The 66739-nt window shown below is 40.8% G+C and overlaps 1 protein-coding gene across 1 annotated transcript; it reads left to right on the forward strand.

The window, feature by feature from the left end:
• The first annotated feature begins 11392 nt into the window (after positions 1-11392).
• LOC134733636 (uncharacterized) lies at positions 11393-57506 on the forward strand. Its single transcript, XM_063624019.1, has 4 exons — positions 11393-11473; positions 28189-28254; positions 34056-34696; positions 51759-57506. The coding sequence occupies exons 1-4, from the start codon at positions 11393-11395 to the stop codon at positions 51772-51774; spliced, it is 804 nt and encodes a 267-aa protein (XP_063480089.1). The 3' UTR covers positions 51775-57506.
• Positions 57507-66739: the final 9233 nt, after the last annotated feature.

Raw genomic sequence — 66739 nt, forward strand, 5'->3', positions numbered from 1 at the left:
GGTCTCGATCTCCTGACCTCATGATCCGCCCACCTTGGCCTCCCAAAGTGCTGGGATTACAGGCATAAGCCACCATGCCCAGCAGTAGGGTAGACTGTTTCTTCTTGCAAGAGAGGCTTGGAGAGACTTGGGAGTTAAAAATTTTCAACTTTGTTCAGTTACACCGAGAGGACCCCATTCTAAATCTCTGGTCTACTCCCTCTGAGTGTCATAAGTATAACATAAGACAGCATGTCTTATGACAAGTCTGTGAATTCAACTGAAGTTATCATTTTGCAACCCAGACGACTAAATTTTGGGTCTGATTTTCAGTAAGTTTGACTCTATAGCTATAAAAAAAAAAATAGTAGATTATCTTAGGGCCACCATGGATCCTCTGTAGTTCTTTGTAATTTGAGATGAATCTTTTTTTTTTTTTTTTTTTTTTTGAGACAGAGTCTCATCCTTTTGCCCAGGCTGGAATGCAGTGGCCTGATCTTGGTTCACTGCAACCTCCGCCTCCTGGTTCAAGTGATTTCTTGCCTCAGCCTCCCGAACAGCTGGGATTACAGGCACCTGCCACCATGCCTGGCTAATTCTTGTATTTTTAGAAGAGATGGGGTTTTGCCATGTTGTCCAGGCTGTTCTCAAACTCCTGACCTCAAGTGATCCACCTGCCTTGGCCTCCCAAAGTGCTGGGATTACAGGTGTGAGCCACCATGCCCAGCCTGAGATGAGTCTTTAAAATCCTGGTTTTAAGCTGGGTGCAGTGATGTACACCTGTAATCTCAGCTACTCAGGGAGCTGAGGTGGAAGGATCCCCTGAGCCCAGGAGTTTGAGGCCAGCCTGGACAATGTTGCAAGACTCCTTTAAAAAAAAAACAACAACTAAAAGCAAAACAAAACAAAACAAAAAACACTAACCCTAATTTTGTTATTTTTTTTTTCTGTATTCTCTTTAGTGTAGTCAGAAGCAGCTAATTCACCCCATAATTCTTACAGTCTTTATTACTACTGTAGACATCAAGTGCCATAGCCACTTGGTCTTTCAAGCCACTTGTTTCAGTAGAAACTTCACACAAACAACTACAGGTGATAATTTAGTTCCTCATATGCCCTGCATATCTGCAGACCATTAGATTCCAATTTCCAATTTCCAATTAACAAAGAGTTCAGTACTGCTTTCAAAGTTGAAGACATAACCAAACAATCCTAAATCCCATTTTTTGAGAGTTTATTTCCTGGGAGTACTCTATCACCAGGTACCACATTGGTTAGGGTGTACTCAGGAAACAGAAACCACACTAGTCATTTCAGCAGAGATAATTTAATATAAGAAATGTATTATGGGCTGAGTGCAGTGGCTCATGCCTGTAATTCCAGCACTTTAGGAGGCCAAGGCAGGTGGATCACTTGAGGTCAGGAGTTCGAGACCAGCCTGGCCAACATGGCAAAATGTATTTTTATTTTACACACACACATGCACACACACACACACACACACACACACACAAAGAAATTAGCTGGGTATGGTGGCTTGCACCTGTGGTCCCAGCAACTCAGGAGGTTGAGGCAGAGGATCACCTGAGCCCAGGAGGCAGAAGTTGCAGTGCCACTGCACTGTACCCTGTGTGACAGAGTGAGACCCCATCTCAAAAAAAAAAAAAAAAAAAGAGTTCCGTGGGATTTTTGCTTAAGAAAAGTGACAGGCAGACATCAAGGTCCAGAAATCATAAACTTCCAAGGAACAAAGAGAAGAAGAGAAGTTTGTGTTTTTTAGAAACTAGAAGCTTGGAGGAGGTCCCCACAGAGCTGGGACTTAGATCCCTGAGGAAGAGGTCCTGCCCTGCTGGTACTGGTACCTCAGAGGGGGCACCTTAAAGCTAATTTTGGAAGTGCCAAAAAAAGTGAGAGACTAAAGCCAACACTGCACAGAGGAAAGTGCTGTTGCTGAGGTAACACTGATGGGAACAGCACAGAGCAGGAGAGGCAGTCCCGGCTTCTGCCTCCTTACTCTCCCTCTAGCACCCGCTAGGGGCAGAACCAAACAGAGAACTACCTGGCAAAAAAGGAGCAGTTTGCAGGCTCCCAGACCCAGACCACAAAGCAGAATTTACAAGGGTGGGTTTAGAACTGATGGAATACAATTATGAGTGTTTTAACACATAACTACAGAGACTCAATTACAATAAAGGGTGCGGTGAAACAGATGTTTATATGTGAAGTCAGCATGTCTATAGGTGGGGCAGCTATAAATACAGTTGGCCGTTAAACAACATGTGTTTGAACTGTGTGGACCCACTTATATGTGGATTTTTTTCTGCCTCTGCCTCTCCTGAGATAGCAAGACCAACCCCTTCTCTTCCTCAGCCTACTCAATGTAAAGATGACGAGGACGTTTATGATGGTCCACTTCCATTTAATACATAGTAAATATATTTTCTTTTCCTTATGATGATCTTGGTTTAAAAAAATTTTTTTAATAGAGACAGGGTTTTTCTATGTTGTCCAGACTGGTCTCGAACTCTTGTTGTCAAGTGATCCTCCTGCCTCAGCTTCCCAAACTGCTGGGATTACAAATGAACCACCGTGCCCGGCATCATTTTAATAATTTTCTTTTCTCTGGCTTACTTTATTAAAAGAATGCTGTATGCAATGTATATATACCATACAAAATATGTGTTAATCAACTGTTTGTATTATTGGTAAGGCTTCTAGTCAACAGTAGGCTATTAGTAGTTAAGTTTCAGGGGAGTCAAAAGTTTTATGTGGATTTTCTTTTTCTTTTCTTTTTTTTTAAAATTTTTTGAGACAGAGTCTCACTGTTGTCACCCAGGCTGGAGTGCAATGGCATGATCTCGGCTCACTACAACCTCCACTTTCTGGTTCAAGCAATTCTCCTGTCTCAGCCTTCCAAGTAGCTGGGATTACAGGCATGCGCCATGCCTGGCTAATTTTTGTATTTTTAGTAGAGATGGGGCTTCACCATGTTGGCCAGGCTAGTCTCAAACTACTAATCTCAAATGATCAGCCCACCTCGGCCTCCTAGAGTGCTGGGATTACAGGTATGAGCCACCATGCCCAGCCTTATATGTGGATTTTCAACTGTCCCCTAACCCCCATGTTGTTCACGGGTCAACTGTGTATTCAGGTATGTTATACTGGTGATGCAAATAATAAGAGTGGTGTTGCCAAAAATAATATTATTTTCCAAAGTAATGAGCAATTTTTGGTAATATTCCAAAAAATAATGTACCATTTCCCCTTAATTGACAGATTGGTGCATTCCTGGAAATTGTATTGCATATTAAATACTCACCTAATAGTAAATGGTTTCTTCACCTACATGGATATCCTGCCAGAGATGTAAAAGTTATATAGGACAAGAGGGAATTCTTACTTTTATAGGACTTTCCTGTATATTACAGGGTGTCTAATACTGTCTCCTGAATCCTATAGTCCTCCACAAATTTCCAAAACATCTCCTAGGATATGGCAATATCCTCCCCATTAAGACTAACTGTCATAGCATCTTACCATCAGGTAAGGGCATAAGGATTTTGGATATTATTTTGAGTGAAACTAGAAACCATTTGAGGGTTTCGAACAAACACACTCAATTTTTTTTTACATTAAAAACATTATTCTGGGCTGGCCGCAGTGGCTCACACCTGTAATCTCAGCACTTTGGTAGGCTGAGGCAAGAGGATTGCTTTGAGCTCAGGGGTTCAAGACCAGCCTGGGCAAAATGGCAAAACCCCATCTCTACAAAACTACGAAGATTAGTCTGGTGTGGTGGCTGATGCCTGTATTCCCAGCTACTCAGGAGGCTGAGCCTGGAGAATCACTTGAGCCTGGGAAGCAGAGGTTGCAGTGAGCCAAGATCATGCAACTGTACTCCAGCCTGGGCAACAGAGTGAGACCCTGTCTCAAAAAAAAAAAAAAATCATTCCAGATGACGCTATGTGGCAAATAGACTGTGGGAAAGGCAAGAATGGAAGCAGGGAGTCCAGATAGGGGGCTCGCATTTTTTCAGTAAGAAATGATGGTGGCTTGAGTAGTGGAGGAAGTGGTGATAAACAGTTGGACTCTGGATATATTTCAAAGTAGAACAGGTGGGAGTTGCTGAAAAATTGGATATGAATGAGGAAAGAGCAAGGCAAAGGATGATGCCAAGATTTTTGGCCTGAACAACTGTGAATGGTGGTGCGATTTGTAAATATGGAAAATACTGGTAAGGAGTGGGTTTTTGGAGGGGGGCATCGAGAGCTCTGTTTTCAATCTGTCAGATGCCTATTAGATATCCAGATGGAGATGCTGAAGAGGCAGTTGGATATACCAGTCTAGGGCTCATGGGAGAGGTCAGTGTGGAAATATAAATGAGAGAGTACTCGGGACCTAAATGGAATTTTAACTACATGAACCTGGATGTGATCACCAAGGGAGTGAAGAGGTGATCACATTCCTTCATAGGAAGAGAAGAGGTTCAAGGAATGACCCAGAAGTACTCCAAGATTTGGAGGCTGGGAAGAGGCAGAGATGCCAGCATAGGAGAGTAACATTGTCCTGCACTATGTTTACTGACTGTAATACAATAATAATAGCTAGTGCCGAGCCTATTTTAAGCACTTAATGTATACTGTACTGGCTGGATGCGGTGGCTCATGCTTGTAATCCCAACACTTTGGGAGGCTGAGGTGGGCAGATCATGAGGTCAAAATATTGAGACCATCCTGGCCAACATGGTGAAACCCACCCTGTCTCTACTAAAAATAAAAAATTAGCTGGGTGTGATGGCGCGCGCCTGTAGTCCCAGCTACTTGGGAGGCTGAGGCAAGAGAATTGCTTGAACCCGGGAGGTGGAGGTTGCAGTGAGCTGAGATAGCACCACTGCACTCCAGCCTGGCAACAGAGCGAGACTCCATCTCAAAAAAAATTAATTAAAAAAAATATACATATATACTGTACTACTATCTTTTGGTTTGTTTTTTATAGAGACAGGGTCTTGCTTTGTCACCCAGGCTGGAGTGCAGTGGCATGAGCATAGCTCACAGCATCCTTGAACTCCAGGCTCAAGTGATCCTCCCACCTTGGCCTCCCAAGTAGCTGGGACTATAGATGCACACCACCATGTCTGGCTTATTTTTTTTAATTTTTGTAGACATGGAGGTCTCATCATCTTGCCCAGGCTGGACTTGAACTCCTGGGCTCAAGCAATCCTCCTGCCTCAGCTTCCCAAAGTGCTGGGATTACAGATGTGAGCCACTGCGCCCAGCCTGTACTACCATTTTTTTTTTTTTTTTGAGTTGGAGTCTTGCTTTGTCGCCCAGTCTGGAGTGAAGTGGTGCAATCTTGGCTCACTGCAACCTCTGCCTCCTGGGTTCAAATGATTCTTCTGCCTCAGCCTCTGAGTAAGTAGCTGGGACTACAGGTGCGCACCACCACACCCAGCTAATTTTTGTATTTTTAGTAGAGATGGGTTTTCACCATGTTGGCCAGGCTGGTCTCGAACTCCTGACCTCAGGTGATCCACCTGCCTCAGCCTCCCAAAATGCTGGGATTATAGGCATAAGCCACCATGCCCGGCCAATAGCACATTATTATATAAAAAATATATAAGGCAAATTAGTTGCACTTAACTTCGTTGGATAAAAACATAGTAACATAGTCATTACACAGTTACCTGCTTTGTGGACATAGTTAATAGTAAAATAGCAAATAAGTAATTTCTTTTACTTCACAAATAATGACAGTATTTTTTATAGTGAGTTCAACTTTGTGAGAAATTTAACCTTGTGTATACATGGACAAAAATGTGTTATGTTACTCAGATAAAGTAGATAACTTCATAATACCAGGTCACAAAGTGGGATATTTAGGAATTATAGGCCAATCTAACCGTCCTGTCCCACTTTAGCCCCAGAAGGCCATAAATCAACATGTAATGAGATAATCTACATTTTTATATTAAGTCTTTGAAACTTACTGAGTATTTATCAGTTGGGACTTCCTGTATTTCAAGTGCTCAATAGCCACATGTGGCTAGTGGCTACCATATTGAATAGCATAGTTTTTTTCAAAGGAGGAAATCAATAGAGGAATAAAATAAGGAAGGGGTTACTGCAGAAAAGACAGGAAGGTGGAAGTGAGATTGCACTGGGTTAAAAAAATCAGAGTTTCTGAGAAGCTACAAGGGAATGGAATTTTGAGCACCATTGAATGAGAGAGAGAGAGATTAAGGGTGTGCAAGAGTGCTACCTAGGGAAACATTGACTGTGGAACTAGTGGGCAGCTTTGGAATTTGATGACTGTGTATCCAATCTATACTGTTAGGTGATTTTCTTCAGCAACCTTCAGTAACCTGGTTGTAGGTAATAGAAAGATAGTCATTTGAAATCAATCAGAACTAAGGTTTTTCCATTCAGGTGTGAAGAAGGAACTATGAGTTAAAAGAGTTGAAGAATCTATTCAGAAAGTGGCTCAAGTGATGGACCTTAAAATCTAATATGAAGTGGAAATGAAAACAGGAGGGAGTTGATATGGAGAAAGTAGATGTGACAATTTCTTGGAGGTTCCAACAACGTCTGGGGACCCATCTCTTGGGAATAGTTGATGAGAGAATTGGAAGAATAGGAAGTTACAGTGAGAGAATGAGATGATTGGATTTATTATTTATGAAGCTGGACAGTTTTGTTGATGACAAATTTAGGGTGTTGATGTGGAGGATGGGTATTGAAATGGAGTGGATGGGAAAGGCATTAGAGTTGATGAGGTCAAGAAGCTGAAAGTTCATGGTTTGGGATGGGTCATCCATGAGGATATGCAGGTCCTAAGATGATGGCAGGACTTGGAGTGAGGAGAACAACTGTCCCATGGCCCAGAAGTCTGCAAATAACATCAACAAGGTGGGGTGGAGGTTGGTATAGCCAAATGGCTTAAAGCTAAAAGGAGTAGGAATTTTGACATAAGAGTGGAAAAGCAAGGTCTGGGAGTAGCACTGGGGAGAGAGGAGGTTACCAACCTTAAAGATCATGTAGTTCAAAGACTTCTATAGATAAGGAAACTGGGGTCAGAGAGTGGTAGCCAGCCTCCAAGATATCCCCCAGTGAGCCCCACTTTATGGTATTCACACCCTTGTGTAGTACCCTCCTGCAGTGTACCAGGGTCAGTTTATGTGAAGGGTAGAATACAGCAGAAGTATGTTATGTCTGAGATTAGGTTTAAAGGCTAGTGTTCACTCTTGTCTAGTTGCCCTCTTGCTCTTGGGTCATCACTCTGGGGAAAGCCAACTGACATATCATGAACAACCTTGGAGAGACCCACATGGCAAGGAACTGAAGCCTCTTGCCAGCAACCATATGAGTGAGCTTAGAAGTAGATCCCCCGGCCCCAGTCAAGCCTTCAGATGATAGCAGTTCCAGCTGACATCTTTATCGCAACCTCTTGAGAATCCCTGAGCCCTGTGGGACCTGTTGTGCCACTCCTGAATTCCCAACCCACAGGAACTGTGAGATAATATGTTTGTTGTTTTAAGCCTCTATGCTTGGGGTAATTTGTTAAGCAGCAATAGATAAATAATACTGAAAAATTTTGAAGCTTACCCAAAGTCACAAAGCTAGTTAGTGGCCAACATGAAGTGAGAATACAGGGCTCCTGCTTCTTCTGTAAGATCACACACATCTGAGGGTATCTTGGCCTCCTTTTGTAGTGGATGCCCATAAATTCAGGAGGTGGTAATAACTACCTGAAAATATTGAATAGGTCATAGTTTGGCTTTTTTATAGGCAAAATAAAATAAAAACAAGGCCATGCTTTCTCATGGAATATGGAATAATACTTAGTAAGATAAGTAATTTTACATCCCTACCATATAGTAATACACAAGTATTTCTAAAGCAGGCTTATATCTTTTTGCCACAATTTCGGGAAGAATTGAGAGGATTAATTCAGGTTTGTGTGACCACTGAGTGGTAAAACCAGAAATGTAATTTCTTTTTTTTTCTTTTTTCTTTTTTTTTTTTTTTTGAGATGGAGTCTCGCTCTTGTTGCCCAGACTGGAGTACAGTGGCATGATCTCAGCTCACTGCAACCTTTGCCTCCCGTGTTCAAGCGATTCTCCTGCCTGAGCCTCCCAAGTAGCTGATACTACAGGCTCGTGCCACCACGCCTGGCTATTTTTTTTATATTTTTAGTAGAGACAGGGTTTTGCCATTTCGGCCAGGCTGGTCTCAAACTCCTGACTTCAGGTGATCCACCCACTTCAGCCTCCCAAAGTGCGGGGATTACTGGTGTGGGCTACTGTGCCCAGCCCAGAAATGTAATTTCTACTAGGCTTCTTTTGACCACTTGACAAGAATGGCATAGTGGACCTGGTATTAGTTATCCCATTTAAGCACTTCAATGTAAGTCTGACCTTTCTGTGCGGTGAATGAGTGACAGGGTCTAGTGTCTGCATTCTGCCTATTCCCTCTAAATGTAATATTCAGAGAAGGGCAGACTGCCAGAAAGGCACTTTGTGTCTTCTATTTGCATGCCATAGACTCTACCATTTGTATGCACATGACTATTAGGTCAAAGAATGTTTGTGTGACCCTTCGATTTATAATCTGGGTCTCAGTTTTTAAAAAATGTGATTATATGATATTTTTATTTTTTCTTCCTTAAAAATAGAACTAGAAAAGTGAGAGGGTTGGTTTAAGTTTCACTAGAACATGGAGTTTTTTAAAAAATTAATCTCAAGTGTGTTCAAGCTTTCAATTTCCTTAAATCTCATAAAAATTCAGATGTATGTCTAATTATTCCTCATTACAGTCAGGAAGTTAATTTGCTGTCATGTATTCTCAGCATTAGGGAGATTCTTGAATGTTTTCCTGTATTTTTTTCTCACTATACTTGAAAAAAATAGATTTGCCAGCTATTCCCTGATTTTACTTATACTCCTGAGAGTCATAGAAAGACAATTTTCACTTCCTTGACATTTTAGCACTTTCCTGGCTATGATCCAGCTAATTAACTGTGGGTCAAGCTTGCTTTAGATAAAGTACTATTTTGTATTAAGAAGGTTAGTGATTAGTATGTAGTTTGAATTTTATTTTATAAAATTTCAGCATTAAAAAACATCAGCATCAAGAAACCCCAAAAAACACAAATATGTATCCTCAATTACTGATGTTACTCATTTTTCTAGTTGTGTCTCATTTTTCAGAAACCTCAGATGTTCATAATCAAACTTACATTTGTAAATTCCTTTTATTTTTTGAATGAACCTATAAATGGTTCTTAGTAAAAATTTATTAATTCATTCAGCAAAACTTATTGAGTACTTATTATGTGCCAGGTACATTTTTTGGTTGTTGGGCATATGGGAATAAATAAGACATACAAAGTCTGTGTTTTCATGGCACTTGTGTTCTAATTGGGGATGAGAATCAATAAACAAAAGAGATATAATATATCAAATGATGATTAAATGTAGTGAAGAGAAAATAAAGCAGGGTAAGAGGTTAGTGAACACGAATAAGGAGAGGGGTCAAGCTATTTATGTATCTGGGACAAAAACATTCCAGAGAGGAAGACAAGTGCAAAGGCAAGTTAACCATACCTAGTAGGTCCAGACACATCCAGGAGACTTGTGTAGCCACAGCAGAGTCTGCCAAGAGGACATGGGATCCATGGAGAAGCAGTGGCCAGATTCCATGGTGCCTACAGGAGATGGAAAGGAATTTGGTTTTAGCCTGATCACTTCTGGCTGCTGCGTGAAGAGACTGCAGGACTGTAATTGCAGAAGCAGGCCAACCAACTAGAAGATGTGCAAGAGATTTATTAAGAGGAACATCTGTGAGGGGAGATGGAGAGGGTGCCAGAATAGGGTTTGAGAGCTTTCAGACTGCAATGCAGGTCTGACCCTGGTAATAGACAGAGGGAGGGCAGAAGTATGGATGGGAGACTTGGAGACTGCAGTACAGCTCTGTGAGAGTTTGGCAAGGCCAATGGGGAGTTGTTGAGCCCAAACCACCCATCAGAGGAGTCTCTCATCTCCCAGTAATGGGCCTGCTTCTGTGTTCCTGCCACACTCAGTCATTAGCTGGGAGTAGCCCTTGGGACACCCAGCCTCAGCAAGAACACAGGGATCAAGATTTCAGGTGCAGGAGCTGGGGCCACTGTCAATTATGCTGCACTATCAGGAGTTCTGAGAGGCACATTCTCATGGCTGTCACAGAGACTCTTGCCATAACCTAGGTAAGAGCGAGCATAGTGACTTGGATTAAGGATGTAGATGAATTTTGGATATATTAATATATTGACCTGGACATATTTTGAAGGCTCAGCTGACCCGATTTTCTAATATATTTGATATGGGACGTGAAGGAGGGAAAAGAGACAATGATGCCCCCAAGGCTTTTTTGTTCTGAGTATCAGGAGAATGGGGATTGTATTTATTGAGATGGTGAAGACTGTGGGAGTCTTGGAGGAGGGAAATCCAGGGTTCATTTGGCTGTGTTTAGTTTGAGATATTGATTAGACCTTGGGTTAGGCCACTCTCGCACTGCTTTTATAAATACCTGAGGCTGGGTAATTTATAAAGAAAAGAGGTTTAATTGGCTCATGGTTCTGCAGGCTGTACAGGAAGCATGGTGCTGGCATCTGCTTGGTTGTGGGGAGGCCTCAGGAAACTTACAGTCATGGTGGAAGGCAAAGGGGGAGCAGGCATGTCACATGGCCAAGGCAAGAGAGTGAGGGAAGGTGCCACGCACTTTCAGACAACCAGATTTCATGAGAATTCACTCACTATCACAAGGACAGCACCAAGGGGATGGTGCTAAACCATTCATGAGAAATCTGCCCTCCTGATCCAATTACCTCCCACCAGGCCCCACCTCCAACATTGGGGATTACATTTCTTTTTTTCTTTTTATTTTTTTTGAGATGGAGTCTCACTCTGTTGCCCAGGCTGGAGTGCAGAGGCACGATCTCGGCTTACTGCAACCTCTGCCTCCCGGGTTCAAGCAATTCTCATACCTCAGCCTCCTGAGTAGCTAGGATTACAGGCATGTGCCACCACTCCTGGCTAATTTTTGTATTTTTAGTAGAGATGGGATTTCACCATGTTGGCTAGGCTTGTCTCGAACTCCAGACCTCAGGTGATCTTCCCACTTCTGCCTCCGAAAGTGCTGGGATTACAGGCATGAGCCACTACACCCAGCTGGGGATTACATTTCAACATGAGATTTGGGTGGGGACAGAGATCCAAATTATATCAGATCTCCACATGGAGACATTGATAAAGCAGCTGAATATAGAATCTGGGTTCAAGGGAAAGGCCCAAGCTGGAAATATAAATTTGAAAATTGTCAACATATGAACAGTATTAACAGTCATGGGATTGGATTGGTTTACCCAAGGAGTCTCGTGGATGGAGGGAAGAAGAGGATCAAGACCTGAGAGAGAGAAAAGGAGAATCCCACAGAAAGAAGAAGGAGCAGCCAGCAGGAAGGTAGGTGAACCACAAAGCAATGGTGTCCAGGAAGCCAAAGGAAAAAGTTGTCTGGAAGGATAAATTCTCTGTTCTTTATTCTACTTCTTTATTCTTGATATCTATTAAATGAAAGTTATCTGATATATCAATATCTTGCTAAGTGGGCCTACTAAATAATCAAGAAGGAAATAAAGCTTATAAGAATATTGACTTTGTGACCAATTCAAAACCTGTCTCCACCATTCACTCTGTGTCCGTGGACAAGATTCTTTTTTGTGTGTGACAGAGTTTGGCTCTGTCACCCAGGCTAGAATGCAGTGGTGTGATCTTGGCTCACTGCAACTTCTCCCTCCCAGGCTCAAGCCATCCTCCCACCTCAGCCTCCCGAATAGTTGGGACTACAGGCATGTGCCACAACACCCAGCTAATTTTTGTCTTTTTTGTAGAGACCCGGTCCCACTTTGTTGCCCAGGCTGGTCTTGAACTCCTGAACTCAAGCAATCCGTCCGCCTTGGCCTCCCAAAATGTTGGGATTACAGGTGTGAGCCACTGCACCCAGCCAAGATTCTTAACTTCTATTTCCTCCTGTTTCCTCATTTCTACATTGGGGATTATAGAATTGTTAAGAGGATTAAGTAAGTTAAGAGTTGTAAATGATTATTGTGACAGTGCCAGGCACATGGTTAAGTGCTTAATACATGTTATATATTATTACATAAGGCATACTGCAATGAAAGGTCAATTTTACTATCAAGTTTGCTGATGGTAGCATCTAGAGTGTAAGGGTACCTTTTAGATTTCATTTCTCTGATTGAGGTCTTGATGTATTTATTCCTATTTCTCTTTTCATGGTTTTTCCTTTTTATATATTGAAATAAGAGTAATTTTAAACATCTGCACAACTCCTTGTATTTAAAGTTTTGTTTTTTTTTTGTTTTGTTTTGTTTTGAGATGGAGTCTTGCTCTGTCGCCCAGGCTGGAGTGCAGTGGCGCAATCTTGGCTCCCTGCAAGCTCCGCCTCCTGGGTTCACGCCATTCTCCTGTCTCAGCCTCCCAAGTAGCTGAGACTACAGGTGCCCACCACCACGCCCAGCTAATTTTTTGTATTTTTAGTAGAGACAGGGTTTCACCATGTTAGCCAGGATGGTCTCAATCTCCTGACCTCGTGATCCACCCGCCTCAGCCTCCCAAAGTGCTGGGATTACAGGTGTGAGCCACTGCGCCCGGCCGTATTTAAAGTTTTTAAACCAGTCACCAGCAGAGGCCTTTAAAAGCAGACCATGAGCCTGGGCAACAAAGCAAGACCCTGTCTCTACAAACAATTTTTTTTTAAAGTAGCCTGTGTAGTGGCACGGGCCTGTAGTCTTAGCTACTTAGGAGGCTTACGTGGCAGGATCGGTTTAGCCCAGGAGTTCGAGGCTGCAGTGAGCTGTAATCGTGCCACTACACTCCAGCCTGGGAGACAGAGTGAGACCCCATCTGTAAAATAAATAAATGAATAAATAAAATTAAATCAGATCATGATTTGGCAGAAATTTTTTTAAAAAAGGGTAAATAATTTCATAGAACAGTGTTTTTTAAGCTTTTTGGGGTTACTAATCCTTTTGAGAATCAGATAAAAGTTTTTCCCTGAAAAATGCATTTACAAATACACACAATTTTAATTACAATTTGAAGGTGTTTGTGTGTCCCTGAAGCCAAGCCTTGAGTCTTCCAAGGCAACCATGAAGTCAGATTTTGAATGGACTGCAAAGTCCATGTTCTTATAAGCTTTATTTTCTTCTTATTTGGTAGGTCCATTTAGCAAGATCTCAACACATCATGAATTTTAAGTCATTCACATGCTTCTAGTGTAAACAAAAAGGAATTTCCCATAGAGAAACCTCAATTCCAGCCGGGCGCGGTGGCTCACGCCTGTAATCCCAGCACTTTGGGAGGCCGAGGTGGGCGGATCACCTGAGGTCAAGAGTTCGAGACCAGCCTCAACATGGAGAAACCCCGTCTCTACTAAAAATACAAAATTAGCTGGGTGTGGTGGTGCATGCCTGTAATCCCAGCTATTCGGGAGGCTGAGGTAGGAGAATTGCTTGAACCTGGGAGGCGGAGGTTGCAGTGAGCCGAGATCGCGCCATTGCACTCCAGCCTGGGCAACAAGAGCGAAACTCCAGCTCCATAAAAAAAAAAAAAAAAAAAAAAAAAAAAAAAAAAAAAAGAAACCTCAATTCTGAACCAATTAAGTTGGAGAGAAAAATTAAATGATTCATGGGAAATGTGACCTGTGCACTCAGGGCCCTGCACTCAGAAGGGTCTACACCTAGGTTAATGCTGTTCTGTTACCATGTTGAAATTTTTAGTAATTTTTGAACAAGAGGCTTCATATTTTTGTATTCCATAGGGCCTTGAAAATTATATAGCCAGAGAAACACATAGACACACAATTTAAGTTCGCTAGGGTTTGTCTCTCTTTGACATTTAAACAAGAACACAAAGTAAACAGGAAATACAATTTCCAATGTCTTTTAAAGATAATGTTTTTATATAAGTTGTGTGTTCTCACTAGTTTTTTCTTCTTGAGGTAATGTATTAATTAATCACAATCTGCTCTTATAATTTTGACATTCACTTTAAAAGTCCAAAGGGAAGATGTGATTAGGTATTAAAATTATCATAAACAATATTAAAAGATAGACATATAGGACCCTCTATATTCCAGGCCAAACAAACTACCTAAGCAAAAGAAAGATTTTTATGTTGGTAGAAATATTTGCAAACTATATATCTAACAAAGGTCTAATATCCATAATATACAAGAAACTTGAGGCCGGGCCTGGTGGCTCACGCCTGTAATCCCCACACTTTGGGAGGCTGAGGCAGGTGGATTGCCTGAGATCAGGAGTTCGAGACCAGCCTGGCCAACATGGCGAAACCCCATCTCTACTAAAAATACAAAAATTAGCTGGGCCTGGTGGCATGCGCCTGTAAACCCAGCTACTCAGGAGGCTGAGGCAGGAGAATCGCTTGAACCCAGGAGGTGGAGGTTGCAATGAGCTGAGATCGTGCCACTGCACTCCAGCCTGGGGGATAGAGTGAGACTTTGTACCCAAAAAAATAAACTTAAGCAAATGTACAAGCAAAAAACAACCCTATTAAAAAGTGGGCATAGGACATGAACAGACACTTTTCAAAAGAAGATATACATGTGGCCAACAAGCATATGAAAAAATGCTCAATATCACTAATCATTGGAGAAATGTAAAGCAAAAGTACAATGAGATACCATCTCACACCGGTCAGAATGGCTGTTAAATAGTCAAAAAATAACAGATGCTGATGAGATTGAGGAGAAAAGGAACATTTATACACTTCCGGTGGGAGTGTAAATTAGTTCACGAGTTTACCTATATAACAATCCTGTACATGTACCCCAAGTCTAAAGTAAAAGTTATAAAATATTTTTAAAAAAAGATTTTGATGTCAATGGGAAGCTCACACTAAGGCAGTAGGGAGCAAGATGGGAGCAGACACATATTAAGATGCTTGGACCCTCTCCTGAGGCCATAGAGACCATCGAAAGGTTTTAAATCGCAGAATGTGGTCAACATCATTATCTGCATTTTTTTTTTTTTTTTTTTGAGATGGAGTCTTGTTCCGTCGCCCAGGCTGGAGTGCGGTGGTATGATCTCAGCTTACTGCAACCTCCACCTCCCAGGTTCAAGCGATTCTTCTGCCTCAGCCTCCGGAGTAGCTGGGACTACAGGCACGTGCCACCACTCCTGGCTAATTTTTGTATTTTTAGTAGAGATGGGTTTTCACCATATTGGCCAGGCTGGTCTTGAACTCCTGACCTCGTGATCCACCCACCTCGGCCTCCCAAAGTGCTGGGATTACAGGCATGAGCCACCGTACCTGGCCATTATCTGTATTTTTAAGGGTTGCCAGATTTAGCAAATAAAACTACAGAATGCCCAGTTAAATTTGAATTTCAGATAAACAACGAATAATTTTTTAGTACTGGCATATTCTATGCAATATTTGGTACATACTTACCTAAAAAGTATTGGTTGTTAACTGAAATTCAGCTTTATGTGAGCCTCCTGTATTTTATCTGGCAACCCTACTAGGTTTTTTTTTGTTTTGTTTTGTTTTGTTTGTTTGTTTGAGACAGAGTCCCACTCTGTCACCCAGGCTGGAGTGCAGTGGGGCAATCTCGGCTCACTGCAACCTCCACCTCCCAGGTTCCTGCGATTCTCCTGCCTCAGCCTCTGTAGTACCTGGGATTACATGAGCATGCCACCACGCCCAGCTAATTTTTGTATTTTTAGTAGAGATGGGGTTTCACCATGTTGGTCAGGCTGGTCTCGAACTCCTGACCTCAGGTGATCCGCCCCACTCAGCCTCCCAAAGTGCTGGGATTACAGGTGTGAGTCTCCTTGCCCAGTCCCTACTAGGTTTCTTAATATAATGTCTGATACATGGTCAGTGGTAAATACATTTCAGTGCCACTCTGCTTTTCTTGCCACCTGTAGGTGGCAGTCTTATCAAATAATTTCAAGGGACCTACGACAAATGTGTTTAATATTGTGCTGTACAAGTTTAATACTGTTTAATCCATCTACTAATAAGGCTCTGAAAATTATATAAATGAAGTTTACACAAAATAAAAATAAATTTGAAGGTGCCCAAAACTAAATATAATTCAGTCCTCATCTTTTGTACAACTTACCATCGAATATTCAAATCTAGATGGCTAATTCTAGTGAAGTACAGTGGTTTTATACTTCTATGGATATTTTGAGGTATTTTGTAGCTTTTCATGACATTGTAAATGGGATCTTTTCCCTCGTATTTTCTAACAGACTACTTCTGTTGTGTAAATAGCTATTGATTTTTGTATGTTTATTTTTGTTTCAGACCATAGTCTGTTAGTTCAAGTAGTATTACCATAAATACTTTTGGATTTTCCAGTAGACAATTAAATGATCTGGAAATAATGTACTTTTCTCTCTTTTTCAAATAGCAATAAATCTCTCTTAAAAAACTAAATGTAATTCTACTAGATGCGGGTATTAAGAATAAAAAGAAATAATTATATTGATACTCTTAAAAAACTGTTTCTGGCCAGGTGCGGTGGCTCATGCCTGTAATTCCAGCACTTTGGGAGGCTAAGGCGGGTGGATCACCTGAGATTAGGAGTTCAAGACCAGCCTGGCCAACATGGTGAAACCTCATCTCTACTAAAAATACAAAATTCAGCCGGGTGTGGTGGCATGCACCTGTAATCCCAGCTACTCGCAAAGCTGAGACAGGAGAATGGCTTGAACCTGGGAGGTGGAGGTTGCAGTGAGCTGAGATCGTACCACTGCACTCTAGCCTGGGCAACAGAGCGAGAATCCATCTCAAAACAAAAACAAACAAACAATTTCCATTAGTATGAGATTTTATATTCACTCAAAACTATTATAATAATATAAAATTATAATCCAAAAATATAATTGTAACCTTATAGTTGTATTTATACATGAATAATATAGAATTATGTAAAAATAGAACCTCAATTATCTATTTCATCTACACTCATGCCCCCCTACCCATTATACTAAGAATGCTGTTCTTATCACAGATTTGTTTTCTTACAAAGCCAAAGGAAAAAAACATCCCCGTGAGATCCAATAAAGTCTTCAAGTAACTTATTCCATTATTACATACTGGATTCTAAGGAAGAATAATTATAATTCCTTTTGAATTTCAATACAAGAGGCTTTAATCTTTTAAAAGAAAGTTACATCACTTTGTACCATTATTCATTATCTTTTGAGCTGTGACAGTGTACTCAGTACTACACAAAACACAGGACACAGTGCCTTCCCTCATCTGATGTTGAGAAGCCACCTAGGAATTAGAATCTATGAACATGAGTTTCGAAGGTAGCACCTTTAGGTGTTTTAGTTCACAGATATTTTAATGTGTGTTGATTTATAAACTGTAAAATAGAATGGAAGTTTAAATATTAATCTGAAAAATAAACTTTGTACGAGGTGGCACTGTTTGGCAATATGCTATTTCTGTTGAAGCTGACTAAGTAATGTTTCCTTACACTTTGCTGTATTCTGGTACTTACTCTGCAAGTATAAGATGTATTAATCATTTTTATGAATATGAAAGTAAATTAGTCTCAATGAAAAAATTAGAAAACACAGAAAAGGGCAAATAGAAAAATCATCTGCAATTCAATATTTAGGTAGCTTATGACATTTTTTTTCCTTTATGGTCCAGGAAAGTCATAATAAGGCATAAGCTTTGGAATCAAACAAATCTGTGTTCACATTCTACCCTCTCCACTTGTTCATTGCACGTTGCAGTAAACCTCTTAATCTCACTGAGTTTATTTCAAATTTTGACCTATCTTCCTTCTCCAGCTACCATCCTTTTTTTTTTTTTTTTTTTTTTTTTTTGAGATGAGTCTCCCTCTGTTGCCCAGGCTGGAGTGCAGTGGCCGGATCTCAGCTCACTGCAACCTCTGCCTCCCAGGTTCAACAATTCTCCTGCCTCAGCCTCCCGAATAGCTGGGATTACAGGCGCCTGCCACCATGCCCAGCTCATTTTTTTGTATTTGTAGTAGAGATGGGATTTCACCATGTTGGCTAGCCTGATTGTGAATTCCTGACCTCAAGTAATCCACCCACCTTGGCCTCCCAAAGTGCTAGGATTACAGGCGTGAGCCACCATGCCCGGCCCATTTCTTTTCTTTTCTTTTCTTTTCTTTTCTTTTCTTTTCTTTTCTTTTGTTTTCTTTTCTTTTCTTTCTTTTCTTTTCTTCTTGACAGAGTCTTGCTCTGTTGCCCAGGCTGGAGTGCAGCGGCACGATCTCAGCTCACTGCAACCTCCGCCTCCTGGGTTCAAGTGATTCTTCTGCCTCAGCCTCTGGAGTACCTGGGACTACAGGTGTGCGCCACCACGCCCGGCTAATTTTTGTATTTTTAGTAGAGACGGGGTTTTGCCATGTCGGCCAGGCTTGTCTAGAACTCCTGACCTTGTGATCTGCCCCCTCAGCCTCCCAAAGTGCTGGGATTACAGATGTGAGCCACTGCGCCCGGCCCATCCATTTCTTTAGAAAAGTGTGCACTGTCCTTTCTTACCCTCATTGCATTCCTCTACCTACTACAATCTGGCTTCTGTCCCCATTGTCCAGAAACGACTCTCATGAAGGTCACTAACGGCTTCCGTGTTGCCAAGTTCAGTGCACATTTTCCTTCTTTATCTTATGCTGTCTCTCAGCAGCTGTGTTGCCCTGTCACACTGCAGGAGTGATACTGGACAGCTAATTGCAAACATTTCTTTCCAAGTTTAGTGAAGGAGTGTTGGTAGCTTGAAATTATTAGCCACAGTGACAGTATTTACACCACAAAAATCAGCAAATGCTACAAATCAGGGCCTTTTTTCCTGATAGCCACATACTAAACATTAACCTGCACACCGAGGGAGATAGGTGACCACTTTTCCCTTCACAGGATGCTATTTTTGTTGTTGTTTATTCAATACCACCCCCTCCTGGTTTTCTTTCTATCTTAGCTCCCCTATCCCACCGTTACATGTTAGCATTCTTCTTTTTCTTCTTCCTTTCATGCACTAGCTCCATAAATGATCTCACTGATTTCCATAGATTTAAGTACTACCACTATGTGGATCAATTTTGGATTTGTATTTATAGCCCAGACCTCTCTAAGATTCAAACTCAGACATGGAACCACTCATTTAAACTTGTACTGGGCATCTTACAGCAGACATCTCAAACTCACTGATAAAACTTAGTTCCATAAAACCTTTCCCTTTCTTTTTCTCTCTTTTTTATTTTTTTTAATTTTAATTTTTTATTTATTTATTTTTTTGAGACAGAGTCTCACTCTGTTGCCCAGGCTGGAGTGCAATCTCGGCTCACTGTAACCTCTGCCTCCCAGGTTCAAGCAATTCTCCTGCCACAGCCTTCCAAGTAGCTGGGATTACAGGCACCCACCACCACACCCAGCTAATTTTTGTATTTGTAGAGACGGGGTTTCACCATGTTGGCCAGGCTGGCCTTGAACACCTGACATCAAGTGATCCACCTGCCTTGGCCTCCCAAAGTGCTGGGATTACAGGCGTGAGCCACCGTGCCCGGCCAAACCTTTCCCTTTCTTATCTTCCCCATCCCAGCATTCTCCATTTCAGGAAACAGAACCACACTTGATCACTGAAGCCAGAAACCTAAGCATCATCCATGGTTCTTCCCTGTTCCTCAGCCTCATGTCTAATCCATCGGCAAATCCTGTCAATTCTACCCCCAAAATATCTTGTTCTTCTTATTTTTTCTTCTTCAGCTTTATTCCCGTCACATTTTGGGCTTACCATCATCTTTCAGCCCAATTACTGTAACAGCTCCAAACTGATCTCTGAACTTCAATTCTTTGTCCCCTCGAATCCATTCTCCATGTAGCAGTAAAAAGTGATCATAAAATGTGGAGATCACACCATTTGTCTGCTTTAGGTCTTTAAATGATCTTTCATTACATTTAGTTTAAAAAACAAATTTCAGGTTTTCGAACTGGTCTCTGCTTATCTCTCCAACTTTTGAAGTGTGATTATTTAAGCTTATGTATGTTCTGTTCAAGCCTTTGGCTTTCTAGTCTCTGAATGTGTCAGGCTTGCCCTCGACCTCAAGTATAGCTTTTGTATGTACAACCCCAGTCTGAAATGATCTTTTCCTTTCTCCTTCTGTGGGTAGTTCCTTGTGTTCCTTTAATTACCCAATCAATTTAAATCTACCCTTTCTGTTGTTCTTTATTCCAGCCCCTTGTTTATTTCCTGATTGAATGAATAAATGAATCTGTAAGATTCCTAAGGATTTATCTAATAGGAATAAATAATGAAAAAGTATTAAAAAGTTCTTAGCATGAGGCCTGGTGCAGGGTATATGTTAAATCAGAATTTTTTTTTGCTACTATTTTTCAATTTAATTTAATTTATAGCATTCTGTAGTTCCTAAATGAAGACTTGTGTCTGGAAGGTGGCTGTGTTAAAGCTCAGGATATTCTCACTTCCTAGTTTCACAGATGGGTAACCTGATTTAAGCAGAACATCCCTAGTTTTTATGCTTTGGTTTATTAAGAATATACTAGTAAAGGAAGGAGTGAATCTTGCTGGTAGGAATTGAAACATTTATGGAGATCCAAATAGGATGAAAGACAAGAACACTAACAAAACTATCAGACCACAAGTGCCTTTTGTTTATCCTGATCAAACAGATACAGAAAGAGCATGTTTAGATTTTGGCAATTTAATTGGTCAGACTGTGATGCTAATAAGGCTCTGGTTATATGCTTCTAAATTTAGTCAGTTTGATATCAGAGAGTACTGCAACTTTACTCTTATATTAAAAATAAACCTTTTCAATCATTAGAGCACCTAGGGCAAGTAGAAGGATGGTGCATTAATTTTATATATATATATGTATACACACATGTGCATATATATGTATATACACACACATATATACATATATACACACATATTCACACACACATATACATACACCCACACACATAGATATATATACACACACATATTTTTCTTTTTTTTTCTCTTTTTTGAGACAGGGTCTTACTCTGTCACCCAGGGTGGAGTGCAGTGGTGTGATCTCGGCTCACTGCAACCTCCACCTCCCGGGCTCAAGCGATCCTCCTGCCTTAGCTTCCCAGGTAGCTAGGATCACAGACACACACCACCACACCCAGCTAATTTTTGTATTTTTGGTAGAGACGGGGTTTCACCATGTTGCCCAGGCTGGTCTTTAAGTCCTGAGCTTAAGCGATCTGCCCAGCTAGGCCTCTCAAAATGCTGGGATTATAGACTTGAGCCACTGCGCCCGGCCCATTATATTTTTTTAAGTGGGGGTGATTTAGGGAGTAGCATCACTTTACAATACTATGAAAAGTACACACAAACAATACACAATTTATATAACATTAGTACTGGCATCAAATTTTAAAACCATTAAAGGCAAGACATTTGTTCAAATACTTGTTGGTTGTTTCTCAGGAGAAGTGATTCTGCTGCCCCTAACAACCACGGGGCTACCAGAGTGACCTTTTTGTAGCCTTGAGGATTTCTGCACAAGGAGCCCTCCAGGCAATTGCTTTCTACTTCCTCCCAAACCTGTAGTCTCACCCTCTCCAGTCTCTTGGTCTTGCTTAAGGAATTAGAACAAAATTTTCCTGAACTCCATGATCTTTTAACTTTGAACCTGTCCTGTCCACTGTGGTCTTTCAGGGGTAAGGGCTCAAACTCCTAGGCCTTGTTTTACCGTGCAGTCAAAAAACATAGAAAAGAACAACTTAAGAGAAATAAGAAAGCTTTGACCTGTGAAGGAAAATTTATAGGAGGCCGTTGGTTTGTACTGAGCTCGTGCACTGGGCCCAACAGACCGAAGCAAAATGGAATAATTCCTGCTGAAGTTTCACACCACCAAACCAAAACCAAGTTGTTTATCTGACCTTCCAAGGAATCGGGGGGTTGGGGGTGGCGGGGAGAGAGAGAAAGCCAAATCCCCAAACAGGCCAGTTTTACCTGGCACGATAAGGAAGTCCCCTCTGCTTTAACCTTTAGGAGGAAAGCAACTTCAAAATGACCAGTCCACTTTTTGTTCTCTATGTCTGCTTCCTCAGCCCTTTCTGTCTATAAAGCCAACCTTCTCTGTTCAGCTCATTTACAGATTGAGTTGTTGCCTGATTCTAGAGTCACCGATAAAAGCCTATTAAGATCTTTAACTAAATGGGTTGTAATTTTGTCTTTTGACAGAGACACTTGATTTTTTCCCGCAGAAAGTTTCACTTTCCTCTTGCCTGCCACCTTCTTTTTCAGGAATCCCACTGTGTGGTCTCAGGGACCCTGCTTATTCTGCAACTCGGGTCAAAATTCCTTTTTCCTAAAGATGAAGTGGAGAAGAGAGAAGGCCTTTGCTTTCCTTGGCATGTTAGGGTGTGAGCAGTGCTTATACAGAGAGTTGATTTCCTGGAAAACCTCCAGCCACAGCCCTGTTATTTATTTTATTATCATTTTTTACTCTGACATAAATTCAACAAAGTGTACACAACCCTTTTAATATGGGAATGATGAAACAATAAAAGCCACAGCCTCACTGGAAGGCAGGATGTGAGTCACCATTTAAAAAAAAAAAAATCAACACGAACTTCATCCCAACAATTTTATTTCTAAGGATCTTTCCTAGACATATAGTTGAAAGAATGTGAAGAGACATATTCAAGGATACTCAGTGCCGCCTGGTTTGTAACAGTGAAATCAGAAACAACATAAATGACTCACAAAAGAAAAATGGTTACCTAAACTATATTACACCCATACTATGGAATATATCCATACTATGCAACATTCAAAGAATAAAATAGATCTATATGCATCGATATGAAAAGACCTTTAAGACAAATTGTTAAATGAAAACAAATCCATAGAAAAATAAAGCATAATCCAGTTACATAAAAATACATATTTCATATTTCTTTGTGTATATGTATACACACATAATGTATATATGTACATAAAGAAAAAGATCTTGAAAGATAGCCATCAAATAGTAGTGAGTTTTTGCTTTGTTTCTGAATTTTTGACAATTTAAATGTATTGATATGCTACTTATATAATTAAACATTTAAGAAAAAAGGGCAAGGAAAGCAAGAAGTCATGCCACATAGCATAGTGGCTAACTGCCTGGTCCCTGGAACCAGACAACCTGTATCCAGATTCTAGTTTGCCACTTACTTAACCTCCCTGCACTTCAGTTTCTTCCTTTGTAAATTGGAGGGTAACAACAGTGCCTACTGCTGAAGGTGGTTATAGCCGTGAAATAAGATGATATGTTCAAAGTGCTTGGGACCTAGTGAGGGCTATATAAATGTTAGCTAGTATTACTGATTAAGGAGAGAATAAATCACTGATGATTCCACTTTAGTCAGAGAAGAATGATTATTTTTTTCCTATTCTGGCACTAGTGAGACCTCAGGAAATGTGTTTTTTAAAAATCAATGTCAAACAGCCCTGAAGATGAGGCTTCTAATGGTCCTGCTATTACCTAGTCTTCCTGGAACAAAATGCACACTGGAGAGAGTAGTTCGACCGACATTCATACCAAATACTCCACTGGGTGCTAGAGACCAGTGAGGCAACATTTCTGCTTTTAAGGGGTCCATTTTGTGTTATGGGGGAGGGAGTGTAGTGGAAGGAAGAATCAAATCAGTAAACAAATCTTTTTAACACAGGGTAGTCCACAAGATGGGATTACACAGAACTGTGAGTGGAGCTAGAGTAGAAAGGAAAGGAAGGGACAAGAACGCTGCTGGTAGACGTGAACACTCTGGAAAGATGAGAGGAGTTAGCAATGAAAATAAAAAAGGGATTGGGCATTTCAGGTAAAGGAAACAACATGATTTATTTAGGGGAACTACAAGGAGTTTGGTATTGTTAAAATGTCTGTGTGTGTGTGTGTGTGTGTGTATGTGTGTCTGGATGATGAATGGGAGGGGGACAAGGAAGAATGGTCGGAGGAAGTAAGGAACAACGGGTTTGGAAAGACAGTGACAACGATTGGTGACCTTAATTATGTAGCATCAGAGTAGTAGCAGAAACAAAGCAAGATCGCGATGGAAAGATTACTGAAGACAATCTGCCTGTTTGGACAGATTAAGAGATTTTTTATTGTTGTTTTTTGAGACAGCGTTTCACTCTGTCACTCATGCTATAGTGCAGTGGCCCAATCCTGGCTCACTGCAGCCTTAACCTCCTGGGCTCAGGTGATCCTCCCATCTCAGTCTCCTGAGTAGCTGGGACCACAGGTGTGTGACACTACGCCCGGCTAATTTTTGTATTTTTTGTAGAGATGGGATTTTGCCATGTTGCCCAGGCTGGTCTCAAACTCCTGGGCGCAAGCCATCTGCCTACTTCAGCCTCCCAAAGTGCTAGGATTACAGGCGTGAGCCACCATGCCCAGCCAGACTGATTTTATGAAAGAAGTCTCATTTTGACAAGTCACCTTTTAAAAAAATATGACAGACTGACTTCTGACTTGTACTTCCAGGTAGAATGTAGCAAGTCATGGCAGGCCAGTGCTCTTGCTGCAACACCTAAGAAAAAGAAGGATAAGTTACCAAAGTCATGGTGCAAAAGATTTAGTGAGAGACCTTAGTGAGAGAGCTGTGGGAAAAATAAACACCATATGAACTAACATTGCAGAGAGAGGGGAGTACTTCCTAAGGGAGCTGACAGTCTCTGGCCATTTTCCTCCCTGGGGATATTTGTCAGTTCTGAGTGAAGACTAGGAATCATGCTTGACTAGGAGGAGGGACTCTTGGTGCTTGTGTGGGGCTGGCTTGACAGATTATAAACTAGTGTAGAACTGAACACACAGGAGCATATGCTGATGCTTGGGTGATGCAGGAGGCTGGGAGACTTGGCCAGAGAGGCAGAGTGAAATATCCCAATTTCATGGTACTTAAGAGACAAAGTCCCACTAGGAGGAGGCATCCTGCCGTAAATACATGGCCAGTTACCCTCAAGGCATTTCTTAAATACTGAAGCTGACTGGGATCAGAGGGCAAAAAGCTCAACTCAAAACCTCTGAAGAGCAGAACTGACTCTGAAGAGCCAAAGAGCCCGAGATCCAGCAGGCTTTTAACCAAAAGCCAGGAGGGCCACACTTGAGGAACAGGGACAAAAAGGATCCCTATCTGAGTTGAAGTGATCTGCCAATTTCATGGAGGATGACATTACCTGAAACCTCTGAATTCTTTTATATACAATGTTTGGCATGCAATTAAAATTACAAAATTTGTGAAGGGGCAGGAAAATATGGTCAATAACCAAGAGAAAAAGCAGACAATATGAGCAAAGCCACAGATGGTTGATATACTTGAGTTAACTGACAAGGACTCTAAGAATAATTATGATTAATAAGTTAAACAAAATACAAAAAAATGGAAAAACATGAAAAGATAGAGAAATTCAACAGAGGTAGGATCTACTAGAAAGAATCAAAAGCACATTCTAGAAATGAAAAGGACACTATCTGAAATGAAGAACACTTTGGGTGAGTTTTACAGGCAGAACACAGCAAAGAAAGACTTAATCTATTTGAGGGCAGGTCAATAAAAATGATCCAAATTGAAACAGAAAAAATCATGGAAGAAAAAAAATGGGGCAAAAGAGACATGTGGGGCATAGACAAGCAGTCTAACATATTTATAATTGGAGACGGTGGGGATAGAGAATGGGGCAGAAAAAATATTTAAAAGATTTAAAAGACAAGTGCAACTTAAGTAAAATAAAAGAAAATTATACATAGGTATATCATAGTCAAACTGATTAAAACCAAAAATTAAAAAACATTTTAGGCTGGGTGTGATGGCTCACACCTGTAATCCCAGCACTTTGGGAGGCCAAGGTGGCAGGATCATTTGAGGTCAGAAGTTCAAAATCAGTCTGGGCAACATAGTTGGATCCTGCCTCTATAGGAAAAAAAAAAAAAATTAGTTGGGCATCCCATAGCTGGCATTCTTGTAGTCCAAGCTACTTGGGAGGCTGAGGCGGGAGCTCAGGAGAGTGAAGTTGCAGTGAGCTATGATCACACCACTGCATTCCAGCCTGGATGAAAGAGGGAGAACGTGACTCTATTATAAAAATACATTTTATTTTATTTTTTGAGACTAAGTCTTGCTCTATTGCCCAGGCTGGAGTGCAGTGGCACAGTCTAGGCTCACTGCAACCTCTGCCTCCCAGATTCAAGCGATTCTCCTGCCTCAGCCTCCCAAGCAGCTGTGGCTACAGGCACGTGCCACCACACCTGGCTAATTTTTGTATTTTTAGTAGAGATGAGGTTTCACCAAGTTGGTCAGGCTGGTCTCAAACCCCTGACCTTGTGATCTGCCTGCCTCAGCCTCCCAAAGTGCTGGGATTAAAGGCATGAGCCACCGCGCCTGGCCCAAAACTACATTTTATACAAAGGAAAAAATATACTTTACCATCAAAAGTACAACAGTAAGACCAACTGCAGTCTTTTTAACAGAAATTATGAAAAATAAATAGAATGACACTTCAAACTGCTGAAAAAAAGAAACAAAAAGGTGTTGCTAATGATTTTACCCACACCAAAAATGGGTTTGTTGTCCACCATCTCATGCTCAGGACTATTTGTGGGTCCTCTGCAACACTCTTCGGTATCCTGAGATGTCTTCCTCATACCCCTCTATATTGTAGGATTTCAGGCTTCACAGTTCTGTGGTGTCAAGATCACCTATGCCACGTTATGTATACTGTAGCTTTATACTCCTTTAAAGTGACCTTTAGTTTTATTCACTGGCTTTAATCTGCAATCAAATCAAAATGTTAATGTAATCCCATCAGGAGTTTGGCATTCCATTGACTATTAGCAACAGCTCTCTGCCTATGTATTAGGAACATAATTTGTATTAGATGCTTCTTTTCTGATTTTTTTGGTAAAATAGTGTTGATGTCCTAGTGGTTAGAGAAATGTTTCATGCCTTACAAATGTTAGATTTGGAGTTCAGTCACAAATGATATATCCTGTATGTCACTTAAGAATTTAAATGAAGCAGTTCAATAATATAAGAATCAGTGCCATCACTAGGTTGTAGGTTCCATTCACTATGATTTAACATATCTAAGCAGTGACTGAGAAGGCTTGTAAAACGTGTGTCTTCAATAATCCCATAGATTCATCTGCAGAACACTGAGAACTTACTGTGGCTAATGTGCTCTTTCTGGTCTATCTATGGTATTCAGAATGATAATCCAGTCATTTTTTAAAATATGCCTCACCTCTCTCGGAACTAAAGAGACACCATCCAGCAACAGAGGAATAATCCTTGATGATTAGGATAAACCAGTTGCCTCTCCTGGTCCCTCAAATATTCCATTGAACTCCCACATATCTAATTCTCAAACTGCTCAAATACCCTATTGATATGGTTTGGTTCTGAGTCCACACCCAAATCTCATCTCGAATTGTAATCCCCACATGTGGAGGGAGGGACCTGTAATCCCCACATTTTGAGGGAGGGAGGTGATTGGATCATGGGGGCGGTTTCCCTATGCTGTTCTTGTGATAGTGAGTTCTCATGAGATCTGATGGTTTTATAAGTGTCTGGCATTTCCCCTGCTTGCATTTTTCCCTCTCCTGCCACCATGTGAAGAGGGTCCTTGCTTCCTCTTCACCTTCCACCATGATTGTAAGTCTCCTGAGGCCTCCCCAGCCATCCAAACTGTGAGTCAATTAAACCTGTTTCCTTTATAAATTACCTGGCCTCAGGTAGTATTGTTATAGCAGTGTGAGAACGGACAATACACCTGTGTTTTTTGTTTTGTTTCAGGACACTAGTTCCTGGCATGGGCATCTTTGGACACCTAGTACTTTTTTTTCCCCTGGCTCCCGCTAGGGACTAGAATCCATTCTTTTCTCCGCCTTGGTTCCCTTGTACTAATTTCCTTTATGACGGAGCCTACATCTAAAATATTTAACATCTCTGCTCTGCTCTACCAAATGCTGCCACTAGCCCTCATGTCTAGGTTAGAGGTCCTTCCAGGTTTCACATTCTGCCCTGGCTTTGGACTAGATTACTTATTACTCTGTTTAACTCTGTCTCTTGTTTTTCAGCCCAACTTTTTTCTTGTTGTAGGAGCCCTACAAATGGGCAGCTTTCAAATATTTGTCCATTTTACGTATCCTTGTGGAACTTCACCCCGTATATGTGCAGCTTAGGAATCAGTAAGGTCTCAAGAGCACTCTTCTGTAGATTCCTGTAGCTCTTTCTCCACATAGCTTCCTCTAGGCACTTATCCCACAACTTCCATCCACCACGGTCTGTCGGGACCATGAGTGTTTTCTCCTAAACTCAGTGAGACCACTGAGCTCTGTTTGGGTTTCTCCTTCCTCCACCTGTAGCCTGGGAGTTTCCTGTAGTCAGAAGCCACAGCATTCACAGGACTCACTTTATTTGCTTCTGTTTTCTCAAGAACCACTGTCCTGGGCTGCCTGTTATCCAATACCTAAAAATAGTTGTTTCATGTATTTTTTTCAGTTTTGTTGTTTGATTTGGGAAGACAAGTCTAATTCTTACTTCATCATGGCCAAAAGCAGAATTCCAGTTTATAATCTCATTTAAATCTCTCTTCTAACTGTAGTTAAGTGTGTCTTTCTAATACTCTTTATTTATTCTTTCTTTTTTTTCTTAGTTTCACTGAAGGTCATTCATTTTGTTAATTCTTTTCAAAGAACCACATGTTATCCAAGTTCTTCATTTCAAATGTATTGATATTTAGTTGGATTTATTTCTATGTAAACAAATTTCTTTTTTCCTCATTCTTGCTTCTATCTCATACCTTTTAATGGTGGTCATTTTACTCTATATAAATAAATTTATATATTTACATATATTTATATATAAATGATACAGAAATTTTATTAGTGGTACACTCAATATCTGTCTTAAAATATCTATCTTGCCCTCATTTTTGAAAGATATTTTTGCTGTTCATGCAATTTTTTTGTTTGTTTTTTTTGTTTGTTTTTGAGACAGAGTCTCTCTCTGTAGCCCAGGCCAGAGTGCAGTGGCACAATCTCAGCTCACTGCGTCCTCCGCCTTCTGAGTTCAAGCTATTCTCCTGCCTCAGCCTCCCGAGTAGCTGGGATTACAGGCATGCACCACGATGTCCAGCTAATTTTTAAATTTTTAGTAGAGACAGGGTTACACCGTGTTGGCTGGGCTGGTTTTGAACACCTGACCTCAAGTGATCCACCCACCTTGGCCTCCCAAAGTGCTGAGATTACAGACGTGAGCCACTGCGCCTGGCCTATTCATGAAATTTTAAATGAACAATTATAGGCTAATCAGAATTCTATTGTCTCATGGCTTTTATCATTTCCCTTGAGTCTGTTATCAATCTGTTTTGTTCCTAGGCTATGTCCTTTCTCTTTGACTGCTTTTTAGATCTTATCTTTGTTTTTAGTGTTGTTCAGTTTCAATACAGTGTGTCCAGGTCTAGAATTCTTTTTATTCATCCTACCTGGTATATATTGTATTTCCTTTATTGATATATGTATTTTATAATATTCTTAGTTGTTTTTTCTTCAAATGTAGTCTTTTCTCCATTTTAAAATTCTTTCTTAGGACTCCTATTATTTACAAATTAGATCTTCTTATCCTATTGTCAATATATCTTAACCTCTATTTTGCATTATTCATCTCCCAATATTTTGGAGCTGTATTTCTAGTGGCTTTTTAATATCTACTTTCCAGTTCACTAATTCTTTCTTTGGTTTTGTTTGTCTGTTTTATCTATCCATTGAGTTTTAAAATTTCTATAGTTGATAGTTGTTATTTCTATTTGGTTCTTTTTGAAATTTACTTGGTCATTTTTGATAGTCTGGTGTTGGCTTAGTTTTGTGATGTGTATCCTTTGTTTTTTTTTTGTTACTTTATATATATTTTATCTCTTGTTTTATATGTATTATCTGGGAATTATATTTACCCAAACTACTTAGTATCTATTTGTTGCTTCTGCTGACTCTCACTCAGCATGGCTTATTTCCTGTATATTTGGGCATCTTTTATTATGACCTAATTTTTGCTTGATCTTTATTTGTGGAATCCTTGGGGTCTACACTGACGAAGGTTTTTGTGTTTTTTTGAGACAGGGTCTCACTCTGTCACCCAGGCTGGAGTGCAGTGATGCAATCATAGCTCACTGCAGCCTCAATCTCCTGGGCTCCAGCGATCCTCCCACCTCAGACTCCCAAATAGCTGAGACTACAGGCACAAGCCACCACATCTGGCTAATTTAAATTTTTTTTTTTTTTTTATAGAGTTAGGGTCTTGCCATGTTGTCCAGGCTGGTCTCAAATTCCTGGGCTCAAATGATTCTCCCACCTTGGCCTCCCATAGTGCTGGGATTACAGGTATGAGCCACTGTTGGATGCTTTTACTAAAAAAGAATTATTTAAAAAGAATTTTAGTTTGCTTCTCTTGGGAGCCAGGGATACGACTATCTGGGGTCATTTTATCCCCCTTTAGTGGCCTGGCTTAATGAAGAGTCTCAGGCTTAGCTTCTCCACCTTGTATACTGTTTATCTAATCTGTTTGATAAGTTAGGACTTCCTCATTGCCTATTACATAGTAGGTATTACAAAGGTATTTGATTAAAAACCATTGAGTAGTTCAGTGTGCCTTTAAGCTTGAAGTTATGCAGAAAGCAGAATTATTCTCATGCTACCTCATGAGAAGCTTAGGTTCAGAATGAGAAGTGATGATGAGTTGGCAGCTGAAAAGCTGTGGGAGTAAGACTCAATATTCAATTATTTAAAAAATCAATAAAGAAAAAATAATGTACATTACCTTTCCTTCCATTAGAAATTAAAAGAGTATTTTTGGCAAGAGTCAAATAGTAACCTCTTTTTTTCAAACACAGACTGGAATGTGTTTCATCCCTTTGGTCTATAAAAGTTTTTCTTTCTGGTTTCAACCAATAGACTGTACTTTATTTCCTGACTTTAAAAAGTGGCATTTACTATGTCTCCTAAAATTCCTTGCAGTTTACAATTTGCTTTTACAATGATTTCTAAAGTATTCTCAGTTATTTCATATGAGACATTTGTTAGGAGATTCAAGCCATTAACAAACTTGGTTGCTGTATGATTGGAAGAATTGGTTTCAGATTTCTGAGATTATAGAAAGAGATTCTGAGATAATGTGAGTGACCCTAAAAAGTCATTTCCATGTATCACAACTCCAAAATGTAAGAAAATCGCATATATTTTAAAATATATACTTAACCTGAAGAAGACTAAAGCTAAATACATAGGGAAACCTCTTTTTAGCTAAAGATGACCTCTGATAACAAACTTACCATTTTGCAACCTGCCAGTCAGGCAGACACTGAGTACTTGCTGTGTGCCTAACAGTATTGTGAAAGGTGCCTTATTTGAGACTTATAACTAGGAGTGAATTTTATAATCATCTGTGTAGTCTATTACAAGCATCTTAAGGACAAGAGTAAGATCTGTTCATTCTTAGGCCTTTGCCACTGTATCTGTAATTCTGCTATGAGGTTATAAGAACCAGAACTATTGGGGCAGTTAGAGAAAAAGACTAGATATTACTTAAAAGAATAAAAATAGGCTGGGCGCGGTGGCTCATGCCTGTAATCCCAGCACTGTGGGAAACCGAGGTGGGCAGTTTGCCTGAGGCCAGGAGTTCGAGACCAGCCTGGCCAACATGGTGAAACCCCGTCTCTACTAAAAATACAAAAATTAGTCAGGTGTGGTGGCACGTGCCTGTGATCCCAGCTACTTGGGAGGCTGAGGCATGGGAATCACTTGAGCACGGGAGGTAGAGGTTGCAGTGAGCCAAGATGGTGTCACTGCACTCCAACCTGGGTGATACAGCGAGACTCTGTCTCAAATAAATAAATAAATGTTAAAAAGAAGGCACACAGTTCTGGGACCTCTCTGTCTTACTAGTATGATATCTGATATAACATACGCTCTGTATACTTCCAGAACAAATTCAATTCGACAAGACTGCCCAAGTCCCTGATTTCCAGGAGATTTGGGGAGATAGAAAAGACTTACAACAAAACCATTAAACAGCAGCAGAAAGCAGTGTATTAAGTAAAAACATGTGATTCTGAAAGTACATGCCACAGAAGTTGATTGAACGAGATCACTGTGGGTTAAGGTAGAAGGAGAACCTTTCATAAGATGTTATGAGTTAATTTGGGTGGGGAGGAGGGCATTGGGGAAGAAAAATGAGAATGAGTAAAGGCAGGGAGGCAGGAAACATATTATCTTGTTGAGAAACAGAGGGAAAAATAGTCTGTCTACGGTAAAATGTTTGAGTAGGGAGTAGCTAGACATGGCACTGGCGAGGTAAGAGAGCACAGATTATGAAAGACCTTAAAATTTCAATGGACTCTAAGCTTTTTGTGGGCATATATCATGTCTGTTTTGTTCACCATGGTAACCCTAGTATCTACCCTAGAGACTGGTACATAGTATGTGTTCAATAAAATTTTGCTGGATGAATTAATTGCTTGGATGAAGACACTTTGAAATGTTGAGTCTGTATCTGGAGATTAGTGAGGACCCACTAGAGGTTTTGGAGTATAACTTCATAGTAGAACATGAACTATGTCATGTTATAAATAGAAAAATTATTCTCAAGGTAATGGGCAAAATAAACCTGGAGGGTGGGTGGTAGGGAGGCAGTGGAGGCTGGAGGCTGGATGTAGGCAGGGCAACCAGGCTATTCCTGTGATCGTGCTTTAGGTGAGAAAGGTTAAGAGTGGAATGAGGATAGTGGGAGAGGAGAGTTGTTGTGAGATTGAAGCAGCTGAATTGTGATTCACTGGCAAGTTTTCTGCCTAAAAGACAGTGAAAGAGATGTTGTCAAGATGGATAAATAATGAGTTGATTTTTGTAGTTGGCATTTGAATCTGAGAATTTCTATTCGCATTACAAATCTTTTTTCTAGTATTTCCTTTCCCACATGATCATTTGGTTGGGTTTTTTTTTTAACAATGTTCAATTATCCATCAATTATTTTTTCTGAAAGAATTATGTTCACCTATTTTTTAATATTTCTGAATTGTCAGAACTATTATACAATTCCCATCACATCAGGATGGATTTGGGCAGTGCCAACACAGAAACAACTAGAACATCTCTCTTTCTTTTCCTTCCTTCCTTCCTTTCTTTCTTTCTTTCTTTCTTTCTTTCTTTCTTTCTTTCTTTCTTTCTTTTCTTTCTTTCTTTTCTTTCTTTCTTTCTTTCTTTCTTTCTTTCTTTCTTTCTTTCTTTCTTTCTTTCTTCTTTCTTTCTCTTTTTCTCTTTCTTTTTCTTTCTTTCTTCTCTCGATGGAGTCTTGCTCTGTCACCCAGGCTGGAGTGCAGTGCCGTGATCTCGGCTCACTGCATCCTTCACCTCAAGCGATTCTCATACCTCAACCGCCCGAGTAGCTGGGATTACAAGCGCCAGTCACCAAGCCCTGCTAATTTTTTTTTTTTTTTTTTTTTTTAGTAGAGACAGTGTTTCACCATGTTGGCCAGGCTGGTTTTGAACTCCTGACCTCAAGTGATCCGTCCGCCTCAGCCTCCCAAAGTGCTGGGATTACACGAGTGAGCCACCACACCTGGCCGTAGAACATCTGTTTTGAGAGTGCACAGAGGAAGAGAGGACAGGGCGTGAGAGTGGAATCCCACCTTTTTAGTTAGAATTTCTGGATCTGGTGGCTTTTTGTTATGTTGCTTGTTGGCATCAAGCGCTAGTTGATAATCCTCCAGGGTACTAAGAGGTTTTTCTTGTATTTTTTCCTTTTTATCCTGACATAGAAAAAGGGGATTTTTTCAGAGTGGTCACCAGCCCGGCCCAGGCCCGACCCCTCAGAGTTGATGCAGTAAATCAAGTGTATGCACAGACCTGCCTTGAGTGTCTGTTGGCTCAAGACCGGGTGCTGGGTGGGGGGACCCTGACGCCCAGCGCTGACTCGAGGGTCGCTGGAGGAAAAGTCCCGCCCCATCCCACCCCGCCCATAGGCTTTCCGAGAGCCCGGCCGACTCGGAGGGGCTGGTGGGTCGGTCCCCGCGTGTGGACTGCGCGCTGAGCCCCCTCAGGCGACCGTGGTCTTCGCTCTCCTGTCAAGGGCATCACTTAGGGGAAGGAACGAACGGCCCTTTCTTGCTTTTTCTCTCTGGGACCAAAGCAGAGCGCTGGAGAGCCATTCGGAGCACCCACGTTATTTTTCCTCTTACTAAGAAGCCGGGCGGGGAGAGGGGAGGACGCAGACCCTCGTTCCTCGCGGACAGAGCCCCGCCCGGCGCCGCGGCAGAGCGGCTGCTGGACCCGGGTGGGCCCCGGCGGCTCGGGGCGGGGGAGGCGCGCCCCGCCCAGCGCGGCCGCTGGTGTCAGCGTTGCCGCGCCCGGCGGGTCCCTGCGGCCGCTACGTCCCCGCCCGTCGGCCTTGCTGCGCGGAGGGGGCGGCCAGGTGTCCTGCGGCCGGCGTCCCCGCACCGGGAGCTGGAGGGAGCCGGGGCCGGGCGGGCGCTCCGGGGCTGCCTTCCTCCCCGCGCCCTGCGGGGCTGTCCAACGCCTTCCAGCTCCGGCTCCCGCTGCCTGCACCATGTCCGCCAGAGGTGAGTGGGGACCAGGTGGGCACCGTCCACTGACCCCGGCGGGCCGAACAGGTGCGGGAGGGCGGGGGGGCTGCGACAGCCGCGCCGGCCCCAGCCCGGCCTGAAACTTTGGCAGCGGATCCCCGGGCTCGGGGCTGCCGGGGGCCGGGGACCGGGGGCAGGGGAAGGAAGCCCTCGCCCTTGACCTTGATCCCCGGATGTGGGCGAGCCCAAGGGCCAAAGTCGGCGCCCGGCTCACCTGTGCCCGCCGCGCGTCTGGGCTGGGAGGCGTGGGGGATGGGCTCGCGCTGGCTGCCCTGCCGGGAGCTGTGGAAGGGCTGGCCAGGAGGGAGGAAGAGGTATTTTTTCCTCCTTTTTAGTTACCATTTTGCAGCTCGGCTGTGGAAGAAATCCAGGGCTTGATGCAGCACGATTTAAAGCTGCAGTGCTTACACCCCATTAAAAAAAAAAAAAAGTAAATTCCCCACATGTACTCCCCTCTGCTTGAATCTCCCCTTCCACTCCCCACCCATTTTCTTTCTGGAGTAAAACAATTACTGCAGGTGAAATGGGTGGAAGAAAAAAAAATCAGAATTGCTTTTCAGGCAAGAATAAAGGGAATGTATTTCTTGCCATCTGGAGCCAGCGACGATGCTGGGGAGAGTGGGTTAGTCATAGCTCAGTGGCTGCTAGTATGAGTGAAATATTAAAGAGATCAAGTCATTGTGCAGCTTGCGAGCAATTAAAATGAAGTGAATTGGTTGCTTTGCCATAAGCATTTAAGGAAAATATTGATTATTTTTAGAAAGTGTATTTGCAAAGCAGTAAGTGCCACCCCTTTTGATACCCTGAAGGCAACCTGTAAGAGGAGTTGCAGAGTTGTTTTTTTTTTAAACTCCGAATCTTTAATCCTGCTTTTTGGAAGGAGTTTAGGAATTTGATAACATGTGTTGGATAATTAAGCGCTGCTTTTCAGAGTTCATCCTGGGGCATATAATGAATAGAGTAATCTCTATCCAGAATGTTTTAATTCCTTTTCGAGCAATCTGATCTTTGTTGATGATTGCTTTGGCGATATGGTTGGTTGGATCTGTATCTAGAAATGGGGTGGAAAGGGCTTGGTGGAATGACAGAATTTATATTGTAGATACCAGGGTGCAGAGGTGACATAAGGCTCTGAGATACTACCTGCCTATTCATGCCTAATTATTCATGTATATTAGAGAAGGAAAAAAGAGCATGGAACAGATAACACCATAAGGGACTTGGTGTGTATATGGATGGAGTCATAACAATCTCTGAACTATGTTCTAAGACTGAAGCTTTGGGTGCTGACCGCTGTCGTAAGTACCACAAGGAACATATGGAGAATATCTCTTATAAGTTGTAAATCTCTCTGAGGTCAGAGTCCACTTCTGATTCAGCTTTACAGCACCCAAACCTGTTAGTGCAGAACCTTGCACACTGTAGGGGCCAAGTAACTATGTGGAATCTTGGTATGCCCTAGGAAGCATCAAGTTTGTTAGGCCGTCACACCAATTTCATTTAGTCTCTGGCCCCTCCTATTGCAGGGTCTCTGGGGTTTATCTGAGGATGTGAAATGAAGATGGCCCCAGAGATTCTAAGGGGCTCTAAGCCCTGGAATGGGGCTGAGTTCTCAAACATTTCTTCTTCAACCCAGTTTCAAGCAGGATGATTTGGAGTCAGCTATAGACATTTCATTCAGTTGTCTTATTTCCCCTTCAAACTTCATGTTGGTAATCTTGCATTTAACAGTTAGAAGTCTGACTAATCTTGTAGAGGGAAAAATATCTATAATAATAAATATCAGTTATTGTATGTTTATTATGTGTCAGGTACTTTACATGTGTTACATTATTTAATCCTCACAATGACTCAGTCAAGTAGCTATTGTTATTACCTCTCCATTTTACAGATGAAGGAATCGAGGTTTTGAGAGATTATAAAATTAGCCTGAGCTAAGCTTGGTAAATGGCAGATCATGATTTCTACCCAAGTCTGTCTGATTCTAATCACATCCACTTTATTTTACTACTTCTGTTATTAGTCCTTCAAATATTGTAATAGACATCACAATCATTGATTTGCTAAGAAGAGAGAGAGAATGGCCTAGACATGGCATTTAAAGGAAATAGCCTTGGTAAGTAACTTGGAATTTAGAAACATCTTGGTAGGCATTTGGTAATGACAAAGTGTGGAAAACAAGGCCACTGATACTAGATGTTGTTAATTCGATATTCCTAGTTTTTTTCTTCCTATTACAGTGTTGAGAACCAGAACTTCCTAGATATTACCAAAGACTGCGGATTTTATGTCTCTTTTTATCCAGCACTTTTATTTATGTGAATTTGAAAAAAAATTCTAAAAGATTAGTAAAGTGCTTAGTAGTTACTGAGTTGAGCTTGTCTAGAAGTGTGTATATTTTTGTCATTAATTTTTATAAAAGATTTCAAAACTGTGGGCTTCACTGTGGTGTTCCGATTCCGTTATCTGCTCTTGTCTGTACTCCTGAGAGTGGAGATAAGCTTATAGGACCAGAAACTTAATGTGTCTACTTAAGTACCTAACTTATCAGTAGGAAGTCCTTTAGATCCTTGGAAAGATAAATGCTCTTGATTTTTAAAATGATCTCTACTTATTTGTAATTTCTAGGCTTGTAGGTTATGGTAGGAATACAATTTTTTTTTTTTTTTTTTTTTTTTTTTAGAGAGGGAGTCTCGCTCTGTCGCCCAGGCTGGAGTGCAGTGGCACGATCTTGGCTCACTGCAAGCTCTGCCTCCTGGGTTTGCACCATTCTCCTGCCTCAGCCTCCCTGGTAGCTGGGACTGCAGGCACCCGCCACCACGCCCGGCTAATTTTTGTATTTTTTTTTAGTAGAGACGGGGTTTCACCGCGTTAGCCAGGATGGTCTTGATCTCCTGACCTCGTGATCCACCCGCCTCGGCCTTCCAAAGTGCAGGGATTACAGGCGTGAGCCACCGCGCCCGGCCTTTTTTTTTTTTTAATAGTTGAAAATGGCCCGGTGCAGTGGCTCACACCTTTAATCCTATCACTTTGGGAGGCCGAGACGGGTGGAACAGGAGGTTAGGAGTTTGAGACCAGCCTGGCCAATATGGTGAAACCACATCTCTACTAAAAATACAAAAATTAGCTGGGCATGGTGGCGCATGCCTGTAGTCCCAGCTACTCAAGAGACTGAGGCAGGAGAATAGCTTGAACCCAGGGGGCGGAGGTTGCAGTGAGCTGAGATTATGCCAGACAGAGCGAGACTCCATCTCAAAAAAAAAAACAGAAAAGAAAAAAGTTGAAAACAGCCCCCCTTAAGGGGGCACAGAAGGGAGACAGGGGCTGGGGCTGCCTACCTCAGTCCCATTTGCTTGACTTACTTGTACTTGTGTCTCAGGTGTGCTGTCTGCCTGCTTGTGAGGTTCCCCTGTTCAAGCCTTTGGTGGGATCATGTGTTTGGGGGCCTTGTGGGAGGTCAGCTGCACTAGCTGCCCATGGCTGGGCAGGACATTTCCCAGCAAGGGCCAGAGGAGTTACTGTGTTTTCAGTCAGAATCGAATGTCAGAGCCAGCCAGCAGGGCTTCATCCTCTTGGGGATAACTCTGCTTAGCAGATCAGGTCCTGGATAACTTGCTTGTATTTTTTTAATTAAATGTCCCTGGTTGGTTTAAAAAAAGGAAAAGAAAACAATGAAATCCATTGGCCGGGTGCGGCGGCTCACGCCTGTAATCCTAGAACTTTAGGAGGCTGAGGCGGATGGATCACTTGAGGCCAGGAGTTCAAGACCAGCCTGGCCAACATGGTGAAACCCCATCACTCTTAAAAATACAAAAATTAGCCGGGCATGGTGGCGCATGCCTGTAATCCCAGATACTCGGGAGGCTGAGGCACGAGAATCACTGATATTGCGCCTTTGCACTCCAGCTTGGGTGACAGCCTGAGACTCTATCTCAAGCAAACAAACAAATAAATCAATTGAATCTCATAAGAAAAGCAACTTTATTTTTAAAATTTTCAGAGAAAAGTATTAAAATCCAGTTTTCTATTCAAACTAACAATTAAAAGCATTCTTTAGTTTTATGATAGAGCAAGCTAAGACATTCCCATCTTGTGGTATTTTAGGATACTCTCATCAAAGACTTGTAACTTGGGTTGTATTTTTCCACTAGAGACCAAAATGGATCCATTGTATTTTGATTTTTGAATTACCAGCTAGAGGAAATTATAACACTTAGAATAGAGTTTCCACACCTGGGGAGAATTGTCTAGGCAACCTTTTAAAAATATAGATTCCCAGGCCTCATTCCAGATCTAATGGTTTCTAAACACTAAAGATAGAGTCCCAAAAAATGTGAAAAGTGATTCTAAGGACCATTAGATTACAGTGGTGTCCCATTATGGCAGGATCATAAGACTCATCTGAAGTATTTATCAAAGGTACTGATACAAAGCCTCTGCTTCAGAGCTACTAAATCAGAATATTCAGGTTAGGCCTGGGCATCTGCATTTTTAATAAGCCCCAGTTAATTCTTATGTATAGGCAGACTTGGAAGCCATTGAGTTAGAGCTTATTTTCTCTAATGCAGGGTCTGGATCATCCTGCATGCTTTCAAAAAAGCTATTTTTAAGTTCTAAAAGTAATATATTAAAATCCACTATCAGGTTGGGTACAGTGGTTCATGCCTCTAATCCCAGCACTTTGGGAGGCCAAGGCAGCTTGAGGCTAGGGTTCAAGACCCGCCTGGCCAGCATGGTGAAACCCCATATCTACTAAAAAAAAAGTACAAAACTTAGGTGGCATGGCGTTGTGCACCTGTAGTCCCAGCTACTTGGGGGCTGAGGCAGGAGAATTGCTTGAACCTGGGATGTGGAGGTTGCAGTGAGCCAAGATCATGTCACTGCACTCCAGCCTGGTCAACTGTCTCAAAAAAAAAAAAATCACTATCAATGTATTAATACAACAAAACTATGTTAACATACCTATATAATAAAATATTAAATTATAAATTAATACAGTATATTTAAATTCAAACAGGCTGGAATTATACAAAGTTAAAAATGAAAATCTCCTATTTTCTCCCTTCCTATCAAATCCTCAGAATTAATGGCAAACAGTGCATCCCATAAACCCTTCCAGACAATTTCCTATCTGGTTAGCTTTCGGTCCAATTCAATAAATCGTAAATACATACACCATGTAAGACACATGCAGAAAACAAGCACTTTACAAATAAGCAATCACTTGATGAAACTGCTGGCTTTTCAGAAGCTTGAGTCATGAGGAAAAAGGCCCAGGTGTGTGTGGATAGATTCCATTGCACTGGCAGGGAAATAACTCATGTGTGCTGTCGAAATCTTAGACCAGTTTTGCTAACGTTGTTTTCAGAATTTCCACAAAATTGGAAGCAACCTAACTGCTCATCCACTGGGGGAATGAGTGACCAGATTGTGGTGCATACATGTGGACTATTACACAGTTATTAGAAAGAGTGAGTGAGACCCATATGCACTGGTCTGGAGGGATGGCCATGATACACTGTTAAGTGAAAAGAGTGTGTTTTAGAATAAAATCTATGTCATATATGATCCCAGTTTTGTAAATTGAGAAAAATCCCTATGTGTGCATATGTGTGTGTTCCACGAGCAGAGAAAAAATCATAGAACAATGCATAACAAGCATTTAGCAGTGGCTACCTCAAAGGTAAGGGTGAGGAGGGGAGGTGGTTGGCTTTTCTTTGGCTTTATCTTTATGTGGTTTGGTAGTAAGTAAGAACAGGTTTAATAGATTGAGAGAAAAATCCAATAAAGGAAAAATGTCCACTTAATCCCTACTCATTCATTTCACTTACTGGAGTCAGGGACATAGATTTTTATTCATTTATCTGATGAACATTTATTGAATACTTGTTACATGCCAGCAATTAGTTAATAAGGCTCAGTATATACCCTCAAGGAGCTCACAGTTTTATGGGGAAGACAAATACACACATATTTATAAAAGGATATCCTGGCCAGGCACGGTGGCTCACGCCTGTAATCCCAGCACTTTGGGAGGCTGAGGCGGGTGGTTCACGAGGTCAGGCGATCGAGACCATCCTGGCCAACACAGTGAAACCCCGTCTCTACTAAAAATAAAATACAAAAAATTAGCTGGGCGTGGTGGTGGGCGCCTGTAGTTTCAGCTGCGCGGGAAGCTGAGGCAGGAGAATGGCGTGAACCCGGGAGGTGGAGCTTGTAGTGAGTGGAGATGTGCTACTGCACTCCAGCCTGGGTGACAGAGTAAGACTCTGTCTCAAAAAAAAAAAAAAAAAAAAAAAGGATGTCCTGAGTGGAGAGAGCAAGCGAGAGCGAAAGAGAGCATATGGGATAGAGAGAGAATTATGGTAATACCAAAGAGTGGTATTGAGTTAGCTAGCTGTGGGCGTGACAACCATATCAGGTGAGCCTTCTTAAAGAAAGTAGAGTTGTTTTCTTGGAGAATGAGTTGGACTTAGCCAGGTGAAAAAGAATAGGATGGAGGGAAGGCCTTTCCAAGGAAAAGGGTATGAAAAGAAGTAGCATGGTGAGCACTGAACCTAGGAAGCCTGTTGCTGCCAGATGACATGTTTTTCAGGGAGAGGAGAACCAGACCTCAGTGGAGTTGGGAGGTGGAGAGGGCACTTTGGGGAAAGGCTGAGGATGTAGGGATTTTCACTGACAAGGGCTTGCAGTTCCAGAGCACAGTGGAAGGTTGTCAGTGGTGAGAGATGTGCAGCGGGAAGGAAGAAACAGGGCAGAAAGGGATGAGAAGGGAGAGGAGGCCTCTGTCCTTCCCATGGCTGAGACTGCAGGAATGAAAGAGAGGGTCGTGCATGACAAGTTTGAAATGTCCTAACTTTGGCATGAGGAATTTGGTTGCAGACTGAGCCGAGAACCTGGGCAGTAGCAAGCTGGGGCAGAGAGGTGACAGGGGCTGCCATCTGCTTCCTCGAGTAGCAGCAAAGCTGTCTGCTAAGCATGGCTTGTTCATGGGGTTGGGGCCAGGGTTAGAATGTGGGCGGAGGGACAATAGGAGTCAGAACCACACTTTTTTTTTTTTTTTGCCGATTTCTTGAGCTTTGACGCCTATAGCAGGGCTTAAAATGTATTTGCTAGTTGATAAATGGGAGACTTCTCCTTCATTTCATCTTTCTTCTCTCTTACTTCTGCCCACCACTCTGGGCCTCTTGTCCCAAGCATCACTCTAGCTTTATCAGTTTCTTTCATGGTGATATTGTAAAGATTAGTGTACTAAGAGTTCTTATTTACTGTGATATGGGGGCCATTTTTCTGGCCTGTATCAACTACAGTTTCTCCTCTCTTTGAGTTACAGGGCTCCCAAGCAGTTTATTAAATTGAGGAAAGGAGAAACTATCTTTGAAAGCCAAGTTTAGCCATTATTAGATTTAGTATTTAATATCAAAACAGCAAAACACTACATTTCCTGGAAGTTCTTTTTTGCATTTAAAATAAATGGTTCTGATTCAATAAACAGATTTTTTTTACATGAGAGAGATCATTTTGGACATCAATATCTCACATGTGGGAGTGTCATATGTTTCAGCAAAGATTTTCAGAAGGTTGAATTGTTCCCACATTGTATCTGTGAACTGCATTATGTTTTGTTTTGTTTTTTTTTTTAATTTTTGGGAACTTGTGTAGACAAGCTTGAGTTAATCACACTTCTCAGATAATGGTTTACTATCATTGTCAGTCCATCAGGCCCTGCTGTGGTCTAATATATTGATTATTTTATCTCCATTATTTAATTTCATTACCTTTTCGCCATAGGCAACTATTCTTATACATTTGATGTATGTGTCCTTGAATTTGTAGTAAAACCAATTCTTGGACCAGTTCTTGAGCCATAAGCACTAAGTCAGTGTGTGTGTGTGTGTGTGTGTGTGTGTGTGTGAAGGAGAAATTTTCTTCTTATTGAGAATGGAATAGAAGGCAGTGGGATTGTAATTTATGTTAGATATAAAAGAGAGTTGACAATTAAGAAAAGATATGCTTTCTCTCTTCCCTCCTCCCCAAAACAGAACTGGCAACCATATATCTGAAAATATCTTAACAGCAAGCAAGACAACAATATAATAGACAGTGTTGAACTCTTAATCTGTCACCCTTTCTCACCGAGATTCAATCAGCTAGTATTTATTGAACCTCTCTCCTGCAGCATCCAGATTAATTTCAAATCCTGTCTATTCCTGGGCTGAGGATGCTAATATACTAATTAATGAAGTCATTTAACAAATAGTTATTGAGCCCTCTGCAGTAAGGATTGTCATGGTTTTTGGGTGGAAAAATATTAAAGGACATTAGAATTTGTGGTTAATTGAGGTTAGGACAAATGGGCTGATCGACATTTATGGCTCACATTTAAGTATATATTTACATATACTATATAAGTTATAATTCCACCTGGGATGCTTCTATCTAGGACAAATGTTAAACCTGCTGGGATGTGGGGACAATAGGTGTACACTGGGGCTATCCTAGGAAAATTGAGACTGTGGCCTTTCTAACTGGTAGTGTTTCTAGCCAACATGACTTACGGTGTCAGTGTATTCCTTGGCCTTAAAAGATCGACTTTTGATCAATAGCTGAATATCTGCCTGTAGTATTAGCTACTTTGTAGATTATCTACCTCAAAATTTAAACTTAAATCTTGGGCTGCCTATTTTGTCCCCTTCAATTCAGCACATTTTTGGGCTATTTTCCCAAATGGCAAGTTGGTGTGCTGAGGTATAATTACTATCAGAGACTAACAACATTTAGCATAAAGTCATATCAAAATAAAATTTTAGAATATTTGTTTTTTATTTCTTAGGTAATTCACATGATGATTTTATTCTATTGGGTTAAATTATCCAGATACAACTATTATGGGAAGGAAATGCTTAGTGCCTTTGGGACCTTCATTATCACGGGACAGGCTCTATTTTTTCTGGTTAATATAGTTTCACATAAGCTTTAAAATGTATAGTTTGGTTCACCTGTGGTTATCTTTGGACTCACAACATACTTGATTTTATGCCAATGTGCTAGAGATTTATCTTTTCCAGCATATTGTATGATTTTAATGGGAAATTTATCTAATTTGCATTTACCACTATAAGGAAATTGCCTGTTAAAAAATTAGTTTTGGATGGTAAATCCTTATTTAGTAGATGAACCTGTAAAAGCCTTTGTATTATTGAACCCTGCATTAAAATAAAAAAGCAGGAGTTGTGGGTCAAGCATGCAAAAATGATTTGCTGATTGATTGGAAATCATGTTGTTTTAGTTTTAGTACTTTGTTAGATAATTTTTATAGGCTTGCTTGTAGGAGGAAGAGCTGAACATGCATAATTATTATTATTCGTGTTTTAAGTAAACACAGTCCTTTCTTCTGTATGATGTGTTCTTTCTCCAGCTCTTTAACATTATTACTTTTGAGAATAATATTAGATGATGTATGTATAAATGAAGAAACTTTACCTGTGTTAGGGTCAATTTTTAAATAGTTATTCCTAAGAAAAATATCACATAATATATTTTTACTTTAGGCTGTGTCCAGGGTCTTTACTGATACTTTTCTTTCTCAACTTATTGGGAATTCATTTAAAAAACATCCACAACAGGGAAGCCACCAGAGAACTGAATGGTAACAATGAAGGGAAATGAGGACAATGAGGTAAACAGCTATTTCTGGCTTTTAGCTCCAAATAGGAATGAACAGAAGGAGAGGAGTCCCAGAGTCTGGGGGAAGGAGGGAGGGGACAGAGCCATAATTTTTAAAAGTCAAAAAAACGTAGAAAAGAGGTTTGGGGTTGGCAATCTCTAATGGATTCCAGGGAGAATTTTTTTGTTCTTGTTGTTCTGGTGTAAAACAAAGGAATCTTTATTTTGAATCACTTAAGCACTGAGTGAGTAATGAGCATGGGCATCAAGGATGGGTGAGTTTTTTTCACCAGTTCCTTGTGACTACTTATTTTAGGAGAATCTATTCTGTGGCTAGATGCTTTATATAAACTGTAGAATTGTAGTTGGCAAGAATGTATTCATTTCTTCAGTTATTCCATAAGTATGAGTTGAACACCTACTAAGTGGTCTAGGTGTTGGAATGTGATGACCACTTACCATATAAACATATGATACATGGTGTAAAGTACTGTGAAAAAAAATTAAAAAATAAATGGAGAATATTAGAGAGGTGAGAGGGTGGGGAAGGTGCTATTGCATATGGGGCGTTAATGGAAGGCTTCTTTGATAAAGCTACATTTCAGCAGAGACCTGAAGGAAGTGAGGGGTCACAAAGATATCTGGTAAAGAGTTTTTTAGGCAGTGAGATGAGCAATTCCAAGGACCTGAGAGCTGTCAGGACCAGCAGGCAGGCTTGTGTGGCTGGATCAGAGAGTAGGGAGAGGGATGGAGATGAAGTCAGAGAGGTAGCTGGGGGAAGGAGGGTGTCCAGCTGGTCCTTGAGACTGCTGTTATGATTTGAGTTCTTCCCAGAGTTAGACTGAGTGAGTTAGGTGAAAGTTCTGAGCAGAGTTGTGACATGATTTGATGTAGTTTAAAAGGATCATTCAGTCAACATGTAGATGGTAAGGCAAGGGTGGAAGCAAGAAGACCAGTTAGGAGGCTACTCTAATGGTCAAGATAAGAGAAGATGGTGGCTTGGACCAAATGGGAGGAGAGGAGGTGCTGAGAAGTTACTGGATTCTGGAAATGTTTCTAAGGAATTGCTTAGAGAACTTGCTAATGAGTTGGCAACATGAAGTAGAAGAAAGAGGGGAATCTTAGATCTCTCCAATTCTTTCAGCAACTGGGAGGATAGCATGTCATTTCTTGCAATGAGGAAGAGTATGCAGGTTTGGGGAGGAAATCAAGTATTTTGGACATTTGAAATGTCTCTTAGCCTTCTATGAAAATATTTATTATGCCTATTTTACAGATGAGAAAATGAGACATAAAGAAATGAAGAAACTTGCCTAAAATCATCATCTAGCTAATAAATGGTTGACTCAGGATTTAAATTCAGGTCTTGTTCATGCCAGAGGATGCTCTATTTACTGTTACAATGCTGCCTCTTTACATTCAACTGCAGTACATACCAGGAAAAGAATCTATCTATTTTTCATTTCTTAATTATTTATGGTTTCTCATTATGGGATAATTTTCTGCATTTTTAAACATGGCTTATGTTTAAGGAAGAAAAAGTAAACCATAATCACATTATTCCAAATTATACCATTTATCAACATTATCATTGTTAGCACTGCAAAAACACTACTGAAATATGAAGAAGCATGCTCTATGATTATGGCACTGAGTGCTTGGTATGAGCCAGGCTCAGGGGATCCTAGCTCCTTTCCTTATAGAGTTCCCAGAGTAATGAAGGTGAGAGACCTGTCTGCAGAAGTTGCACTACAACGTGACCAGTGGCATGATGGTGTTACATACAAGATGTTCAGGAGAACAGAGGAAGATACCAGTGCATCCTGATTGGATATGGGGCCAAGGAAGACTTTACAAAGCAAGTGATATTTAAATAGGGCCTTGAAGAACAAGTGGAATTTGCCAAATGGAGAAGTGGTTGAAAAGTATTCTAAGCACAGGAAATGGTGCTTGGAAATTTTTGAATTTACAAAATGGTAATTAAATATATTAAACATTAAGAATAAAACATCTGAAGTTAAATGTAACATGCAGACACAATATGAGGAAGAATTTTAAACTCTACTGAGAAACGTAAAAGATTCAAGTCATTGGAGAGACATACTAGGCTCTTGGATAATAAGACACAATATCGTAAAAATGTTCATCTCCCCTAAATCTCGGCATAAAAGAAATAAAATTGCAGTTAAAATGGCAACAAGGTCTGTTTTAGGGACATGGCAAAATGATACTATTTTTCATTTTGCAAAATGAAATATATGAAATCCAAAAACAAAGTGTAATTAAGGGAGATTAGGCCTATCAGATCTTAAAAAGCAATATGAAACTATATTAATTAAAAGAGTTTAGTGTTGGAAAAAATTAGACAGAGTAATGTCTAGTTATAGTGAACAAATGTGCATAGGATTTATTTATAGTAAAGGTAGCATTTAAAAATCAGTGTGAGAACAAAGATCCCCAGTAATTGATGTTGGAGCAACTAGCTAACTATTTAGAAAAGATAAATCTAGATCCTTTTCTTACTTCTTTTAGAACACACACACACACACACACACACACACTCACAAACACACTCACAATTCGTATGGATTAAATAATTAAGTATTTAATAAATGGATTTAATCCTATGGATTAAATAATTAAGTATAATAAATGAAACAATAGAAATCCTAGAAAAAAAATGGGTGAATTTATAACTGAGAGTGTCCCGACCTTCTAAACAGGATACAAAGCCTGAAAGTCATGAAATAAAAAGTAGATACATTTAACTATGCAAAAATAAGACTTCTCTGTGGTTAAAAAATACCACATTCAGCATTCTGGCTTGTGATTCTCACAAGGCCCCAGCAGAGCTGGCTTGAACCTGGCCACCTGCCCCAGGACAGTTAGGTCAGCAAATAACAGAGCAGAGCCAGAGACAGGTGTGGGATATGACTAAGGTGCCTTCAGAAAGCTCGGCAGATAATTGGACCGATAATGTCATGACATACCTGAGGACCTCACTGAAGTTTTACTCTCTGCACAAAGCCGGCTAGACAAGTACTGAGGGTGGTGTTCACTCATTCATGCCACAAACACATAGAGCTTTTCTTATTATTTTTCATTCCACAACCGGGAGAGCTTTTAGCACCACATGCATGAGGCACAGGAATGAGTGAGGTATAGTCCCTGCCTCAGAGAGTCCATATTGGACCTCCGCTTGGTATCTAGAATATTCAGAATTGGAAGGCCGTAGTCACTCCTGTTTTTTTCCTGCCTTCTAGAACATCAGTCCCCAACCTTTTTGGCACCAGGGACTGGTTTCGTGGAAGACAGTTTTTCCATGCACTGTGGTTGGGGAGGAATGGTTTCAGGATGAAACTGTCCCACCTCAGGAGATCATCAGGCATTAGATGTTCATAGGGAGCCCAACCCAGATCCTTCGCATGCACAGTTCACGGTAGGGTTTGCGTTCCCAGGAGAATCTGTTGCCGCTGATCTGACAGGAGGTGGCGCTCAGGCGGTAATGCTCGCTTGCCTGCTGCTCACCTCCTGCTGTGCGGCCCAGTTCCTAACAGGCCATGGACTGGCACCAGTCCGTGGCCCAGGGGCTGGGGACCCCTGTTCTAGAACATTCACACTCCTTAGGGTAGTCTGGCCTGAGGTTTTTGGACAACTGTAGGAATAACCTGCAGTTCTTAGTCATTTGCTGTCACCACTCAGGAATGACACTGTCACACCTTTACCATAGGAAAAAAACGGGATGCAGTGAGTGTGCTCTGCTCCTGGAAACTTGAAATGGACTGCCTGTCGGAAAGGAGGATAAAGAATCACTCGGGGCTGGACTAGACCTGGCAGCTTAATGAACTCGTTTATCTCAACCTTTTCTCTTTTCATAGCAAAGCTGCCTACAGTGATAAACACTAAAAGAAGGTATTTATGTGCTGGTGTTCAGAACATTTGATTTCAGTGAGCATTTTTATTAGTGTTTCTTGGAGATTAGCCTGCCCTGATTCTCTGAATTCCTTTGATTACATCAGAGCCTTGCTTTGGAGGCAACCTTTCCCCCTGATTCACTGCTAATAAACACACTTTGAACTTGGTCGTTGGACTCTGTTCTTCCTCTGATAACTACATTTCTTCCCACCGAAACTTTTTCATGTTAGCATCCAGCACACTGAACTGTAGGAGACATCTGTCTAGGTGGCCCCAGCCATGTCTAGACTGCATTCTGTGAAGCCAGGGACCAAATATTACATGTGTATTTCCAGATCCTTGTCCTGAAATGGAGTAGATATTTAATAAGCAATTATTGAAAGAATTGGGAGGAGAAAGGTTGCCATGTAAGAAATTCACAGTTTGCTGGAGTAGAAAGATTTATGCAAAGGGTGAAGGGGGTAGAATAGAAGGTACAGTCTACAAATTTCTCCGTTGTTTCAGTTGAATTCTGCTAAGTTAGACATGACCTAGAAGTTCATTTCCTTATAGGTTTGTGCTCTTAAAACTGACCAGTGGGCTGGGCACAGTGGCTCACGCCTGTAATCCCAGCACTTTGGAAGGCCAAGGCAGGCAGATCACTTGAGGTCAGGAGTTTGAGACCAGCCTGGCCAGTGGTGAAACTCTGCCTCTACTAAAAATACAAAAAAATTAGCCAAGCCTAGTGGCGTGTGCCTATAGTCCCAGCTACTCGGGAGGCTGAGACAGGAGAATCACTTGAACCTGGGAGGTGGAAGTTGCAGTGAGCCAAGATTGTGCCATTGCAATCCAGCCTGGGCTACAGAGCATGACTCCATCTCATCTCAAAAAACAAAACAAACAAACAAAAAAAACAAACTGACCAGAGAAACAGTTGTGTTTTTTCAGCTTGGACAATGCAGGTTCTAACCTTGTTCGTTGTGTTCGTTGGTGGGCTGGGTTCTTTATCCAAGTAGAAATTTGTAATAAGCACTGTTAAAAAGTTTCTGGAGATTCCATGTACAGAAAAGTTATGAATATACAATATAAGTAGAAAATGAATCCATTTATCTATCTATAAAACTACTATCTCCTAACCCACCTACTGAAAAGAAAAAAAAACTGCTTTGCCTTTTCACATATATGTTGAGATCTTTCTATATTAGTATGTGCAGACATCGCTCATGTTTTATGACTGCATAACGTTCAATCACATGGCTATAGCATACCTGATTTAATAGTCCCTTATTGATAGATTCTTTGCTCATTTGTTTTTATAGACAATGCTGTACTGAATGTCTTTGTGCATATATCTTGAGGTTTTTAGAGCATAGCTGTAAGTATTAGTCTGTAACTTTTAATGAGCTTTACTGGTGGTTCAGAAATAATGGAAAGAGCATGGTGCACAAAATTCCTCAAACGCCCCTCTATGGCTGTCTTGCCCTACGCTCTTTTCGTGTGCCATCTCCTGTTTTGCTCCCAAGCAGTCTCTGCCTTGCTGGGAGCAGCTTATTTCTCGAGCACTATAAAATATTATAGATGATTCCTTTGTTTTTACCAAGGGAGAGACCACTTCTATACCAGAGAAAAAAGAATATTGACTCCCCCTCACTTCATTTAAAGCCAACCTCATTGCCTGTTACAGGATTAATTTTTTCCAGAATGATGGACAGCGAGAGATCTATGGCTTTTAGGTCAAAACAATTACAATATAGGCTGATGCTGGTATATTTCCCAAAGGCTGGATTATTTATTCTTATTCACAGCCACTTGTTGCCCTCAGTTAAAAATTGAAACCTGTTGGACGCATATGTTCATTGCAGCACTATTTACAATAGCAAAGACATGGAATCAACCCAAATGCCCGTCAATGATAAACTGGATAAAGACAGTGTGGTACATATACACCATGGAATACTGTGCAGCCATAAAAAGGAATGAGATCATGTCCTTTTCAGGGACATAGATGGAGCTGGAAGCCATTATCCTCAGCAAACTAACTTAGGAACAGAAAACCAAATACTGCATGTTCTCACTTATAAGTGGGAGCTGAACAATGAGAACACATGGACACAGGGAGGGGAACAACACACACTGGGGCCTGTTGGCAGGTGGGGTTGGGGGAGGAAGAGCTTTAGGAAAAATAGCTAATGCATGTTGGGCTTAACGCCTAGGTGATGGGTTGGTAGGTGCAGCAAACCACTGTGGAGCCCATTTACCCACGTAACAAACCTGCACGTCCTGCACGTTTACCCCGGAACTTAAAATAAACATAAAAATAAAAATAAATGAAACCTGAGAATTCATTCTTTTTAAGGTTGCATCCAAAGGTCCCTACTTAAAAATAATCAAAATGGCACATACTTAACAGGGGCCAGTACGTTCTAGTGGAAAGAGTTGGACAAGGAGTTAGGAGACTTGAGTTCTAGCTTGAGCTCTTCTCCTCCAGCTGTGTGGTCATGGACACACCATACAACAGAGTGCCCTCTGGGACCTGCATTCCCCATCCCTAGTCCCCTCTATTCCTTAGATGACCTCAGAAGACTCTTCCACTTATAAGACCTGAAACTAAAAATGAATTTTCAGATCAGATGACTCAATTTTACTTTGACTCAATTCCTGTAATGCATCATCTTGGCTGGAGTTCCAGTAGACAGGAGAGAGACTGGCAGCCTCTTATGTAATGCTACTTGAGCAAAGGGGTTGGGGAAGGTGCCGGCTCCATCCTAATTTATGGCTTGAAGGTTTTGGGCTAAATTTCTGCTGTGTGATTAAATGCACTCCTGATTTACTAGGAGAGTTGATGCAATTTCCGAGTAGCTTGCGATGGATTTGGTATTCTCAAGCCAATGAAATGAAAAGTTTGTTAGTGAAAGGGAGCACTTATAATCATGGTCTTTCCATTTCTCCCCTGCGCATGTGTTTGTTTGTTGTATGCCTTTTTTTTTTTTGAGATGGAGTCTCACTCTGTCGCCAGGCTGGAATGCAGTGGTGTAATCTTGGCTCACTGCAACCTCCGCTTCCTGGGTTCAAGCGACTCTCCTGCCTCAGCCTCCCGAGTAGCTGGGACTACAGACGTGTGCCACCATGCCCAGCTAATTTTTGTATTTTTAGTAGAGACGGGGTTTCACCATGTTGGCCAGGATTGTCTCAATCTCTTGACCTCATGATATGCTGCCTCAGCCTCCCAAAGTGTTGTATGCCATTTTTAATGATGCTTGTGACATATTCTAGTTAGGAAGTCCAAACCTAAAACTAACAGAAGGCCAATTTTCTCTTGGAGAGTGTTGTTTGATGTTCATTAACTTTATTGAATGAATTTATTTAGAAGCATTGGCTGATGAGACTTAATATAAGACTATCGTGTGTAATTCATAAAATAATTTAAATTATATCTTTTATGTATTTTTATTTATTTATTTTTCTTTCTTTTTATCAGATTCCTAGCTTCCTGAAAAATTACATCTTTTGTATGGCGTAGAAAGGACTAGAAAAATGTCAGTATCTCCTTTTTTCTTCCCATACCTTCTAATGTTTCTGGTACAAACAACTCCCAAACGTTTTTTGGCAAACAACAATGAGAAAATGGCAAAAATGAGAATTTTGGAAGTGAGGATTACCTTTTTGGGTATTCATTCACATTCCAAGCAGCACTTGTTTATATTTTTTTTGACTTTGCAGTAAAGCATCAGTGACGGAATATTTTTTCTTTCTCTTCCTTTTGATAAATTTGTTAGTTAAGGCAGATTCTTCATTAAGGACTTCAGTCTTCAGAATCCTGATAGGCAAATTATACAACATCCTACTCAATTAAGAAAAGGAATTATTAATAGAGAACTCAGGGGAAAATGCTCTTACACACTTATTGGCTGTTTTATAGTAAACACAGTGATTTCTACTTTTGTATTATTCATTGCAGGAAAAATGTTCTTTATGAATATTTTGATGTGAGATATTAAATGAAATCTATAAAATAAGACTTTATTGCCTGTTAGGACAATTTCTTTTGAAAAAATATTTTTACTATCTTACTGTTTGACTAGGTCATAAAAAAGGGATGGCATTGAGTGGACACATATTTAATTTGTAAAATGCTGGGAGAAAGATATTTTATAGGAAATTGTTGTCATATGTAATATACTTTTAAAATTCAGTAGATTGCTTTTGGAGGTTATGAACATTGACAAATAGAGCTATGGCAGAAAGGATATATTCTATCCATCTTCAGCCCAGTTGAGAATATTATCAACAACCTTTTTACTTTCCTAAGCTGTCCTTTTCAAATCTATTTCCTAGTGTTTCTTGGGTTTCGTGTTCTGCTTAAACTAGATTATTCTTATACGAATACTTGTTAGGGAGATTATGGAGAGTGTTTAAATTTACTTCTGCGAAGAAGGGTTGATAACGATTCAGTCAAGTTAACTGTATCACCAGACTCTCAAAGACCATGGTGGAGATAATTTGACAGGCTTGATTTTATTTAGGAAACAATATTTGTGGATAATGTTACCACCTGAATAGTAGGAACAGTATTATTTTAGTCATCTCTGTATGCCTACCACCTACTACATTCCTTCCACAAATATTTATTAAGCACCTGCTGTTTTAGGAGCAGTAGCTGTAGCAGTGCACAAAACAGATTTTTTAGAAAAAAATCCTTGCCAGTGGAAGTTTCTAGGCAGCTTTTATTTGGAGTTACTTTATTTTATTTATGTAACAATTATATTTATGAAATGTAAGTAAGTAAAATACATAGCATATCAGATAGTGATGGATGCTATGGAGAAAACAAAGCAGGGATCGGGGATGGAGGGTCTGGGATGGGCGTGATCAGGGAAGACTTCATTGAGAAGGTGACATTTAAACAAAGAGAAGGAGCGGAGAAAGCGAGCTATGGGAGCATCTGGGGTGAGAGCATTCTGGGCAGAGAGAAGAGCAACTGCAAAGGCCCTGAGTTGGGAATGTGCTTGGAGTGTTTAGGGCACAGCGAGGCCAGTAGGAGGGGCGGGCAGAGAGATGGTGGGGCGTGGGGGAGCAGTCATGTGCTATCTTGTGAACCACCTTGAGGACTTTGGCTTTTACTGAGTGACATGACAACCACTCATGGGTGTTAAGCAGAGGAATCCACTTGGTTAAATATTGACCTGAACAGAGTATCTCCTTAAAGAAATCATGGGTACCCCTGATCTGTGACTTTGGGCTTGTTTATTTATACAGTATTTGGTGATCTCTGGGTTTTGTGGTGTGTATGTGTGTTGTTTTAATTTGTGAATAACTACATGAATAAAACTTAGCTTTGTTGGATTTGTAGCTAGCAAACAAAGACTGTGTCCTGTACCACAGATCACTAATATTGTTGGAACAAGAAAGAGGCAAATGTAGCCAATGGCTAATGGGCAGTTATTGACTAACATCAGGCTTAGAGCACTTGATGTAGTCCAGAAGAATAAATACTAGAGGAAGGCAAACCCCTTCCTTTTCTGGCCTCAGAAAGGAAAAGCTGTGAAGTGAGATAACCACCCTGTGAAGTGTGTGACTAAGTTTAGAAAGCAAGGTGTCTGACCATAAATCATTATGTTTTCAGTATACTCATGAATTTTGGAATGGTATATCGATTAAATGATTAGGCAGTCTTAATTCTAGCACGTTATTTCAGCTAGAGATAAATCCCCCGGGATAGAGATTATGTGCGGGTATGTCTGCTGTCAAAAATCTCAACCGCTGGCTGGGCGAGATGGCTCATGGCTATAATCCCAGCACTTTGGGAGGCCAAGGCAGAAGGATCGCTTGAAGCCAGGAGTTCGAGGCCAGCCTGGGCAACATAGCAACATAGTGAGACCCTCGTCTCTACCAAAAAAAAATTTAAAAATAAAATTAGCTGGGTGTGGTGGTGAATGTCTGTAGTCCTAGCTACTAAGGAGGCTGAGGCAGGACGGTTGCTAGAGCCCAGGTGTTTGAGGCTGCATTGAGCTATGATCATGTCACTGCACTCCAGTCTGGGTGACAAAGAAAGACCTCATCACTAAAAAAAAAAAAAAAAAAAATTCTGTTGCTGTCCTTGCATGGTGTTTTGTGTTATGCTCCAGGATGTTTTAATTTTTTTTTTTGAAAGCAGGCAAAATGGAGGGAAGAAATGAACTTATTGGATATGCACACACATCAAACAGAGCAGACAGACAGGCACACACGGCAGATATGCCTTCTGAAGACTCGGGGCTATATTAAAACAGGCACAGATAACATTTTCATTGTTGTCTTTGTGTCTGCTCTGTGTGTCTGACAGTAGAAGCATACTTGCAGAATTGAACTGCTGTCTTCCTTCTGGGTCACTTTTGTATAGATTGCATATTATAAGCTGGCCAACCACAGATGGTATCTAATTTCATGTCTGTTTACCATTATGTATGCTTTTTAAGAACTCAAAAATATTAGAGATAAATTTAGTCAGCCTACTTCTCCAAACTTAGTTCATGAGTCCTATTAAAATGAGAATTATTCTTTTTCCTGAAGACAGCAAGGCAAAAAAAAAAAAAAAAAAAGAAAATTATTCAAACACAGGGGTTCTTATGGTTTGTGATTTTTTCCCCATCTATTTGGTGGTTCAGTGATTCAGATGTTATCATGCTATTGTTTTCAATGACTTTATTTTATTTTATTTTGAGATGGAGTCTTGCTCTATCATCCAGGCGGGAGTGCAATGACCCCATCTTTGCTCACTGCAACCTCTGCTTCCCAAGTTCAAGCGATTCTCCTGCCTCAGCCTCCCGAGTAGCTGGGATTACAGGCACATGCCACCACGCCCAGCTAATTTTTGTATTTTTAATAGAGACAGGGTTTCACCATATTGGCTAGGCTGGTCTGGAACTCCTGACCTCAAGTGATCCACCCGCCTTGGCCTCCCAAAGTGCCGGGATTACAGGTGTGAACCATCATGCCCAGACTTCAGTGGCTTTTAAATAATTAATTTCAGGTAATGCTCTTTGTAGATTTTGAGGACATATAAAGAAAGCAATTAGAATTGTGAACTGGATCATTTGCATACATGCACAACTGTTATCAATATCACCTCTCTCTCCCCTTTCTAGTCTATTCTGTGTATAACTATCAAATCCATTTTCGATAGCTTGGCCTTGAACATGTGACTCCCCTATATAAAAAAGCTCCTACAACTCCCCATTGCCTCTGGAATTAGCTGCAGATTCTTCTACTCTGGCATTCAGGGCTTTTTTGTGATGTGTTCCAGGAGGGAAGAGATGAACTCTTTGGGCACATATACTCATAGAGCAGAGCGGAGAGACAGGCACACACAGCAGACACGACTTTCCTACAGCTTGGCCGTGACTGCCTGGCTTCCCCATGCAGAAAGCTTCCATGCCCCCATGGTCTGTGGAGCTGCCTCCAGATTCCTCAACCTCAGCATTTGGGGATCTTCATGGCCTGGATGACCCACTTCACTTTTCTGTCTTTGGAACCTTTGCTTAAGTCAAGCTAGACTGTTCATCTTTCCCAAACTGTGGTTTTGATTCTGTTTCCACCTGGAATGCCCTTTTCTTCACCAATTTGTGGAAAACATGGTGTCTGTTTTTTAAGGATCGTTTTATATGCTATGAAGACTTTTCCTTCTACACATCAAAGAAAACAATTAGCAGAGTGAAGAAACAATCTATGGTTTGGGAGGAAATATTTGCAAGTCATACAAAGGGTTTAATATCCACAATAAGATTTTATTAATACCCTTAATGAGAGTTTAATATCTAAAATATATAAGGACCTCAAATAACTATAAGCAGAAAAGAAATAATCCAATTAAGAAATGGGTAAAGGATATGAATAGACATTGCTCAAAAGAAGACATACAAATGACTAACAGATGCAAAATGCCCAACATCACTACTCATTAGGGAGATGCAGATTAAAACCACAATAAAATATCACCTCACACCTGTTAGAATAGCTGTTATCAAAAAGACAGAAGATGAGCATTGGCGAGGATGTGGAGAAAACCCTGTCTCGTATGCTGTTGGTGGGAATGTAAATTAGTACAACCATTATAGAAAACAGTATGGAGGTTCCTCGAGAAACTAAAAATAAAATTACCATATGAACCAAAAAGATTTGAAATCGCTATGTCAAAGAAATAGCCTCACTCCCGTGATCATTGCTGCACTATTCACAATAGCCAAGTTATGGAATCAACCTAAGTGTTCATCAAGGGATGGATGAATAAAGACATGTGGTATACGTACACAATAGAATACTATTCACTCTTAAAAAAGGAAGACATTCTGTCATATGCAACAATATGGATGGAATTGGAGACCACAATGCTAAGTGAAATAAGCCAAACACTGAAAGGCAAATACCACACGTTCCTGCTTATATGTGGAATCTAAAATAATCCAACTCATAGAAGCAGAGAGTAGAATGGTGGTTACTGAGGCTGGGGTAGGGTAAGAGGAATGGGGAGATGATAGTCGTCAAAGGGTACAAAGCCTCAGTTGGATTTTTTTTTTTAGATCAGTGGCACAGCATGTGAATATAGCTAATAATTGAGTTCTGTACATTTCAATATTGCCAAGACAGTACATTTCTAATGTTCTTATCAAGTTAAATATTGAGATGATAGATATGTTAATAGCTTAATTTAATCTTTCCACACTGTATTCAAATTTGTAACACCACATAGCACCCAATAAACATATACAAACATGATTTGTCTACATCTAGAAGACCTTTCTGTTATTTTGAGAGACCTCCTCTGCTGTTTTGGAGCCTCTAATATTCAGTAATAATCTTCCTTGCATTATAGAGATTGACGTCCTGTTTTCATGTTATTTCTGGTGCTTAGGAATTTTTTTTTTTTTTAGACACAGTCTTGCTCATGTTCCCCAGGCTGGAGTGCAATGGTGCAATCTCAGCTCACTGCAACCTCCACCTCCTGGGTTGAAGCAATTCTCCTGCCTCAGCCTCCCAAGTAGCTGGGCTTGCAGGCGTAAGCCACCACCACAGGGTTTCACCATGTTGGCCAGGCTGGTCTTAAACTCTTGACCTCAGGTGATCTGCCCTCCTTGGCCTCTCAAAGTCCTGGGATTAACGGCGTGAGCCACTGTGCCCAGCCAATTAGGAAATATTATATATAATAATACATATATATATATATATATATATGTTAGAGACAGAGTCTTGCTCTGTCACCCAGGCTGGAGTGCCAGTGGCGTGATCTTGGCTCACTGGGGCCTCTGCCTCCCAGGTTCCAGCGATTATCCTGCCTCAGCCTCCTGGGTAGCTGGGATTACAGGCACATGCCACCATGCCCGGCTAATTTTTGTATTTTTAGTACAGACAGGGTTTCACCATTTTGGCCAGGCTGGTCTTGAACTCCTGACCTCAGGTGATATGCCCGCCTTGGCCTCCCAAAGTGCTAGGATTACAGGCATGAGCCACCACGCCTGGCCAGGAAATATTTTTAAGTTAACCATTTGTGGAATCCTCACTACGTGTCAGGCAGGATAGCACTGTAGTTAAGAGAATAGACTCTTTTTCAGTGATGTAGAGGAAGTAGGATTGTGGCTCAGAGGAGGGTGGGGCAGTGGAGGAGGACAAGCAGACCAATTCGTGGCATATTTTGGAGGGGGGGTTGACAAGAATTGCTGGTGGAATGGATAGAGACTGAAGGAGAGAGAGAGCACCTGGGAGAGGGAAGGGGGGGTTGTGGTGCTGTTTCTCCCTATCTGGGGAGAGGGGCAATAGAGACAACAGGTTTTGGAGTGCAAATAACATCATGTTTGCACATGCCAGTTTGAGATGCCTCTGAGACATCCAAGGGGGTGGTTAGGCCAGCAACTGGACACCCGAGTCTTTATGTCAGGGCAGGGTCAAGGTGGGAGCTTTCAGTTGGGAATTTGTCAGCTAGGAAGAGCATGTAGATGGGACACATTCTCTGAAAAAATGATGCTACCCAAAAATGGCCCCCAGCCTGGTGTTGCTTCATGCCCTGCCTGCTCCCATCCAATATGATAAAAACAGAAATTGAGAATAAGTATTAGAAACTTTATTATTTTTATTTATTTATTATCTTTGAGACAGGGTCTTACTCTCTCATCCAGGCTGGAGTGCAGTGGCGTGAACACGGTTCACTGCAGCCTCAACCTTGTGGACTCGAGCAATCCTCCTGCCTCAGCCTCCTGTGTCGCTGGGATCCCAGGCGCATGCCACCATGCCCAGCTAACATTTAGAAACTTTTATAGCAATTATAGCAAATGATCACTTTAATTTTGTATGCCTTTGATTTCATTGTCTTGATAACTTGTTTCTTTGTTGCATTTTTCTAGTCATATCAGTCTGTGGTGGATTGGAAATTAAAGCAGTGCCTGGGTTCTTCTCCCCAGATGGTTTAGAAACACTGCTGTAAAGTTTAGAGGTTGATCAGGGGAAGAAGAGCTAGAATAGAGCCTGAGAATAAATGGCCAGTGCGATAGCAGGAAAACCTTGATTTTCCTTGTACTTGAATCCAATCTAACTAAGTTTGAGGCTACCTCCAAAGCACACGTGCCTCACTGCAATTTAATATTGCCTTCTTCCCTAGAGAGTGTCCCTAGAATGAGGCCTGTGATATAACACCAACAGAACTGTGGTCCCGTCACGAAACTTCTGCTTCTACGCCCAGGCCACATTTCATGGTCTGCCAAGAGGCCAACTTAGGCTGCCATTACAGGCCGCATTCCTGGTGGTTCATACGGATATGAGACTCTTCTCCCCAACTTCTTGTCTCACTTTGTCTTGGGTTCCCAGGGAAGCCCTATGTGTGCTTTATGTTTTGTATGTTTTGGAAAGTCCCTCCAGAAGGCAGCTTTTTTTTTCTTTTATATTAGCCCATCTTTTTATGAAGGTTAGACCTTGTTCATGTGGCAAGGCTGAAAACCAGAGCCATCCTCTCCCCTGCATATCAACCCTTACAACAGAAGAGCTGTGATGGAGAACAGGAGGCAGCCACAGCTGACAGCCTTGCTCAGCCAGGCTGGATCTTTAACACAACTTTGAGGTTTTCATTTTTGAGATATACTATTGACTAACACAGGAACTTCCCCAGAAAAGTTTTGAAAGAGGAATGATTTGATTTTTAGAGGTTCAAGAACTCCTCATGCTTGAGAGAAGGAAAAAAATAGAGAAGACAAATAACTAAAATATTTATTATCTACCACTTGGACTGATTTAAAATTGAGTTTAAAAAACAAATTACTCCACAGAAAGATCCAAGATGGTTATATCTAATTTATGCAAGAAATCTGGCAGTGTGTCTGAATCTGGCAATTTGAACTTCAAAAAGTACAAGTGGTTCTACTGGTGACCTTTAATGTTTCTCAGTTCCAAAATATATGACACCTTTAATAGCTAATTGACTTACTTACTCTGAGAGTTCTTCCACTTACTGAGGGCACACTGTCCAGAACCCTAATAATATCTAACCTCATTGCCCCAGAATCAACACCAGTAGAATATAAACCATTAATTCTAGAAGCTATTCTAAATCTTCACTTTTAGGCAAATTACCTTGAAGTTGCTTTTTCTAGTTGCAATTTGCTTTAACCATATTAGTGCTACTACTTATACCCTCAAATATAACCATATTAATTTTAAACGTATACTACTTATTATTATTAGTAGTAATGGTAATAATTACAAAAACAAACTAACATTTTTTGAGATACAATGTGCCAAGCAATGTTCTAAGACTTTTACACAGATTAACTAATTTAATCCTCACATCAGTCCTTGAGGTAGATTTTATTTTATTTTATTTTATTTTATTTTTTTGAGACAGAATCTTGCTCTGTCACCCAGGCTGGAGTGCAATGGCACAATCTTGGCTCACTACAACCTCCCAGGTTCAAGCAATTCTCGTGCCTCAGCCTCCTGAGTAGCTGGGACTATAGGCGTGTGCCACTACAGCCAGCTAATTTTTGTATTTTTAGTAGAGACAGGGTTTCTCCAGGTTTGCCAGGCTGGTCTCGAACTTCTGGATTCAAGTGATCTGCCTGCCTCAGCCTCCCAAAGTGCTGGGATTACAGGCATGAGCCACCGTGCCCGGCTGAGGTAGATAATATTATTACTCCATTTGACCCATGAGAAAACTGCGGCACACTAAAGTTAAGTCAAGTCACTGAATCAGGAGAGATTTGTTTTCTTATTCAAGTTGCTGGTCTGGGTATTTTGCCTGTGAAAGTAGGTGATATGAGGAGTGCAGATGAGAATGTTTTCATCTTTGTTTTGCTTATAAATGGTTGGAAATGAACTCAAATAATACAGTGATGGGGCACAAAGATCAATTGCATCTTCCCTCTTTTTTTGTAGGTGGAGTATCCAAAGTGTACTTTTGGCCATTTTTAGTCATTAGAGAGAGTTTGGCATTTTGCAGTTAACTAACTGCTTTTATAATGTTTAAAGTGAAATTAACATGTAGCAATTAAAAATATCCAGGGTCTTTCAAGGGATACTTAATGGAGCCTTTATTTTATAATGCAAAATCGCAAAATAGAATACTTTTTTATTTATCTTAGAGCATTCATATTTCATTAAAAGGAAGTCAGCTTTGAGAGTCAAAGCTACCTTTCTGCCAGGGTTAGCAAAATCTATGAGAATTAAGGTCTGCTTTACCCTAAAAATTCTTAAGTATCGAACTCCATAAGTTATGGATTTTGTTTCATGTAATTGACAAAAAGGTAATTATTCTGTACTTATGTTTTGTTATGGTTTTCCATAAACAGCTCTCCACGTCTCTAGAAACTTCTACAGGATTCTTTTTATGACTGCATAACATTCCAGCGAGTAAATATACCATAATTCAAAGGCATTGCCAACTTGTTTTCCACTAGCAATGTGTAATGGTGCCTTCACTACTTCTGGATTTTAACTTGCAACAAACAATCTCTGTCAGTTACTTGTGGCGAACAAAAAGAATCTTATTATTTGAACTAGCAGGATTTTGATTAGTCATAAATCTGACCTTTATCCATATACTTAGTTTGTGAACTCCTTATTTTGAGGAGGGGTAGAGGGATAGGGGAATGTTCCTCCTTTTCTCTTCCTAAAGATATTAACCATTTTTTCTAACATATGGTGTACATATTTCTTCTCAGTTATTGGAAGGCCTTTTGATTTTAGATCTAGTGTTCTTTCATTACCTTCAAGGATTCATATTAAGAATAGGCTAGCCAGGCGAGGTGGCTCACGCCTGTAATCCCAGCGCTTTGGGAGGCCGAGGCGGGCAGATCACAAGGTCAGAAGATCGAGACCATCCTGGCTAACACGGTGAAACCCCATCTCTACTAAAAATACAAAAAATTAGCCGGGCCTAGTAGTGGGTGCCCGTAGTCCGAGCTCCTCAGGAGGCTGAGGCAGGAGAATGGCATGAACCTGGGAGGCAGAGCTTGCAGTGAGCCGAGATCGCACCACTGCACTCCAGCCTGGGTGACAAAGCGAAACTCCGTCTCAAAAAAAAAAAAAAAAAAAAAAAAAGAATAGTCCTATCAAGGTATTATCGAGCAGAATCTTTAGGGTGACTTGTAAATACTATACCACTATGGTAAATGGTTTCCGAAGTACTTAAGACAGTATATTCCCTGATTTTCAGTCTATGTATCACCCCAGAGAAATAGAAACAGAATTTTTTATCATTTCTTTTTTTTTGAGACAGGGTCTCGCTGTGTCACCCAGGTTGGAGTGCAGTGGCGTGATATCAGCTCATTGCAACCCCTGCCTCCTAGGTTCAAGCGATTCTCCTGCCTCATCCTCCTGAGAGTGGTGCACACCACTATACCCAGCTAAGTTTTGTATTTTTAGTAGATATGGGGTTTCACCATGTTGGCTAGGCTAGTCTCGAACTCCTGACCTCAAGTGATCTGCCTGCCTCAGCCTCCCAAAGTGCTGGGATTACAGGCATGAGCCACCATGCCAAGCCAACTTTTTATTATTTCTAAAGACTGCTTTCATATAGGCTCTGTCCAAGTTGCTATCCCAAGTTACTATATCTAATATAGTATATATATACTATTGAAATTACTATATCTAATAGTATCCAAGTTACTATCTCAAGTTACTGTATCTAATCAGTATAGTACTAATTTTCCTGTAAATTTAAATTTTAGGCTGCAGCCACTTCCTTCCATACTCAAAAATTTTCCATTTTGAGTCCCCTAGGAGGATGTGAAGGAGTTAGGATTTAATAATGCCCAGATTTCCTCCTAGGTAGAGTAAGAAAGATTTCCGAGGGAAGTGGTGGAAGTCCCCTACACAGTCCCAAGCAAAATTTAAAAAAAAAAAAAATTGCTGAAGAGAATGTAAGGAAGGGGGAAAAAAGTTCAGCTTCAAATCTCTAACTGTCCATTTGTGTTAGTGTGCCTGCTTTGCTTGTATGTAGCATATGCTACAAGTAGGAAAAGCTTAAAATGTCTATTCTTTAAAGTCATTCTTATAACTAACAAATATGGGTCTTCTTAAAATCTTGAGGCACATACTAGCATTTCCCAGTCTTAGTTAAGAATCAGGTCAATGCATATTAAACTATCATCTGCTATATTGTAAGAGACTCTCCATGTATAGCCTAGACACACTCTTAGATACTTCTGGTGAACATTCTTTCTCTGTGTCTTATAATTGCACATTGTATGCTCAAATTAAGACTTAAAAATTGATGCCAACAGGTTTGCTGTTATTTAAGAAATGGCAATCTTTATTCTTGCTGAAAATAGGGAATCCATCTAGTATACTCAAGGCCAGGACATTTATTGCTTCTTTTTACTTTATTTTTATTAATAGAAATATGGCTTAACAAGAAAAGAGCTTGGTTGAGCTTCCTTTAATCCTTTTGGGCTGTTTTCAGTTTATTTGCTAGCATTGAAGCAAAGATGTAACATTGCCTGAATGCCAGTCAAGTTGGCATTTAACCATCTGAATGGAAGTGGGAAATTGCTATATCCAATGGATTCATGTTTTTGATGGCAAAAAAAAATGTGTTTAATGTGTTCATTTGTTATGCAATTATTTTGTTTTCCAGATTCTGTGATTTAAAAACAGTCAAGAAATCATGATAAAAGCAATGCATATATGATGGGAAATTTTTTTTTTAATACTGAATGGTATTAAGTTAAAAAAAAAAATCCAGCCCCAATGGTTCTAAAACCAGAATTAATACTTTCAAACAATGCTTTTGTTCTAGATGGTAACACCTAAAAATCTACATTGTTCTTTTTTCATTGATTAACTTCACACTCCTCATGGTGAAAGATAAAAGATTAGCACACTTCCTCTACTTCTACCTCTCCCAACCCTGTCCTGCCTTCTTGTTCTATCAACCCTGGACTCTATAGACTCACCAGGATGTAAGATGAAGAATGTCCCTAATTATTCCCAGCTTCTCTCTCACTCCACCTCTTGAGATCCATCAGTTCTGTCACTACTTTTACATAATCAAAATTTGACATTTACATTTTCATGTTATAATTAAGCTTGTCTTGCTTTGTCTATAGGCTAATTTGTAAACATTGGAAACTAGAGAAAGAAATGCAATTCTGTGTATCCAAACTTGTAGTTTTTAAAAGAGAATGTTCAAAGCATTAAAATCCAATGGATTCTCTTTTCTTACATTCCAGTTACTTAAAATCACCACCTTTTCATTTGTTTCTATTCAGTTAATGACTTTCTTCTACTTCTCTGCCTATTCTGGAGATTTTAAGTGCCTTTCTTTTTTTGTGTTTGAGAAGAAACAATACTTTCCCCCATATTACTAAGATATTTTATCTTCTTAATTGTGCTATCATTTGAAGGGAATCATTCCCCTTATTTGTCTTAAATAGAGCATGTCCTTGTGCATGCTGACCACTCTAGAAAAACAAGAAGTCTATCTTTCCTTCCTCTAACCATCTAGCACTTCCTACTTTTTTTTGTTGTGCCTCAGTTTCCATCTCTTATAGATCCAACAAGGAGTTTATGAATGAAGCTGCCATTTTATTTGTTTCAGTTTTGAGGCACAGTAAAAGCTATCTATTAAAGCATACGTTGAGCTAGCAAAGACCCATTTCTACTCGAACTAAATCATCAAAAGCTGTGGCCTATCTCTTGAGCTCTGTTGTGGTAGTCTCTGCAGTTTTTCTTTATAAAGCATGAGAGTAAATGGATTTTGTCATTATTTTTTCTCCTTAATTGATGACTAGAGAGTATAAAGTGCTGCTTTAGATCTTGTGCACATTTGTACATTTTCCCATGAATGTCCTACTTAGCTTAGGATAAGTTACTTTGTTTCTCTAGGTACCTGAATTTCCCTCATCTCTTCTCTGGAAAGCATCATTTTTTGATTCTTGAGATATAATTCACATATCCGCTGGGCACAGTGGCTCACGCCTGTAATTCCAGCACTTTGGGAGGACAAGGTGGGTGGATCACTTGAAGCGAAGAGTTCGAGACCAGCCTGGCCAACATGGCAAAACCCCATCTCTACTAAAAATACAAAAAATTGGCCAGACACGGTGGCACGTGCCTGTAGTCCCAGCTACTTGGGAGGCTGAAGAATCACTTGAACCTGGGAGGCAGACATTGCTGTGAGCCAAGATCGCGCCACTGCGCTCCTCCAGTCTGGGCGACAGAGTGAGGCCCTGTTAAAATAATACATAATAACAATAATAATTTATATATCACAAATTTCACCCTTTAAATTCAACCTTTAAAGCATACAATTTGATGGGTTTTAGTAAATTTTTTTTTTTTTTTTTTTGGAGACGGAGTCTCACTCTATCACCCAGGCTGGAGTGCAGTGGTGCAATCTCGGCTCACTGCAAGCTCCGCCTCCCGGGTTCACGCCATTCTCCTGCCTCAGCCTCTCCGAGTAGCTGGGACTACAGGCGCCCGCCACCACGCCCGGCTAATTTTTTGTATTTTTAGTAGAGACAGGGATTCACCGTGGTCTTGATCTCCTGACCTCGTGATCCGCCCGCCTCGGCCTCTCAAAGTGTAAATTTTTTTAGTAAAAGTTTTTTAATATTCACAAAAGTAGTAGTAGAGTGAACATCCATATATCCATCATCCAGAATGAACAGTTATAGTAGTGCCTTTTTTACTAGAGTGGTTCTGAGGCTGAACTGATGCTGGTGTGAAACATTAATTTACTGTGTGGATTCTGCAAGAGAGAAATCATTCCTTTTTTGGCCACTATCTCCTGAGACCATAATCATTTGAAACTCTTTGAATGTTTTCTGTGTTAGGTAGCAACAGATTAAGAGATTTCTTTACTAGGTAGCTTTGAACATGCTCTGTTCTTGGTTCCTTTAGTACACCATCTTGAGGTGTGAGATAAAAATTCTTGAAAAAAAATTTAGTGGTATTTGTACCTGTTGATCACACAACATTAGAATCTTGCTTCAGTTGGGATAAGAACTTGGCAGGACATGAGCAGGCTCATTTACGGGATCAGGACTTGGGGTCTGGAGGAGAGCAAGGTGCAGGTTGGGAGGGATTTGGAATTAGAGCTGCCATTGTGTTGAAACCAAGGAGTCAGGAAGCACTGAGGGTGACGTCGTCTCAAAGGTCAAGGTTGGAAAAGACCTTGAGTTCAACAATCCAGACGATTTGAAAAAGTGGTTCTCCAAAATTCTTTGTTTGTTTTTCCTTTTGTTTTGTTTTGCTTTTGAGATAGGGTCTTGCTGCGTTGCCCAGGCTAGAGTGCAGTGGCACCATCTCGTCTCGCTGCAATCTCTGCCTCCTGGTTTCAAGTGATTCTCGTGCCTCAGCCTCTGGAGTAGCTGGGGTTACAGGCGCGTGCTATTACACCCAGCTAATTTTTGTATTTTTAGTAGAGATGGGGTTTTCCCATGTTGGCCAGGCTGGTCTTGAACTCCTGGCCTCAAGTGATCCGCCTGCCTCAGACTTCCAAAGTCTGAAGTGGCTTGAGCCACCGCGCTGGGCCAATTCTCCCAAATTCTGATCATAGCCTGTCTGTTTTCTGTCCCTCTTTTTTATTTCCTGCTGATGTTAACTGCCACAGCCCCACAGATGAGTCCAGGGTGTGCAGGTGTGCCCTCTTCTTCCAGAGTTAGTAGGATGTTCAGCAACACATACTTGCAAACTATTTCAGATAGATATAATTCAAAGCATCATTGCATTACATTGGGTTTTAAAAAGCAGAAATATATGAAGTAATATTTCTATCTCTATGTTGGTCACTAGATTTCAGGGCATCTTATATTTTCAGACTACCGTGTTGTGTGTACTGCTAATCTCAATGTTGTCCCTGGATTCATGTTTAGATAGCTGTCACTGGATGTACCATTTATATTTTTCCCAGCATAAATATCTCCTTTGTTATTTTTAAACAATGGTAAATGAATATGTATAATCATTGCTTTTATTGCTTTTTAAGTAGGGACTGAAATG

The sequence above is a fragment of the Symphalangus syndactylus genome, chromosome 2 (genome assembly GCF_028878055.3).
Source record: "Symphalangus syndactylus isolate Jambi chromosome 2, NHGRI_mSymSyn1-v2.1_pri, whole genome shotgun sequence".
NCBI lineage: Eukaryota > Metazoa > Chordata > Mammalia > Primates > Hylobatidae > Symphalangus > Symphalangus syndactylus.

What these genes read in the sequence shown, in the direction of transcription:
- LOC134733636 (XM_063624019.1), top strand. Translation starts at nt 11,393, where the DNA reads ATGGAGGGAAGAAGAGGATCAAGACCTGAGAGAGAGAAAAGGAGAATC. An exon ending in AAGGAGCAGCCAGCAGGAAG is followed by an intron (nt 11,474 to 28,188) that starts GTAGGTGAACCA and finishes TTCTTGTTGTAG; the next exon opens with GAGCCCTACAAATGGGCAGC. An exon ending in TCCTTGTGGAACTTCACCCC is followed by an intron (nt 28,255 to 34,055) that starts GTATATGTGCAG and finishes CGCTGACTCGAG; the next exon opens with GGTCGCTGGAGGAAAAGTCC.